The sequence below is a fragment of the Oreochromis niloticus genome, linkage group LG6, assembly GCF_001858045.2.
Source record: "Oreochromis niloticus isolate F11D_XX linkage group LG6, O_niloticus_UMD_NMBU, whole genome shotgun sequence".
Lineage (NCBI taxonomy): Eukaryota > Metazoa > Chordata > Actinopteri > Cichliformes > Cichlidae > Oreochromis > Oreochromis niloticus.
Window position 1 is genome coordinate 34,576,532 of NC_031971.2, and position 72,089 is coordinate 34,648,620.

At 39.4% G+C, this 72,089-nt stretch overlaps 1 protein-coding gene and 3 long non-coding RNA genes across 5 annotated transcripts; 2 read left to right on the forward strand and 2 right to left on the reverse strand.

Annotated features, from left to right (window-relative positions):
- Positions 1-1,372: 1,372 nt before the first annotated feature.
- LOC109194472 (uncharacterized) lies at positions 1,373-4,656 on the forward strand. 2 transcript variants are annotated; one of them, XR_002062387.2, is made up of 4 exons: positions 1,373-1,609; positions 1,961-2,040; positions 3,834-4,423; positions 4,541-4,656. It is a non-coding gene; the product is annotated as an uncharacterized LOC109194472 (long non-coding RNA). The 2 variants fall into 2 exon arrangements; XR_002062388.2 differs by having other exon boundaries at positions 4,547-4,656.
- Positions 4,657-6,471: 1,815 nt separating this feature from the next.
- LOC109202468 (uncharacterized) lies at positions 6,472-7,476 on the forward strand. Its single transcript, XR_002062389.2, has 3 exons — positions 6,472-6,554; positions 6,809-6,928; positions 7,042-7,476. It is a non-coding gene; the product is annotated as an uncharacterized LOC109202468 (long non-coding RNA).
- Positions 7,477-11,730: 4,254 nt separating this feature from the next.
- Positions 11,731-12,257, reverse strand: LOC109202467 (uncharacterized). Its single transcript, XR_002062386.2, has 2 exons — positions 11,984-12,257; positions 11,731-11,946 (listed from the first exon to the last, which is right to left on the reverse strand). It is a non-coding gene; the product is annotated as an uncharacterized LOC109202467 (long non-coding RNA).
- A 3,963-nt stretch (positions 12,258-16,220) lies between these two features.
- On the reverse strand, positions 16,221-24,038 carry LOC109202466 (cytoplasmic phosphatidylinositol transfer protein 1-like). The gene is made up of 4 exons (XM_019360016.2): positions 24,015-24,038; positions 23,018-23,173; positions 22,021-22,084; positions 16,221-17,330 (listed from the first exon to the last, which is right to left on the reverse strand). The coding sequence occupies exons 2-4, from the start codon at positions 23,093-23,095 to the stop codon at positions 17,134-17,136; spliced, it is 339 nt and encodes a 112-aa protein (XP_019215561.1). The 5' UTR covers positions 23,096-23,173; positions 24,015-24,038; the 3' UTR covers positions 16,221-17,133.
- Positions 24,039-72,089: the final 48,051 nt, after the last annotated feature.

The following is a 72,089-nucleotide window of genomic DNA, read 5'->3' on the forward strand; positions in this document are numbered from 1 at the left end:
TACCAACAAAATCTGGGCTGAAATTGATGATAAATTTGATGAAATTCTCTTAATGAAGCCCTACAAGCTTTACAAGAGGATTTTCAAAGCGCTGTGTAAAAAGTGGAATAGTGCAGAAACAGTTCTGCAAATGATGGAATTAAATCTCCCACTCAGTGACAACATAATTGCAGTGACTTTCATAGAAGAGGCAATCAAACTACCCAAGAAACCAAGTCGCATACGTCGGTTTTTCTCATCTGTAGGACGACTGTTTCGCCGAACCAGCAGCTAATAAGCTTTCTGTATTGAAGGGAAAGCGATGATTAAAATGACCATTTTGGCTTTTCCCCTCTGCCCTGCCAAATCAAAAATGTGAACACTCACCATAAAATTTCAAAAGATCAGCCCTCAAATCCAAATTTTAATAACTGTAGTTCATGCCATCTCGTCTCCTTTTTGATTTCCATCACCCCCAACCGGCTGCAGCGGATGGCCGCCCCTTCCTGAGCCCGGTTCCGTTGGAAGTTTCTTCCTGTTAAAGGGAGTTTTTCTTCCCCACTGTTGCCTAGTGCTTGCTCAAAGGGGGATCATTTGATTGTTGGGGTTCTCTGTAGTACTGTAGGGTTTTGACCTTACAGTACAAACAGGGAGGAGACTTTGTGATTTGGCGCTTGATTTTTGAAATATCTAATTAGGCATGAAATAAAAAAATTACAAATTAAAAATATATCCAAATTTGTTTGTGTTTTTCTTATGTGATTTTAGTCATTTTGGAGACTTTAAATTAGCTAGTTTAAACATCATAATGGCTCTTTAATCGATGGAGTCATTTCTGAAACCCCCCAAAAAAGAATAGAAAGAAAGATCAGGATGTCAGGATGTTTCACATCTTATTGCAAGAGGCTCCTTTGGAACTGAAGAGCATACAGTTAGTGCTGGACCAGGTGACCCTGAATCCTCCCTTGGCTTAGCTATGCTGCAATAGGCAAAGGCTGCCGGGGGATTCCCATGATGCATTGAGTTTTTCCTTTCCAGTCATCTTTCTCACTCACTATGTGTTAATAGACCTCTCTGCATTGAATAGTACCTGTTATTAATCTCTGTCTCTCTTCCACAGCATGTCTTTATCCTGTCTTCCCTCTCTCACCCCAACCGGTAGCAGCAGCAGATGGCTGCCCCTCCCTGAGCCTGGTTCTGCTTGAGGTTTCTTCCTGTTAAAAGGGAGTTTTAAATAAAATTGAATTGAATTAAATTCTGTTGCTATAACATAAAAGTATAATGTAAAGGGCTGCATTAAAATTTTAAGTTAAGTCAAGAAATAGAGTTTGTTCTTTTGTTCTTGACTGAGAACCTTCACAGACAGAGTTTGTTCTTGTAACACAACCTTACCTTATGTTATGTTGATGAAAAATCACGCGTTGTCTAAACTTTTGTCTTAGTTTAGTTGAGTGAGGTTTTTTAGTCAGGTTAACTACTTTAATAGTCATTTTTACTTGTAAAACTATTTCAGCTAAATTTAACAACACATTCTCACTCCTAACTTGTCAAATGTGTGACGCATGGTCAGGCTCCCTCTGCTTCACTTACCGACGCGCCGGGTACCCCCCTCGCGTCGAGAATTGACGTGGTGGGTCCTCTTATTGAATACTATTGAGCTCCCTAGCCTGTTGTCCGTATATTTATATATTTCCGAAATCACATTGTAGTGACGTATACTGAACACAATAAATTACATAATGTAAACAACTACCTGAGAAACAGCAGATACAGCAGATAAATTAAATACAGGCCATTACTTTTGTATCGTTTATTGCATTGATGGAGGGAGTGATGTAGCTGGGTAATGGCACAGCTAGCGACTGGGTGACTATATTCACCCGCTTCGGATGTTATCAGTCTACAATGGGCGTTATTAGCAGAAATCAGTCCCATATCTCCACCTGCTAGATTGTTCAGAAGGTTGTTATCATCCATCCAGATGGAGGATCACTGACAGGAGCGTGGGAAGACTCCAGAATCCACTCTGGCTGGAATCCGGTGGATACAGCAGTGTTACAGGTGAGACCATTTAAACGGACAGCATTTATAGAATGACTATTAAAAGTCAGCGAGTGTCAATAATGTTAATGTGGTTATGTTAGTAATACACCGAGTGCTAATATAACAGCTTTAAGGTGCATTTGTAGATATTATTACGTGTTTTACCGCCTTTATGGTGCTAGCTTAAAGTTACGGTGTAAACGTTAGCTTATATTGTAGTAAAGCTGTTACTGTTTAAACGAAGTTAGGACAGAAATATTAGCTTCTGTCATGACTAATGAAATTACTAGTTAATAAAGTTTCCATCAAAGTGATTAATCGCAGCCACAGATTGACAGTAAATATCCCGATTAGCTTCAATGCATCTATAATAAATATGTGCAAGTCTCAGTGCTTCGTTTAAACTGTATGATACTTATACTGACCCAGGGTCAGTTTAAAATACAATCCTAGCTGTGTGAACAAAGCCTGGCTCCTTTAATCCTGCATGACAAACCTCAGGATGCAGGTTATTATTACTCTTTCCTGCTGGCACACCTGTCACACCTGAGCGTCAGCTAGAAACTTACAGTGACATGTGCATCATGCAAAGACTGCCAGACTCTGTAATACTGTAAATGATCAGTGACTCAGGTTAACACTAAACTTCAAACAGTACCTCTGTGTCTCTGTGTGTGTGCTGAACATCTAGAATCAGATTGAGTCAGGCTGCATCAGCTGAATCTGTTATATGTAAATATCAGTATTTTTTAATTCAGGTGTGGGGAAAATACGTAAGACTGCAGTGAAGCGATGTACCAGATTAATCCCTGGCCAAAGGTATCGTACTTAAATCAGACTACTGACCTAGCCACATCAGCCTTTTGTGAGGTCTGTTTAAAGTAGACTTAAAATGAACTGCAGGTTCCTGAGAGGGGAGCTTTGAGCACAGAAACACATGTTCATACATACAGCTGTAGCAAGCTTACATTAATTTTATTACTCTGATGTCTGTCTCTCTGTTAGTCCTCTGACAGACTGGTGACCTGTCCAGGTGTGCTCTACCTATGACTACTGGGTCAGGCTCTAGCTCCTGAAATTTTCTGTTATTCTCATTTAAAGTATTTAAGTGCTTATGCATATGCTTAGTTGTGACACTGTTATAGACTGTTCAGTGAAAGTTTCTAAAACTAGATGAACTTGCTTCAGTGTCAGCAGTTTGAGAAAACAACTCCCTTTACAGGTGCTGATAACGCCAAGGGCACAAAACAGCTTAACCATTGATCCGTTAGGTTTCATAGCGAGGCGCGTGAAGTGTGGTAGGATCAGTTTGTAACTTCCTGGCATGACTGTGAACTGTGATGTTTGATGTGTGTTGGCTCTCCTGCGCGCAGTAATAAATAGCTTGATCACAGCTCTTTCTGTGTTGCAGACTTTATTTACAAAATTCCACGACACCTCCCACCCTCCCACTGTGAACCTGAATTGAATATTCAGAAGAAAATGAATGGATAGACTGACATTTGTTTAAATACTTCTAGAAATCTGAGCTGTTGGTGTGGTAATAGTATTAGAGCTGGCAATCTTTCTTACTGAATCTCTACTATGAGTCATGTTACCTGAGATTAATTTTATGTTTACCTGACAGCCTGGACAAATGTGCTGTGTGAAGGATGTAAATCAAATCAGATCTTAACTGCTTACAGTTAAAGAACCTGTTCATTTTTAATTGAAATATGAACCAATGATTTTTTGATTGCTGATTCCAAGAGAGTCTTTGTGGAAATCCCGTATGGCTTTTTGTCATTTTAATTCTCTTCTCTCTTTTCCAGAACAGTTCTCCACAGTCACTGTCCACATGGGTCAGTGGGACCAAGCAGCACTCTGCTAATGTGTGGACTCTGACCAGCAACATCCAGCAAGACCCAGACAGCGTTTTCTATCTCCCAGCTGGAGTTTTTTGTTTGTCTGTGACTGGAGAGTCAGATTTTTGTTGAGGCTGGAGGAACAGCCTCACACTGGCAGATGTAAGTCAGTTTGCAGAGATCCCTCCCTCCAAGCGGAAGCGAATGGATGGATGGATGGACACAGTAATGTGAAGTATGCTTATATCTAGTATAACTGAACCAACGTGGTGCTCTTCATTTATGGAGGCTGTTTGAGTCTGAATGTTGGATGTTGTGTATCTCGTGTTCTCTGGGCTTTGTTGTCCTCAGTCTCTTTGCAGGATCAGAAAACAAAACCAGGAGGCGCGTAAATGTTTCTTCTCCAATTGGATGATGATAAGACCATGACACGAGATGCCACCTTTAGTCTTCTGATGAAGCAAAGCTCAGGAAGAAGTGTGATTAAATGGTATCCACATGTGTGCTGCTGAGGAGGATGTACAGGGGTACCTGCAGCCAAATCCAAGCCTCTTCAGGTTAGTTGTAGTTGCAGAATGCTATAGTACTGAGACAGCTGAGGAATCAAATGTTTGATTAAACAGATGGAAAAGAGAAGTTTCTTCCCTATAATTATCACTTTTTAAAATCTGTAGCAACAGATGGTGACGGTGTGGAGAGACGGTGGTGTTTCCTCAGAAGAACTAGCAGAGTCACAAAGGGCACCAGTCCATCTCACCGCCTTGACTTGCTGACTGATGCTTGTCTGCACCGCACATTCCCCCCCCTCTGTCCCCTTCTGGCTGCCTCTGCCTCAATTTTATCCCACAACTTAGACATTCACATTACTCACACTCTCATTACACATACATATAGGATCTTGGGGGTGGGCACGCCACACAGAATCCAAATTACCATCAGGGTGTACACCTCACCCCTGGCGTCGTTGCCCACCTCTCAATTTTAAATACACGTAGACATTGAGGGCTAGCAGGAGGGGCTATGCGCCTACCTGCTGCTCTGGCAGGTAGCTCCATGCCCTCCTGGGTTTTAAATGCACCTTAGAACACACATACATCAACACTACATATGAGCGGGTGGAGGGAGGTTTGGAGTCTTCACACACCCCCGTTCTCTGCGGCCTGCTGGAGCGGGGGGGCTAGGAGGAGGAGTTGGCCGTCCGACTGGGGTCTGGAATGTGGGGCCTCCCTGCTGCTGCGGAGTCGGGGCGGTCTGCTTCTCCCCACCGCAGGGAAAAGGGCAACACCACCTGGGTCTGGGTGCAGTTTCCCCCTCCAGGGGCAAGGGTACCCGGACCCGGTTCTTAGAGTACACTTGGGGAGAGTGATTGTGTGTACAGCGTCTCTTTATGTCTGTCTCCGCGTTGGTTGAGTGTGGAATAATTGCCTATGAGAGCATGAGGGTGGGAATGGATGTTTGTATCTGTGTGTGCCTGTATGTCTGTGTCTATATGTCAGGTTGGGTATCAGACGCCACCTCTCTGGGGACATCTCAGGCCCTCCAAGGTTTGGAGGCCTATCTCCCCCACCACTTCCCCTGCCGGTGGTGGACGCCCTCAGACATCGGTGCGTTGGTGGTTCTCTGTGTCCGGGGGTGGGCGCCCAGGTACACACCGGCTCACTCCTTGGCGGCTGCTTATCGGGGCCTGGAGCCTGGGGCTCGCTCGGGCCACTTCGGAGGCGGGGTGCCCTCGGCCTCTCGGCCCGGGGCTCGGTCACTCAGGCACAGCTGGCTGCCGGCGGAGCTCACGGGCACGTCACTGCAACCCCCTTGGCTTCTGCTCCGCGGCTGCTGAGTGACCCCTCATCTGGGACTCTCCTCAGCTCTTTCTGGGATAGTGACGCGGCTGCCCCTCTGTTGGTCTTCCTTGGTCTCTTGTGTTCTGGGGGCCTCTGGATGTCTGGAGTTTTGATCTCCTCCATACCTGCTTCATGCCCTGGAGGTCGGGGCAGTGGCCCCCCACACCCTCTAGCAGATCATTACATGAAGGAACCTTTTAAAAACAAGCGCGTTCATGCTCACAGGTGTACACACAGGTGATCACACACAAACTACACCCTTTTTGGCTCTTACCTCAAAGCACACTGTGCGCTGTCGATCTTACGTGCTGCACAATAATGTTTAATATTTAGTATTTACTGTCATATTCCCATAGATCATTGTGATGTTGTTTATTACTCTCGTTTTCTTCTGCTTGCTTTCTCTTTCTTTCTCAACAGGTGATCCAGATGATCGATATATGTATTTTTTTTGTCTGCTTATTCTGTTGGTTTTTGGTTTTTTGCCCTTTTTCCCCGTCCCTCTTCCCCGCTGTTTTTCTTTCCCTCTTTCTTTCTCCCCTTTCTTTCCCCCAGTTAAGTCTGTCCCGTATTCAGCAAGTGAAAATAAAATAAACAATAAAAGGTGAATCAAATGGACCATTACGGCAAGGCTGGGATGGTCAATTTGGTAAAGTAAATCCGTTGGGCATCTTTCTTCGCCTTTAGACAATAATTCTGATGGCAAAAGAACCAAACGGGACAGGTTAAAAAAAAAAAAAAAAAAAAAAAAAAGAACTAGCAGAGTCACAAAGGGCACCAGTCCATCTCACCGCCTTGACTTGCTGACTGATGCTTGTCTGCACCGCACAGAGGAAATCAACTGACCGAGGTTTGTCCAGTGCAGTGTTATGAAATGTATATTTGTTTTATGCTTACAGATAAGTTTTTCTTGACAGAGGGGCTCTGCAGAGGTTAGACAAAGCAGAGAAAATATGTGCTTTACATTTTACTTTGATTTACTGGGATATTTGTTGCCTGATGTTTAGCAGGAATGGAGAAATGGAATCAAAGGGAGATGTTTTTGCTGTTTTTGTAATGATGTAAGTAAATCTTCAATATTATTTATTTGCTTGGTTATATTAGGAGTGTTTCTGAGTGAGGGAGAGAGGAGGTCCAGGTAAAGTGACGTGGATCAGTGGATACACTTGTCTCCCCTTTAAAGGAGATACTCTTAGAGAGAGACGATCCGAGTCATCCTTAAATGTTAGTGCTTTCAAATACACAAACATTTTTAAAGGACAAAAACGAACATCCAACTTTGACTGTAACACAAAATAAATCTTTGCATGTGTGTTTTCAAACTCTCACATGGGCAGTATATCAGTCTTGGACTGTCTAACCTGCAGGAGCAGCATTGAATGATCACCACACATGAGCATGAGTCGTTTTTCTCTTTTGTAATTGATGATAATTCAGTGAATATACTGCGCTGCTTCCTCTTATTGTGCCACACATTGCTTTAGGTTTTTCAGTGTCCAGTTATTACTGTTTTACTGCTGTTTGAATTCTCTGTATGTTTGACCCTGTAGACTGTTTAATGGACTGCTTGTCTTCCTGTTTGTAACCGCTGCCTGTTTTTGACTAAAGATTTGGATTTCTGACTTTAACACAGCCTCTGCGTGTCCTCCCTTTGTGTCCTCTTCCTCTGTGAATGTGTTGCATGTGTCACAGATTCATTTTATTAACAGCTTTCCCACAGTGAGTTGCATCAGCATTCATTCACAGCACATTTCAGAAGGATTCAGATTAATACAGTGAGCTTATAGTCAGAATTATCCTGACAGAGTGCCACTGTAAATTATCTTTCATCAGGTAAATTTTAAAGTTCAGTATTTCTAGCAGGAGTTATGAAGAATCATATTGGCATTAGGACTGTAACAATATGTACTTACAAAGTCAAATTTTCCTAACTATGTTAGAATATTGGAAGAAAATCTACTTTTAGTGTTTTCTGCATATTAATTATACTGAAATAGAGATGGTGACCCTAACTGTACAAAAGCATACTAAACAACTGACAATCTTACAAACGTTACTGGCCTGAGCCGTCATGCACAGTGAGTCTGATCCTATGCTGTGAGAGTATGACAAGCATGTTTCTGGTCAGTTTGGAAGAAATAATATCACAATGTTGATCTTTTTTCAATATTCCGACTCTTTTACAATATAAACTGTGATCAAAGCTACTTATGTTCACAGCATGTAATAATACTGACAGTCCAGGGCATTGTGGTCTGTTGAGCTAGGGTTAGCAATTCAGACATATATAATCAATATTACTCTTGCTGGATATAACAAACACCTAGGAATGTGTATTATAATTTGATTTTCATGAAATATTCATATTCAGTATCAGTCCTTTTATATTATAACCACCCAGGCTCATGGTGGGGCAGGGCTCTGTCCTGGGATCCGTGAGTGAAAGGTAATGTACACCCGGCCAGGTATCCAGTCTGTCAGAGTTGTTTTCAATATTTCATTAAAAAATATGAGTGGAAACAAAAATCCAACTAGGATTCTTGCATACAGGGGCGATTTTAGCCCATTTTTGTGCCGCCAGCTCCCCAATCCTCTCCAGGTGGCGCTCGGTGTGGACCCGCAGCTCTTCCTGCTTGGGAAGCACCTCCACCACCTGCTTCCGCTGGGTTGCCGCCATTTCGGCCACCATCTGGGCCAGCTCCTCCCTTTCCTGGCTCCGGTAAGGACCCGCCGTGCCGCTTCCTGGTTTTCGGCACCAGTGTGGTGTGAATAAGGCACAGCGGGACCACAGATCATAGTTTCGAGCCATCTTTATTTGCTGTGGCTGCAGCTCACAGGCAGGCTGCCAGCCGCACATGAAACACACCACAACAACACACCAACCCCTGAGTCCCCGTGTTTTACCAGGCGGGCGTGATTGCGGATGCCGTGCAGGTGCGTCCGCGCGGCACTGCCGACTACGCCTCACCACAGTTGTCAATCTGTGTCGAGATTTGTCCAATTCTGCCGTTCAATTATAATACAGCTGAAGGACAAAATACCGACCGACCATGGAGGTCAAAGTATCGCTGCCCCCTGTCCCTGCTGGCAGTCGTGAATTTCTTCTTGGAAGTTGAAGTAATGTATAAATATACATAAATGGAGTCATGTGAAAAAGAAAGTGTTCAACTTTCAATTGTAATGTCAGTCAAATGCATCTGATTAACTGCTCATCAGCGAGTGTGAGCACCTAAATGAAGAGCAGAGGTTTTAGTAGTTTACCCATCTGGAGCATACAGGTGTGTGTTAACTGCCACTTGTCTTGTCACTACTCATCATGCACACCACAAGATTTGTCAGAAACTAACAACAACATGTCAGGACAAACACTTCAGACAAAATGTCAAGCACGGTGGTGTAGGGGTGATTATTTGGGCCTACTAAAAAAAGAATGAATAGATACACATTTGTAATAGCTAATAAAGTTTATTTCAGAAAAAAGTAAAGTCATAATTACAACAAACAACCAAATTAACCTTGAACTGCAATAAAAATATAACAAATGCAATAACAGTATAAGTGGAAGAACTAAGAGCAACTTCCAGCAGCTAAACAAGAATGGCACTCCTGGGGCCTGTGTCGCAAAGCACGATTAACGAAGAAAGTTTGATGAGCCAGAAACTTATCGACACATACTGCAGTACACTGAGCTGTGCTTTTACTCAGTGGCAGATCCCAAACAACTCCATGACTCTGCTTTGTGACACAGGTCCCAAATATCAGGAGACAGCACGACAGCCTGGCCGAATGCAAACTGCATCAGGAAGAGGGGAGGAGGAAATGCTTGGTCCTCTCGACAAAAGAAATGGTGATAAACTCATTTTTAAAAACATTTTTCTCTGAACAATGCATCATCACTAAATCAAAGTACAGCAGGTTTACTAGATAAAAGAAAACAGAAGAGCCAATCAACCCTCAATAAACATGGCGAGTAAACATCAAAGCAGCCACACCACTAAAAAGAAACGCTTCATTTTGTTGTACAACTTGGAAAATAATATTGCCCCGCAGGGTCATCAAAAGCAACCGGAGTCAAACGTGCACCACTACGATGAGGAACTTTGATACTTAACTGAGAAAAGTAAACATAACCAAATTCAGTATGCTCAATAGATGACAGCTTCATTGATTAGACACATATTAAGCCTAGATCTAGAATAAAACAGACATTTGAATCCATGTCTGTGAAAATGCCATCCTAATCACACAAACACAAAAGAGTAACCTTCTTTGTCTGCTTTAAATCTGTAAGCACATTCATGTCACATCAGTAATGAAACTTTGAACAGGTTCAATATAAGAAATCTACTATATTACTCATTAACAACAGTATTTACAATACCTAATGTGTTACTCTTTTAAACAGAGCAGAGCTTAATGTTACACAGTTGGATGATTTGCATTTTATTAATAGCCCATGGTAGATCGAACATGTCCCTGGATCTCTTTGTTCCTGACAAGAGAGGTGGTCAATACCAGAGTTGTAAGTATGTATAAGCTATACATAACAGATCAACAAAGGGCCAATAACCAGAATATAGCATTTGTATCCTCAGAAGGCAAAGACAAAAGCTACAGTTACAGATAAATGGCTACAGGTTTTTTTTCTGTTTTTTAACAAAAGCAAGTGAGAAACTGTACAAAATATTAACAATATTGTATGACAAGACCATCGAGGATCTTCTCTTTGACCTTCTCTCTCTGAAGTTAATATGCTGTATTATGGGACTTTGGTCCAACAAACCCAGCAAGACAGTAATGTAACACATTCCTTCATTGTCAAATAAGGTGTCAAAGACTGGAAAGTGCAAAATGCATTGCGCTGTAGGTTAGTCATCACTTAAGGAGGGACGAAGGAACAAATAATTTTGTTTACTAAAACATAACAAGTTAGCCCTGTTACTTGAATATCTGGTGGCGTCAATTGATATGATGAATTTGATCTGAATATGTTGTAATTCAGCTACTTTATGTGATGTTTTATCCCATTTTTAGTCTTAAATGCAGCATTTGAGCCAGAAAAGCCGGGAAAGAAGAATGCAACAGCATTTTGTGTGTCTGTTGCTTAAATATAAGAGTTTGGTTTACACACATGTAGGTAATGATTTAATTCTGCATGCAGAGGCACTGAGTTCAAAGAGTTTATAGGCCTACAGAGTATAGTATAGAGTATAGTATATATGTATTTTCTTTCATTCTATTCATTCTGGGCATGGTCTTCATCCTAACTATGTTTCATTGTTAATACCAGTTTACAGGTTGTTATCCTTGCTTTTATCAATTTGAGACATTACAGTTGTTTTATTTAACTTTATTCCTCTTGCATTTATATGTATTCAGTTGGGTCTGTATCCAGCCCTTTTTAAACTTATACTTGGATCTCTAATTTTTTACTTGGTGAGGGATTATTATGTTCTTCCTAATCTGAACTGTTCTCTTCACCTGAGCTACTATCCTGTTCTGAGTCACTGTCTTCTTTGTTTCTTACAGTCACGTGCAAAATGTCCCTCTTTTCCACACTTCCAGCATGTAGTGCTATAATTACTGTTTGGTGTGTATCTAGGTCTGTCTCTACCTCTTGCTCTTCCCCTATGCATTCCTCTCCCCTTCTTTTGGATTATTCCTGCTCCGGTTTGTTGTTTTTCTAAACATTCCTCATCAGGTGTTAATTTTGCTTGTTTATTCCCCATTGTCAAAGATTTTGCTGGGCTGTCACTGGCACGCTTGACTTCAGAGTGGTTGCTGATACGCCCTTCTACTTCACTTCTAAAAAATGAAGCGGTATCAGTTTTACGAGATAAAACTCAACCGTTCTCATTTGTCACCAGTACGTGAGCCTCAGCAAAGAAAACAAATAAAATAGAAGTAGTTCAGCAGCGTATTGTGCTGTAAAATCAACTTACTTCCAGACACATACACACATACACACAGATAGACATTTGTGTGCTTTTACAATTTGTTACGAAGTAATTAAGGCTACCTCTAAAACTAATTCGGTTCCTTATGGCGATTCCTAACCTATTTTATTTGTCGGTTCATTATGGCGATTCCTAACCTATTTTATTTGTCGGTTCATTATGGCGATTCCTAACCTATTTAATTTGTCGGTTCATTATGGCGATTCCTAACCTTTGTAATTTGTCGGTTCATTATGGCGATTCCTAACCTTTTTTATTTGTCGGTTCATTATGGCGATTCCTAACCTTTTTTATTTGTCGGTTCATTATGGCGATTCCTAACCAAAATAGTGTTTCTCACCTCTCAGACGTCTCACTGGTGATTCGGATCGTCAGACTGAATCCCACCGCCGTGGACCAGACTAAAAACACCGGCCTGGACCCGAATTCACACGTTCCAGGGCTTTCGGCCTCATCTAAGAGGGCTGTGCACAGACTTCGGTGCTGGCTCCACGGCGTCAGGAAACAGTATGCCAGATCCTGGAACAGAGTCACAGATAACAGTTCTGATATTTCTGATCCGGCTCGAAGGACCAAAATAAATGTCAAGAGATTTATTCTAAATGACACTTCTTCAGCTGAGAGTCTAAGAGTGAAGAGACACACACTGCAGATCTTTACTTGCAAGGGCGGTCACAGAACGCTCACACCAGAGTGGGGGCCCTGTGATGTGCGCTCTGTTCTTGCACTTGTCTTTATTTATATACAAAAGTAATACAACAGTGAATACGTCTATTCATAGGCAGAGGAAAGTTAGTGCGTAGGGAGTGAAGATAAGAGTGGTTTAGGTGTATGCGTGTGTGTTGTGAGATTCAGAAGGACGCAGCCTCTCTTCTTGTTAGGGAGCGTCAGATAAGAGTGTCCAGCTCTTCCTCTTCCTGGCAGGAGTGAAATAATAACAGCTTATTCAGCTGTGAGAAAGAATTTATAAAACAGTCCTGTAGTGGACAACAGTCTAAGTCATCAAAAGGTCATCATACAGTATTCTATCATATGCAAACTTATATCATTAAAAGCTTATACTGACTACCAATACAACTCTCCATTGACAGTTTGTCTGTAAGTTCAGTCTGTGTTACTTCCTGTTTTACTTTGAAGGTCCGGGTCTTATGTGAATGTGTCCTGCTTTGCTTCCTTGTCTCATTAGTTCTGATTTCTCCCAGCTGTGACCTCCTTCTGTCTCATTCCCCTCGTTACTTCCCAGTGTACTTAAACCCTGTGTTTCTTTGAGTCAGTGTCGCGTCGTCCCTAATGCTGTGTGGCTCTCCCTGTGTCTCACTGTGAGTTTAGGTTATGCGTTTCTAGTTTAGTTTAGTTTGCTTTTTGTATGACTGTCCCCTGCCAGCAAATAAAGCTGAGTTCTTTGTGTTTAAACCTCATGCCTGAGTGCCTGCATTTTGGGTCCACCACTCCTCCTTGCCAGCCTGCCACACAGCCAACCTTAACACAGCATTAGTTTCAGGCAACACTTGACTTGGTTGTAATGAAGTACTTTTGTTGTACTGACCTCTCAGTCAACTTCAGTAAGATATATGCAGTAATACCTTTCAACACTGCAACTGTCATGTTAAAACGACAAATGCAGTAATAACAACAGCTTATTCTGAACATGACTGCTAAGATGCAAATGCTCCAAGGTTTCTGATGTGTAAACATTTCCAAGGGTTAGGTAGACTAGTATAGTACAATAGTTACTGTATTATGTCTGCGAAGGTACAAAATGCACGTGTTTGGCAATAACTAGGGAGAGAAACACACAGTACAATCCCTGCATTTGGAGTGCGTGCCAGATAGAGTTGGGGGAGACCTGAGGTGTATACTCTATGATTTGTTGGGATTAGAGAAATTATTTCACTGCTATTGTTCATAGTACCATGGCATTAATCACATAATCTCCAAGTAGGGATAGTGCATTTAGATGTTTAAACATATTGGCACCCAATTAAGCTTTTATTGCAGGTCCAGTAAGAACCACTTTAAACTGTTGAGTTGAATTTATAATTCTAAATGCTTTTCAATGCTCCTATAATCTTAAATGTTTCTGTGCAGACTGCAGGGACAGGAAATATACTCTGTGCAAAAGGAGACAGGAAATGCCATGCTTTGCAAAAGTGAAACTGAAAGCAGAGTCAGATTGTAAGGTGTTTTGAGCAGGCTGTTTATTATGCATTAATATCTCTGATTAAGCTTTGATTAAGCTTTAAGTAGTTGTAGTAGATTGAAACAGTTGTTTTATATATTTTACATATAAGTTAAGATCGGCACACACAGGATGGCCTTAGCCTGGTTGCCTAAGCTGAGGTCAATTAAGGTGCAGCGTGAGGATCACACATGTACAGACATACACACACAGACACATATAGTTTCAGCTGTGTACGTGCGCAGGCCTTGTGTCTGGCGATGACGAGAGGTGTGAGGTGAGCCGGGGTGCAGGAGAGGTCATGACACGTACACACACACACCCACACATACACGCACACACACACACACATCTGTAGACTCATTTAGCAGGTAAAAGTTAAGATGTGTTTTGCTTAAGTTTGCAAAGTTTGGGTGTGTACGTGTTAGTCTGTCCCAGGAAGTACACCAGATGTCCCAGAGATAAACGACAGCGAAGGCGAGCTGGGGGAAGCACCTGGGTTCGAGCCGAAGACGATGTTCTTTTAAACTATGTCAAAGTTAAATGAACATTTGTGGTTTTGGATTGACGTATGCTGTATTGTGTCTGAGAGGAGGGGGCTGTACTATCTTACCCCTATAAAGCCTTTGTTCTGACAATTGTAAGACAGTTCAATGCTGAATCTGCACAGTATTGGACTCCACGCGTGTAACCAATAAATCTTCGCTTTGATCATACCTCCTGGACCAGAGTTGTTATTGCTTGAGAGCCCTCCGTATTCCTTTTCTCCAATTGTTGAATCTTAACAGATTGTACTGCTATTGCATCACTTATATTAATGGAGTTTGGAAAACAAAGGAATGGGCAGAGTCTGATCCAACGACTAATTTGGACGGCTCAAGAAACGGGAGCATCTTTTATGAGGGTTCTCGGCTGTCTTTTCATTTCAATGTATGTTTTTCTAACAAATTACATCTACTGTGCACTCTAGTGCATGTCAGTGATTACATTTCTAATTGTATACACGACGGCCATTTTACAGACTGAAAATTCATTCATTTGCACATGTTGTCAAAACTATTAAACACCAATGGCTCTGTGGTGTTAAGGCAACTATTCAAAGTTCGACAGTTCATAGCCAGCCTTTCTGGTTGACGATAAATACTAAGGAAACAATGCCGGGAATTTATTCAGATGAGATAAAAACAAAATAAAATAAAATCTGATGATCTTTGCTTTAATTAAAGACCGTGGGAGGTTGTTAAGATTAAATGTGGCTGGTTAGAGTCACAGGAAGAAGAAGCCTGCCATGTCACAGTGGTTTAGCCTACAGCTGCCCTGGATCGTATCAATGACACTGATGAGGCTTTGTCAGGAATAGTAAAATATTATGCTGCTATTATTTGCTGCTATTTTTTATGATCATTATTACTATACCATTAATTATTAATATTGATATTGCATTTAGATGTTTAAACATATTGGCACCCAATTAAGCTTTTATTACAGGTCCAAGAAGAACCACTTTAAACTGTTGAGTTGAATCTATAATCTTAAAATGTTTATAGGCAGATTACATTGCATTATTTGAAAGGCTCACCTCTGAATATAATCTGGGCCTAAAAGTCTTCACAGGAAACTGCAGGTTTGCAGAGTGTGCAGGGCAGGAAGTGAAACCGAAAGCAGAGTCTGAGTGCACGTATTTTGAGTAGGTTATGAATCTTTAGTATCTTTTATGTATCTATATCTTTGGATTAAGCTTTTAGTAGAGGTTCTTGATTAAAACATTTACTCAACATATTACATATATAGTTCCAATTAGGTTATTACATGTAAGGATGAGCCTGAAACACACACACATAGTTTCAGTTGTGTACGTGCTGGCCTTCTGTCTAGTGGAAAGGTTACAAGGTCTAGCTGGGGAGCTGAGAGGTGAAACAAAGGGCAGCAGAAGCTGACACACACATACACCCACATACATACACACATATTAGATAGACTCATGTATATAGGTAAGAGTTTAATCATGTTTTGCTTGCGACTGCAAAATTGTGCCCGCATGAGTGACAGTTTGTGCAGAACGTGTGCCTGATGTTCCAGACAGATAAGCCCAGGCAGGATGGTGACAGGAAGCACCTGGCTTCGAGGCGAAGAGATTGTTCTTTTAAACTATGTCAAAGTTAACTGAACATTTGTGGTTTTGGATTGACGTATGCTGTATTATGTCTGCTTTGCAAAAGAGGGGGCTGTACTATCTTACCCCTATAAAACCTTTGTTCTGACTATTGTAAGACAGTTCAACACTGAATCTGCACAGTGTTGGCTCCACGCTGCGTGTATTCATTAAATCTTCGTCTAATTGCACCCGGCAGGATCAGTGGTCATTATTTTTGGTCTTCCTCCTCAATTTCTGAACCCTTAACAGCTTCTAGAGTGATTGTTGTTTTTTCCAGGATTATGGCAATTCATTGGATATGGCTAAGGAACTTGACTGTCTTGGGCACTGGTGTTTGGAGGTTAGGCTAGTCTCATTTGGGCACATAAGACAACAGGTACTGGGAATAAGTAAAATAAGAGGTAGGGAAAGAGATTCCAAGTTCTTCTACTGGTCCTCCACTTCAGCAAGCTCAGAATTAGAGGGCAGTGTGGATGGTTGGAGGTGGTTTGAAGTGGGTAATGGACTTAAGGTTGAGCCCTGGGGGACGTCGCTCGGAGCTGGGTCAGGAAGGGTCAGGGTTTCTGGGGCAGACTTTTTGCGGGGTCGGTCCTTGGGGACAGAGAGTGACTCAGGCGCATCGGTGCACATGGGTGTGGAGGGGGCGCTGGCAGGGCCAGTGAGGGCACAGGAGGACAGGGGTGTCTCGCTGACAGAGATCGATGGGGGAAACATCCCAACCTTCTGGTTCGTGGCCTCCTGGATGGCGCGCTCAAACTCTCTCACCTCATCCATCATCATGTCTGGATCAGAATTTTTTTTTTTATTAAGACCAGTGACAGAAAGGTGGATACAATTTTTAAGCCTTTGTATAAAATGTAGAAACATTAAGCTGGAATGTGTTAACACAGCCACAGGCATACCTAGAAAATGGTAAATGGTCAGTAAAAGACTAAAACACAAAACAAACCACATATTTACAAAAAAAACATGGATAACATGAATTTTTTAGGAACCATTTTTTTGGGAATCACAACTGTTAGTTCAAATTAAATTTCGTTTTTTGGCTTTGTGAGTGAGTAGTTTGACTCAGAATAAGTAGATCCATGAGAACATGTAAAGTCAGCTGTGAACCCTTCAGAGGAAAGTCATCATCAGTTTAAATATAAGAAAAGAGGAGCAATGGAGTAAAAAAAACAATGAAAAAGACACATACGCTTGCTTTGTCATGGATCTCTATGTCATCCAGTGAAGATGCGTTTGTTGTGGAATGCTCTTGCTGTTCATGGCAAACTTTAATGTTGGTTTTCTCATGCATTTTTCTCTCGTAATCCCGCACATCATCCAAAGTCATATCTGGAAGAAGGGGGGAGGGGTGGAACGAGGGTCGAAATGTTGGTAACTCTTCTACAACGTGCTCCAATCGAGAGACAGGTGGGGGAGCGAGAGCGTTAGGTGGCAAAGGTAGGCTTTTTTTGAAGTGAAAGCTTTAGAGGTTAAGCTGCCAGCTTCCCAAGACCCAAAGAGTTTGCGGGATAAAACCAAACAAATCCAAGGCACACAAAGAGGAAAGGACTGATAAGGTCAAGGATGTTTCAAGACAAAGGAAAAGCATGAAGAGACTGGATCATTGCAAACATAAAAGAAACACCTGCAAAACCAATTCCACAGGCACAAAAAAAAGAAGTCATTCCACAGTGAAAAGGTTTTAGGAGTATTAAAAAAGTGCAGGCTGCTATGGTTTGAAAGTTAGTGGTTATAGAGAAGGGGAATGTAGAGTTGGATGTCTCGAGACCGGTCTTGTGGTCTTGGTCTCGGTCTTGGTCTCGACGGACTTTTGTCTTGGTCTCGTCTTGGTCTCGACGGACTTTTGTCTTGGTCTCGGTCTTGGTCTTGCTGTTTCGGTCTTCCGTTCTCAAATCGACATAGTGTTCGGGAGATTTGGAGTCAACCATCAACGGAGCGGGGGTGGCTTACTGGGCTTAAGCCTGGGTCATTTTTTCAGAAGCATGGGGTTTTTTGGAGTGTAATTTGTTAGTTAGATGCCTGGCTGACAACTGTATAAAACAAAAACAACACACGAAGCGCAGAGCGCACCATCGTAAATTCCCCCTAATTTTGGTATGATCCGAGCTCAGGCACTAGGCGACTGAGCACAGCACGCATGTGAGCGAGGGGGGAGAAGCTGCTGCTTGCGAGTTTGCTGCAGACAGAGGAGAGCTTAAGTTTGACCAGGTACCAAAGCAAATCATTCGTACTGAACTAATAATGTAAATATGATGGTGTATCACAAAAGATTGATATCAAACTGATCAGTTGGTTGCGTTACTTACTCTTCGAGTGAATCAACAAATGGATAAATAAAAAGCCGAACAACAATGCTGATTTTTTTAGAGAGTCTTAGCTTACATTTCATATTTTCAGTTGTTACCCTCCACGGCTAAACAAACTCTCTAAATCGGTTTCAATTGTGTACTGATGAACACAACAATGGACATAAGGAGCTTCTTTCAAAGAAAAAACTCAGGTAGATGTTATTTTATATATTATGCTTTGTATGTTGTTCAGTATATCTATGCAAAACAAGAGGAATTTCAATACACAGCAGTATATTCACAGATGAAACCAGATATTTACATACACTTTAGGTAGAAAACAAAAACTATTTTTTACTGTTAAACATCAATTTAGAGTAAACTTTTGTTTTAGATAAATACATGTTGAAATATCTTTTGAATTAGTTAAATGTCAGAATAAAAAGAGGGAGCTGTCTATTTTAATCACTTTCATCAAATTTAGGAGTACATATACACTAAGTTTATTGTTAATTAATAAGAAAACTCCAGACGATTCCATTCTGAGTTGAAGAACCTTCTGATAGGTTAGTAGAGTCCATGTGAGTAAATTGGTGGCACACCTGTGGATGCATATAAGGCACAGAGCCTGTTTCTTTGAAATGGGAAAATCAAGAGATGTCAACCAAAACACCAGGAAAAGAATTGTGGAGCTCCATAGGTGTGGCTCAATTTTGAATACAATTTGGTGCCATTTGCAATTAAGAAATATAGATAGTTTCTCTCTTCACTCTTAAAGTTGACAAATATGTTTTTTATATTTATCAATCTAAAAAAATAAACATTTAGTCTGATTTGATGTTACAATTAAATAAGTGTTTGTGTTTTTATCTGAAGAGTATGTAAATATCTGGTTTCCACTGTATATTTGATGATGTTGGTGTTTGGCTTGATTGTCAGCACAAAGAGGGAGAGAGAGGAACAGAGAGGGAGAGAGAGGAGAATAGCTAGGTTTCATTTGACGTAGACGTGACGTCGACGTAAAGCGCGAAATTTGACTGGCGGTCGGAAGTGAAAAAGATAAGCGCAAAATCGCAGACAGACAGTACGCAAAATGCCTATGTCCCGTTGTGTTTACGGATGCTCCAGTAGGTCGACCAGAGAAACCGATAAACGGTATTTTAGGGTACCAAAAATAGCCCAACGAAGAGGAGAAAAATGGAAAATTCTAACCGAAAAACGTAGGAAAAAATGGATTTTAAATTTACGTTTACAGTCGGGAGGAGCAGAGTCTGCCAATGCCCGTGTCTGCAGCGACCACTTCGTCAGAGGTAATGTTATGTTTGCAAACGAACTTATTAGCATTAGGTTGTCGTTAAATTCTCGTTTACTTAGTGCTTTTAAGTTAGTAGTCTAATATTGACTTGATTGGGACTATAGGCTGCCCAAGTGCTTTGGATGACGAAGAGTGAATGAGCTGCAATCACTTCTCCATCCTCCTTTGCAATTACCCAAGTCTTCAGAGGTGTCTCGTTAGACCTCTGGGAATGGTTTACCTTGAAACAAACAACTGTCACTCTAACGAAGTCCTAAGGATGTGGCATGTTTGTTGACGTTAAAGCCGCTACCGCTAACTGTTAGCGTGTTTAAGATAAAGCAATATAAGAACAAACACTCACCCTTGCAAACACCAAACTGTATCCATCACGGAGACGTTTTGTTCCAAGGTTGTGGACCCACCCGCTGACAAAAAAATTGTACGCCTCCAGACTCTTGAAAGCTTTCATTTGCTGCCTAGTGTAGTAAGAAGTCTGGAGGACCAAGTAGTTGGTGATATCCACAGCCTCGATAGTAGGCAAATCCTTTACTTCTGTGGTGTATTCGGACATTTTCAAAGAATACGGATCACGTCCGATATATTTTTTAACTATCTGTTTATATCTCTCCCGAGAAACGGGGTCTAAAGTTGCACAATAGCTGCTCTCCTGACTCTCCACAGTGTCCTCCATGTTTACTTCCGCCCTCCACTCAAAAATCGCGCTGCCTCCGCACGTCATCAGAACCACGTGACCGCAACCCAACTATGAGGACAGAACAGAGATGGAACAAGAGCAGGTGAGACACACATGTTAGTCAAATGGTTGTTTGCCAAAACTCATCAGAACATGTATCTAGTACCTGTTTCTTTTTAGATACCATTTGTTACTTTTCAAATTCTATATTTATTAAGTTATGCAGGCTTATGAAGGCTAAATAATTATATAAACTTTTCTGAATCTAAATAGTGTACTTTGGTAGAATTAAAAAATAAGTGTAGTGCAGGTCTATTATGATTTTCAGTGCTACTATCATCTAGTTCTGATTCTGGTTCTGTCTTGGTTACTGTTGTAGTCCTGTTTTAATTCCGGATCAGTTCTGGGTCTGGTTGAATTGGGGTTTAGTCCCTGTGTCTTGATACAGGCCCGACTTTGTTCTGCCTTGCTGCTTAATTAAAAAACTAGTTTAAGGTGTCCTGCATATGTATATAGAAGTTATATATATATATATACATATATATATATGAAGTCATTCTTTTTTGAACAAAACTCAAAACAGAGCCTAATAATCTTTCAGTCATTTCTACCCTCACTTAATTTCCTTTTGCTGCTCAGCTCTCACACAGTGGCTCAGTTATGCTCCAATCCCTCCATATTGTGGCCAATCACATGCGAAGATATAGGATAATATCATTATGTGAAAAACAGAGAGGGTGAGAGACGCGACAGTCAAGTGGAGTGTGCGTCTGTCCTCTCAGTAAGTGAGTGAGACAGTAGACAGCGGTGAGGAGGGCTGTGCGAAAGCAAAAACACATAAATATGCCTGACACCTGTAAACGAAGCAGCATCTGGCTGCAGTTTAAAGACTTTTTTTGTCTCGGTCTTGGTTTTGGTCTCGGTCTCGTCTCAACTTGGTCTTGTCTTGGTCTCGATACCCTCTGGTCTTGGTCTTGTCTTGGTCTCGATACCCTCTGGTCTTGGTCTCGGATTAGGCGGTCTTGACTACAAGTCTAGGGGAATGTTTCAGGGCAAAGACAATGGGCTCATCTATATGCCCTACAGTTAATGTGCTGTGGCCACTTGTACGAGCAAACAGAGCTGCTTCTTGCACAGCCACAAAACTGACAGAAACAGACAAAGGTAGCTTTCATGTTTCAGTAAGGACCACACTCGTCACCAAGGAATAAATTACCACCTATTCCTTTACTTAATTACAACCAGCCAGTCAGATGCATTGCACGCATTTTATTTTGCTGATACTTTGTTTCAGTTTTAGAATACGTTTGCGAATACTGTTTCTACTCTTTACTTTTTTTTGTTGCATCAACTGGTACATATGAATGTCTCCATTATGAAACATGAAATAATGCGGTTTAAATATATTTCTATTGTGCAGGTCTCAGTTGAAACAAACTTTGACCATGCTCAAAAAGTGCTTATTATTAGTGGGTTAGTGGTGAGAAGAGGCTCCATGCTGTAAGAGAATAAACAGGACTAGCAGTGGCCGGGTTAGCTGAAGGCCGAATGACTGTTCATGCATGGCAATGAATGAGGCAGTAAGTAAACTACAGTGATCTACAATGCAAAGTACAAGAACGTGTCAAATGCAAACATTTGTTAAACTATGGCTGTGCTACCACTGCATGTAGCACTGTGCACTATTACTTAGACAAGAAAACTAAATACTTCAATGACATAAGTTCAGCAGTGACCTACCTATCCACTCATCCACCCAGGCAAAAGCCTGCCTGTGTCCCAGCAGCAGCACATCCCTAACCACCTGTAAGAAAATCCAAAGATGGTCTGAAGTCCAGAAAAACCTTATAAACTAACACATAAATAATATAAATAGCCACGCTTACAGTTTGTTAATATTCAATCCATTTACCAACCATAAGATGAACATGTGCTGTGATAAGTTGCAAACATTCACGTATGTTTCAGTTATTACTATGGCAATTTACTTCATCCAATAAAGTAGAACAGAAACAAGTGGTGTCGGGGGAAATCTCCCAAATAGAAGGCTGCCAAAGTAAAACAGAGACACAGTGAGACAATATAATCAATCACATGTACATGGGGTGAACGTCTCTAATGAGAGTCACACCAGTACACTTCTTTATTGCAGGTTATATAGGCATGTAGGTTACACAGCAGACGGAGGCAGTCTCCGCCTGTTCTCAGAATATAGATTGCTTAACTGACAAATGCATATCTTGCTAAAACGTTCTGTTCATACTATACTAAACATCTGTTTAAGTGGCACTTTCCGTTCTTCTTTACACAGGAACTTGTCTTCACAGGCATTTGATAAGCATAGGCAAGGCTTCATGTTTATCAGGGTGAATCGTCATTCAGAGTTTACACAATCACAAGCAAAGCATATTTGAATAATAAACAAAATCTTTTCACAAGTGGTCTTCTTTGAAATATGCATTTTGTTAAGACTTGTATGTCCATCTTCATTTTTTCAAACGTATATACAAAGACATTATTAATAATCCTTTTTTATGTTTATTTTAGCAAACTATTTTAAGAGTGAATGGTATTGGGAATAATAGCAACAGTGGGAGTTGGATTTTTTTAATGGCATTTTTTGTAATAAAAAGGAAAGCAGGACAGCATTAAACATACAGCAGAAGTACTGCAAGTTTAAAACCATTAAAAGATTTGAGAAAGTTAAACTACACTGATCTCACGGCTGACGTCTCACCTTGTGTACAAATTGCTCAACTCGTGTCTGCAGACCCCACACCTCAAACTTTACTGTGAGGAGTTTGTATGAGCACATGATGGGATCCTGCGTGTCCTTCCAGCCCTCCTGAAGACTCCCTCGTGACGTCTTCTCAGACTTGAAATATCGTAAGTCCTGTAATTGTAGAGTGATCACACATGTGACACTATAACCCAAACTGACACTGTGTCTGCAACGGACTTGGGAAATAATCAAAACTTCGAACTGAATGCTAGTATATAACACCTTTTCACATTAACCCTTGTCCTTGAAAAATCTCAGGCTTTTATTAAACAGCTATGAAAACCTTCATTTCACTGTAAATTCTGATACTGAAGGCTTTTAAATGCCAGATAAAAATGTGTGAGATGGAAGAGTCATTTGAGGTAAGTGCAGCTCTCCAGTCCACATAGAAACAGCTGAATTTAGTGTCTATGGCAGAGTACAGGGGAAAACTTGAAAAAACTACACATTTTTACTGTAAACACTACAGGACACTAATAAAGTGTCCTGTGTTAAAGTAACAGTGAGTTGTGGATTCACTTAATGTATGCCTAAGTGCAGTGTTGGGAAGGTTACTTTTAAAATGTATTCCATTACAGAATACCGAATACATGCCCCAAAATGTATTCTGTAACGTATTCCGTTACGTTACTCAATAAGAGTAACGTATTCTGAATACTTTGGAATACTTAATATATTATCGTGCTGTTTACAACTACATGAATGTCCTATTGCTGTGATTTATTACTGTTACTGAAGGTCCGCGGCTCCGAAACGTAGTAAAGGGACCTCGGGCTAATACAGTGGATTCCGTGTGGGGCTGGTAGCCGAAAACTAGCTTTACTTTGTTGTCTGGGTCAACTTTGCTTGCGGGAGACAGAGAGAGGCGTTGAAAGGCTGCTCCAACGGAACTTATTTTTTCCGGAGGAAAACACGAACACAGTGTACAGATGAGTCTTAATAGCTTACTTACAGCTGGGCTCGTCAGGCACTCTTCTTGGCTGCTGTGGTTATTATTATATTTACATGCTTCCAGCTCCCGTTTTTGCTCCGTGACAGCTCGGACTTTTCCTTTCTCTCCCTCCCTCGCTCACAGACACATAACGGGTATGGTAGTCCATTCTCCCTGCAGCACGGACTACACTGCCCATCAGGCTACATGCTTTAGAGCTATGCCTGTAGCATTCTGCCTTTTAGCTTAGCACAACAACAACAACAAAAAAGCGCTCTCTCACCCAGGAAACACGCAGAGAGAGAGAGCGCGTCACCCTGTAACCATGGCAACCGTAACGCTGCCGCCTGGAACAACAGAACGTAGCTGTCAAACAAACCCAAACAGTCCTGACCCGCGACAATATGAAACAGGGAAGTACCGCCGTGTAATCCATTTATTTCAACAAAGTAACTGTATTCTGAATACCACCTTTTTAAACGGTAACTGTAACGGAATACAGTTACTCATATTTTATATTCTGAATACGTAACGGCGGTACATGTATTCCGTTACTCCCCAACACTGCCTAAGTGTTTGAACTTTATGTCATTGCTCAACTCTGACGTTTAAACTGTCACACGATGTTAGAATGTAATCAAAGGATTTACACATCAAAGGATATTACGTTGCAACCGAAGGCTTAAATATATCCCCTCACTTTATATCACCAAACGATTTTCAAAGCTATCTTTAACGAAGACAGAGCAAAGAAACGCATATTCAAAAACAATGGCAACTAACAGAAAATACGAGAAAGAGTTGTTGTATTTCTGCATGGAAGACTTAGTTAACCAGGTGGTAATAAAAACAGGCATACTCATCTGTCAGGAGGAAGTTAAAGCCATCGCAGAGAGGCTTGCCAACAAAATCTGGGCTGAAATCAAGGATCGATTTGATGAAATCGCCTTAAACCAGTTCAAAACCCTCGAAAGGATGCATGAGCTCCATCAGATGGTTTTCAAATCTCTGGTAAAAAAAGGTTATAATGCAAAAATAGTTCTGATAATGATGCGATCGAATGACCCATACGCTAACGGCATAATAGTTACACAGTTCATAGAGGAAGCAGAAAAACCACCCAAGAGACCAAGCCGAATACGTCGGTTTTTCTTATTCATAGCCCGACTGTTTTGTTGCAGTCTGTGCTGCATGCAGGATCCCGACGCAGTTGACTCTGACAAAGACGAACAAATTTCCAACACAGTTGACTCCAAAATGGAAGATCAAATCAGTGTGCCAGCTGTTAATTCAAAACATAAAAAGGAAGAAAGAAATTGTTGCAGGTGTAAATGCTGTAACTGTAACTGCACATGCGACAAATGCTGTGTCGACTGTGAGGCCTGTCATAACATTAAATGCAGCTTTCCTATCCCATGCTGCTGTATAAGCTAATGGAAGCAGAGAAAGAAAAATACAATTTCAGTGGAAATATGTATGGAAAAACTGTACCAGCAGATAATAATGTAGGGAAATTGTGATATCGGTGGAAAACATTCTTAAAAACTAATTGGAAACTTTAAATGAACTAGTTTAAAAATCATAATGGCTCTTTAATCAATGGAGTCATTTCTGAAAACCCATGGACTAACTGAGAAGCCGTTCAGCTGCCGCTTCAAAGGCAGTAGTGATGACGAAATTGTCATCTTGATGTTTTCCACATCTTAAAGCAATGTAGTCTGGCCTCAGAATTAACATCTCATGTATATTTTATTTAAAAACTATTTAATTAGACTTTATTAGACTAATTAAATAGTTAAATAGAAATATTCTTCATGTTGTCTCCTCATATTATCTTTACCATCACTCCCCACCAGCCGCGGCAGATGGCCGTCCCTTCCTGAGCCTGGTTCTGCCGGAGGTTTCTTCCTGTTAAAGGTAGTTTTTCCTCCCCACTGTCGCCTAGTGCTTGCTCATAAGGGATTAATAACTCATCGGGGTTTTCTTGCTGCTACTGTAGGGTCTTCATCTTACAGTATAAAGCAACTTGAGGAGACTGTTTGATGCTATATTAAAAATCTGAAATTCAACCAATCTTAAAAATATGTAATATAGCATCACATCACCATAAAATCAACAACTGAAAAATAAAACAAAATAAAAATGAAAACCTAAATTAAAAAAAGTTTGTGATTTGTCTTGTGCTTTCAAAATATATTGTCAAATATGAAAAGTGCTGCATTTATATGCTCTGGTCATCAGACTGAGGCCTAACTGACCGGAAGGCCTCAGTCAGTACGGATCGGGAACTGCACCTCCAGCACCACCACACTGAGCACTGGGGCCCCACAAGGCTGTGTGCTCAGTCCTCTGCTATTCACACTGCTGACTGGGAACAGCAGAGAAGATAATCGGGGTCTCTCTCCCCTCTATTAAGGACATCTACACCACACGGTGCATTCGCAAAGCCACCAGCATTGTGGCTGATTGGACACACCCCTCTCACACACTCTTCACACTCCTGCCATCTGGAAAAAGGTACCGAAGCATTCGGGCACACACATCCAGACTGTGCAACAGCTTCTTTCCACAAGCCATCCGTCTCCTCAACAAAAAGGGACTGGACTGACAAACACACACACACACACACACACACACACACACACACACACACACACACACACACACTATCACTCAGCTCAACTCAACTACCTCAAAGCATTGAGACTGGACTTACACATCAACCTGTAAATGCTCTTTTTGCACAATATTTTTATGTTTACTGTTCCTGCACTACCTACATAGCAAGTATGTTTACGGTTTCCTTTGCACTACCTACGAGTTTTAGTTAGATAGTTAGTTTTTGTTAATTTATGTTGTAATTTATGTTAGGTCAGTCTGTCCTGTCTCTAGTTAGCTAGTTTAGTGTTTTTCTGTTAATTTATGTTGCATGTAGCACCTTGGCCCTGGAGGAACGTTGTTTCGCTTCACTGTGTACAAACTGTATATGGTTGAAGTGACAATAAAGCCAACTTGACTTGACTTGACTTGACTTGATCAGTACTGGTATTTTAATGTAAGTTTGAACTTTAATGACTATAACATGATGTAGCATAAACTTTTAGGAGACAAAAGAACTTGACAACTATAAAAATGAACAAAAATTCATCATAAAAGAAGCCTGACCTGAGATAAGACGTCCTTCTTTTACACTAAAGTCCCCATGGGCTCCCTCATGCTCTTCGACAAGGTTATAAATGAAGTTCACGGAACTTTGACCTGATACACAAAATAGATCAGAAAGGCTGGAATATGTAAGTTCAAAGTTGAAAAACATCTCATGTAACTGAGAGCCTAAAAATCAGCTTTCATAATACTGACTCATTGTTGTCGATGGAGCTTGGCACGCTCCCCTCATCCTTCAGGTGCCCGTCTGTTGTCCACAATCTCCTCTGTTGGCCTCTGGAAAGCCCCCTTGGCACAGCTCTCATCCTTCCCAGCTTCGTGGTCCTTGCTGTGGCTCCGAAATCTGATCTCATGATGGGCCCCAAACATTTTTTCATTTTGTGGCTTTTTAGATTTTCAGTTACAAGCCATTTGCACTGTGTTGAATGGAATATAGCCACATTCTCTAAAAAAAAGTTTGGTATAATTTTATTTCAAAATTCAAGTCTGACTTCCTTAAATTAGCTTCAGTGGCTAAGCTAACAATACACATCCTCTAAGAGCCCTAGAGCCATTTTTTGGCCCATTGAAACCCATTATAAACGCTATTTTTCATTCCACGATCATTAGAACTAATTGTACTCGCATCCTCCAAGCTTTGGTGACATTTTGGAGTCCGGGCCTTAAAATTGTAATTTTTTTTATTTGTCCACCAGGTGGCGCCCTTTTGTCATTTTTTGAGGATCGGCCAAAGTAAGGCCAATAATTCAGGTTTTGAGCGCCTCTTTCTGCTTAAAAAACTGGAAAAAAAAGAGTGGTATTGTGTGTCACTATCGATGACCTTTATATTTTTTAAAATATAAAGGTCTTTATGCCAAAAAAAGAAAAAAAAAAGACACAAACACACTTTTTTTTCAAATGTATTCAAAAGCTTTAGAAAGTATTTTCTCTCAGACAGCCACACTCCAATACAAACAAATTTAAATATAAAAGCATGGACAAAAAGCAAATTAAATTTTATTTTTGCATTAAAAATGATTATTTAAATGTAGATCCAGTTGAATGACCCGGAAGTGCATTGATGGAAAGCTAACAAACTGCTTTGTAAATACACGGCTTGAGCAGAAAATGGAGCTTCTCTCATCTCACACGGTCAATCGATCATGTAGAGACACCAATTATCTGCAAATTGTGAGCGAAGGGGAGACCGATGGGAAGAGCCACAGGATGATTTTGACAAATTCACGGACAATGACGAGGTTCCGGAAGCGGCGTACAGACCTGGACTCGCCATGCGTCAAATTGCGCACAGTGAACGCTCCGCTCATGCTTTCTGAGGCACGAAAAATGGTGATGTTTTGTTTGAAAAAGTGAAAAATAACTATCGCTACATTACCATTGCGTTTGATGGTTAAAACAAAAATGTATATTTTTAAATTAGAACGCAGGAGTTTGACGTCACGACGACTTCCTTCCGGTATAGCTTTGTTTACGCCCTCTGGCTAATCCTGGTGCAATCGCCATGATTTCTTGGTATAAAATCGTCTAGTTTTATAGTAAACGACAACACATCACTACGTCGGTGATACGGTTGCACATCTAATCTTTGGACACTTTTAAACCCGACCGACCCTGTCTGCCTGCAGGACCGCGGCCATGGAGCTAATCCAGCGCGCACGACCGCGGCCATGGAGCTAATCCAGCGCCCAGGCTCCGGTGAGTAAAAGCGCTAGGTTCTTTGTTTTGATATATTTCTTTGCGTTGTGCTTGTATTAGTCTGCATGTGACAAAAAAAGAAGAACGAATCTTTCTTGCTATCGTGCTATGTGACCTGCCGTGCCAAATTAAATGTTGGAAAATGTTTTCCCAGCTACTGGGACCGGGGACTGCCCGGGCGCCGCTCGCTTATGCTGAGCCGCGGGGCAGCTGCCTCCGCCGGACGCACAACTTTCCCGATTCCCAGCAACATGCAAATGTTTATGTTCATCCTTGTAAAATAATAAGTGCTAATAAGCAGTTAACATAATCAAAAAGTGAAAACATGATCACCATTATATTACATTTACTGTGCTCCTAGAAAAAAATAGTAATAGCGGGGACCAGACCACTATGCCCCGCTGCTCCTCGAGACAGACCCGGGATAGGCAGACTCTTCCCCGGGGTGCAGCGGCAGCTCGGCCGGCTGCTCGGCGGGACCATTTTCTGCCCTTAGGGCTTTTAGAGGGTGCATTTTTTAAAATCAACAGAAAATTATATATTTGTTTTCACGTGGTATCGGACGTGTGTGATGTGGACACGGGGACCCAACCAGTATGCCCCGCGGCTGATCGAGACAGACCCGCGGGAGGAAGGCTGCCTCTCCCGGGGTGCGGCAGCAGGCTGCTCGGGCGGGACCATTTTCTGCTCCTTGGAAAAAAAATAAAAGTGGATCGAAATGAATGTTGGTGCCAATCTTTGGTCCATCTAAAGGCCTAATTATAATAACAAACGAATATTACTTCAAATGTTTTTTTTGGAAAATATTTAATTTTTTTGTTTTTTGGGGCTAAAAAAACAGGGCGCTCATGTAATTAAACTGGGATTTAAAGGGTTAAAACAACGAAAATATAATTAAAACTTTATATGAATATTTCAGGGAGAAGTAGTTTTAAAAGACTGACCAATTTAAAGTGGAAAAAAATATAATATTTTTATTGCACTTTTTGGGGCGTGGCCGTTTTGCGGCCTTAGGGCCTTTAAAGGGTGCATTTTTTAAGGGCCTAACAAAGGTTAATCTTGCTGTTTGGTGTCTCCTTCAAGCTTGAAATCAAAAAGCAGTTTTCCTACTAAATGTTCATGGCTGACAGAAATGCATATAGAAAATTACACTTCAAGTATCCTCACTGCAACATCCTATTTTATTTTGTTCCCTCTAATTTGCAGTTAGCTTTCTGCTGGACGTCACAGCTGTTGTAACTTATGTGCACTGCTGGTTATTTTTACATTGCTGCAACAGATTCATTGCACTACAGTGCTATGGAGTATGTGTTCTGTTCTGTACTCTATCACTTTGACCTTCTCAGAGGCCCAATAAATCTCAGGTTGCACAACCTTGTACCTGTTCTTGTCTTTTTTTTTTTTATTTTGTACTTATGCTCACATGCCAGTACAGAGAGCTATTGTATAAAACGATTTCAGTCCCTTTTACTTTAGCTGTTTGACAGTACTACATTCAGTCATTTGGTTCTGTTGTGTTTTTGTGGGTATATAATAGTTTATATCTACAGTACATATTTCTGCTTTTACAATACTGCTATAGGTGGTTGTTTCATACCTATGCCTCTTCATCTCATCTTGCTTGTACAATGACAGTAATGGAATCTTCAATGTCTGAAAATGTCTTTGATCTTTTCCTCTTTGAGCTATATCAGTACTGACGTTTGAGGCTGATTACAACTGATTATGGCGTGTTTTTAAAAGTTTCCTTTTAAGTCACCTTCCTTTATGCTTGAGTTGCAGCGATTGAAAGGATATGATGAGTTTGACAGGTAGATGTAGTTGTGTTTTCTGGAGTCCTGCTGAGTCACCCTCTTCTGAATTGCCTTTCTTAGAGAACATTTGGTAATTATAGAAAGAACTTTCTCTTTTTTGTGCTCTGAACCAATCCCCAAAATTGGTTTTCACGATCTTGACAGTCGTTAGTATGCCCGAAGCTAAAGCTCAGCAAATCTACAGGATATTTAGGTTCATCCTAAGATATAATTAAGTCTTGATTTGAATTGAAAATTACCATAGCTTTTGTGCTTAAAAAAACAACAACTCATATGCAGCTTTGTAAGGGCATCAGCTGATGAAAAATCTGTCCCGTTAAGCTCATAATTCTCTGTTTTGGTTCGGTACGCAGAATAATGCACTTTCAAAGCATAGCCCTTATATTCTCAGTGGTCCAGACCTAGAAATAGATGCTTCTTTTAATTAAAATGCAGTTTCCAGGGATGTCTTAGACAAACAGTGAGCTTACTGTGAACTAGGTTAGCAGCAGTGAAAAGGTTGTTTACAAAAACCAGTCATTACATGCTCAGACAACACACGGCGTGAATTTTAACTTTCCTCATACAATGCATACATATCCTATCATTTTAGGAATTAAGCCTATAAAATTATGTTCACTGAGTTCCAAATATTACTATAGTGTTAAGCAGAGAGAGGTCATTCCAGCATTCATTATTATGCTCATCTTTCTTTTAGCCAAATAGACAATCCATGCAGGCACACGCTCAGCTCACATTCTCTGCTAAAGAATTGACTTTTGTGCCAAAGGATGGTTGTGACCTCTTCCCAAAGGACCAACTAATTACTGTTAAAAAATGGATTCTGGGGCATAACATGTTCTAATCTATTAGCCATTTCACTGCTACTACTTGCACTGTCACTCAGAAATGTGCAAATGCATAGCTATGCTGGCAGGTGGTCTTCTTGACAGTCATCACATATTGCCTGTTTTGACAATCCCCACATTTAAATTGTCTGTGGTATTCATCATGTTAAGGTTGGGTTATTTCATTAAATATGCTCAGTTAAGCTGATGACTGAATCAAGTACATAGCCTCAGTAGCCTCAAAACTGCATTTCTTGTAGCTTCATAGCTCAGTCATTTAGAATGCAGCGGGCTGGTTTCTGGGGTCAAGCTATGAAATTTGGTGAAATGTAATATGGGGAACATTGAGCCAATTGAGATCAAAACAGAAATGTAGATTTAAAGGAAAAATCATAACTGATATCACTGCATTTCCCTCTTTTTATTTATAGGCTTACTAGGGGAGAGGAGTGGTTGAGTATGTCAGATGAAAATAATAAGGGAGGGAAATTCAATCAATGCTCCATCTAGCAGCAGCAGGTGGTCATGGTGTTGACCATGCAGAGATAGCGCCCCCTTTTTCCAATCCTGCTCAACTGTGTGTGTGAGGGTGAGTGGGCTTATGCATTTCCTTTGTCCTCACAACCCAATAAGTGTCTGGGGTTTTTGAGTTCAGAAGTTAGTAATTAGATTAAAGAGGAAGAGGACGTGATACCAACCAGAAGCTGGCAGAGAGAACACAGAGGAGGAAGGGGGTTAACAGACCTCTTTCAGCAGCCTCCTTGGGTGTCTGTTCTCATGAAGAATATTAGTTTCGTGGCCTAAACTGTATTGAGGTATGTCTTTGTATTGTTTGATACTTGTTTTTTTAGGCCTGATATGTCAAACTGCATGTAAAACCTCTATAAACAAAGAGGGGAAAAAAAGTATTAGTTTCACGTCTAGCTCACAGTGTTTCTTCCTAAGGACAGGTTTTAATATCCATATGGAACAAGTACACCCATCACTTTACTGTTAGTTGATAGACATGTGCCAAGTCTTCCTTCCAAGCTGAGGCTAGTGTTTGTGTTTTGTCACAGATCTACGATCAACAGTCTTCTTCTGACAATTTGGCAATAACAATAAAGGTAGCAGTCATACTAACGTAACCAAACCTTAGCAGCAGCAGCAGTGGAAATGAATATGTCTGCTGTACTTAGAAGATGAAAGAAAAGGTTATGGAAGACTATGATAAACGTTGTTGTCCTTTCAGTTGTAGTGTCCCATCAGAAAGGGCTCATGTGGGTCACTTTGAAAGGAAAACATGATCTGATTTACACTCTAAATTTTGTAAACAGTTGTTTTTCAGAATAGGCTCAAATATCTTTGTCATTATCAATCCCACTTCCACAGGTTTTCATGACAATCTATGACGCTGTGAGAGCCTGGGCTCTCTGAACACATTATTTGAAAATATGACCAGCATTTATTATAGGTGTTTCACAAAGAGTCATTAGGTACTTTGTGAAATTAAAATGTCATTAAGGAATACCCATTAAATAGGGCTGTGCTCTGGCTTAATGCGCTAGAGGATTAGGTCTGCTCAAATCTTTCAACTTGACTGGGCAACTATATAAGCCTAATTTTGACCTGGACATTAATGACCAAGTAGTGGGAAGAAACTTTTACAGTCCTATTTAAAGTTTCTAAGTTTAAAATGAAGAGAGCATTTCCACCACACCCCAAAGGTGATCTATTGGACTGTGGAGGCCATTTGAATACACTGAACTCACTGTTTTGCTCAAGAAATCAGGTTTGCGATTTGGTGCAGTATCCTGGTGGAAGCAGACATTAGAAGATGGGTACACTGTGTCATAAATTGACAGAGAACTCAGGCAGGCTATGACTTTTAAACAGTACTCAGTTGGTACTAATAGGCCCAAAGTATGCACAGAATTTAACATTAAATTGTGGCATATTTCATTAAACACCTTACGACCTAACTCTCCCCACAGGAGCAACGTGTCTGTTCAAATGAAGATAATGTTAAGGATCTTCTGATCCTGCTTCAGCTTCAAGTATTAAAAAAGGAAAGTCTTTATCCGATTGTCCAAATAGGGGGCCTGGAAAATGAAAGTAAATCCTTTACGCTTTTTTTTAAAGGTTCACAGGCAGTGAAGTGCCACAATCTCATCAGCCTTGTGTCCCAGCTGATGCCGGAGCTCTTAGAGTAAAAGAATTTCCATCAGCCATGCCTATCAAAAGGCCTGACTGCAGTTCTTATTCTCCACCGGATGACCAAATCAATCTTAAACTCATCTTGATTAAACTGTTCAAATTTCAGGATAAGGTAAGATATTATGTACTGTATTTAAAAGCAGGCATTAGTCATTTTTATTTACTCTTACTGCAGTGCTGAACTGATGACAAGGTGCCGTTGCTGTGACACAGGTATGGTGAAGTTTTGTGCTTTTGGGGAAAGCAATCACCCCTTCTCTGATTGCTTTCACAAACAGGTCAAACCAGACTTATTGTCACCCAATGAACATGAATATGAGCTGTGTCATGTAACATGGACTCACCAAGGTGTGTTTTTTTTGTGTAAAAGAATCAATTTATATCCTACATGGGGTTATACATAGAAACACACACACACATATATAAATACATATATTCTTGTGTGTGTGTGTGTGTGTGTGTGTGTGTGCATGTAAATGTGAATGTAAATGAATTGATTCTGTGCTTTCCTTCAAATCACACATTAGTTATACAATTAAAAAAAAAACAACTCTAGTGCCTGTGTATAACTGTGCGGACAGATTGTATTACAGGGCTAGTAAAACTGATTTTCAGTATTATGTGTAATAGAATATACAAATACCACCTTTATTAACTCTGATTAATAATGCTACTTCCTTTATTTGTCAGATTTACTTTGCCCAAGGTTTTAAATCATATCCTTTCCCTTGTTATGTTTTGTCGTTTTGTACAATTTTCTGATCATTATATGTGAGTGTTTGTTCGTACTCCCTTAGAAAAAAGATGACACTTCTAATGGGCTTTATGCAGATGTAATAAATTTTCCATCAAAACGATAGAAAGCCATTTACTGGGTATAGCAGACTGAACTTCAATATGTTCCTTAAAAACCAACTCACCATTATTCACTTGGTATTCTCTTAGGTGTATCCTGTTGACTGATCAGACCTGATTGTGTGGATGCTGCAGGGTGTTTGTGGCATCCTTCCATCAACACTGACAGAGATGGGCAGCCAGATGACAGTGAGCTTAAAGGGTGACTTTGTGCAAACACACAATACAGTACTAGCAAGGTGGTGACTGTTATGTGAAGGTCAGCAGCCTGCTGTGCTGTATATCAACCCAGACTCAGTTTATTTTCATTATTTTCTTGTGTCCACTGCAGCTCCTATAAGGATGGCATGATGTGTGTTTTCCTTAGCTCCCTTTGTTTCCCTTAATTGTGACTACAGGAACACTCTTAGGTGTATATTCTTGTATCCATGCCATTCAAGGATAATTTCAAACATCTGAAAACCAAACACAAAAAGTAATAACATAATAATGATAATGATAATAATAATGATAATGATAATAATGATAATGATAATAATAATAATGGTAATTACAAGAAAGAATTAGGATAAGACAGAATGTGAGAAACTCTTGTGTACAGGAATCAACACACAAGTTTTGTTTTTGTTGGTTCACAACTTTACTGTGTAGTTCACCCTCACTGCTCTCATTAACCTAATTCCCAGCAGCAGCAGGCAACAAAGGCAGAAATAATCTCTGATAAACACACAATACTCCTGTGACAATCAGTGGATATCAAGCTGGCGAAGATAATGGAACGTTTAGCTGAAGCCAAATATTTGGTTTGGTAGTAGTTTGCGAAGAAGACAAACACTTGCCGTGTACTCGTCACATAGAATCAAAGCTAAAAGAAACACCAGCTTGAGGCCATACATTACTGAATATTGGTCTCAAACCTTCAAAAGATTTCACCTTCAGCGTGTTCGATATTAAAAAATGTGTTTATAAACTCTTTTTATTTTTTAATACCTTCATTATTCTTAGTGCTGCCACTTCATAGAGAGAAGGCTGTATGTTGTACCTGTAGCTGCATGGGTGTTCTGCAGGTGCTCTGGTCTCTACCGCACGGCTCAGTTGTACCATTATGTATTTGTTTTTATAAATATATGCATATATTTTTACATATAAAAGCAATGTTGCTTGGTGCCTATGTCTGTTTTCAGTTAAATCACTTTTCACTTTTCATGGAGGAATTTCTGTTTCAAATCTAGCTAATCTTGTCATGAGAAACGTTCAGGGCTCCATCTGCTGCATATAAAATAAAATAAAAATTTCTGTTCTGTTTTATGCATTTTAATATTAAAATGAGGTCAGTAACCATGCAAAGCAAGCAAAATGACTTGCTTTGAGATCATGGTAAGGAAGGCTAAGTATTTGAGAAATTATTATAAGTCACTCTTATGTCCAGTGTGCAGGTGTGCAAACACATGAATGCCAGAATCATTTAGAGCACTCTATCCAAAGCAGGTTAATTGTTTTTTCATTAGTAGAGATAACCAAGATTCGCTTCAGAGCTTTTTAGTCAGTGGTTTCTCATTTCCTGAGCCACTTTAACTCTCTCTATCTCTCTCTGTCTCCCTCACTCACTCATTTACACACAAACACACTCACACAGACCCTTTATTTTTATTAGCTACACTTGCTAAATTGCTTGTTGACAATCATGTCACATGATAGTAACCCCAATAGTTTAAGTCGTCAGATGTGGTCAAGTTGACCTGCTGAAGTACAGTTCAGATATCAGAATAGGGGAAAAAGGTGATTACTACTGGAAAAAATCTGGGTTTTTCTCATATAAGCATCTCCAAGGTTTGCAGAAATTGGTCTGTAAAAGAGAAAATATCCAGTCAGTGGCAATTGTCTGTGCAAAAGTGCCAGTGTTGGTACCAGAGGTCGGAGGAAAATAGCCAGACTGCTTTGATCTGATAGGAAGGCAATAGTAACTCAAATAACGCATCATTGCAATCACAGTATGCAGACGCAACCTTGCAGCAGATGTAGTACAGAAGCAGGACCACACTGACTGCTACCATTGTTGGTTAAGAACACGAAACTGAGCTTACAATTCACAGGGGCTCAGCAACATTGAACCATAGAAGACTGGAAAAATGTTGCTTTGTCTGATGAGTCTGGATTTTTGACACAGTATTTGGATACAAGAATCTAAATTTTATATAAACAACATAAAAGCATAAATCCATCCTGCCTTGAATGAATGATTCAGGCTGGTGGCGGTGTAGTGGGGTTTCTCTGCATACTTTGGGCCCATTAGTACCAACTGAGCATTGTTTAAAAGTCCCAGCCTGCCTGAGTACTTCCTTTTTCCATAGCTATTTCCAGCAGCTTACTGCACCATGTCACAAACCTTAAATCCTTTTAAACTGATTTCTTGAACATGACAGTGAGCTCAGGGTATTCAAGTGGCCTCCACAGTCCAACAGGGCACCTGTGGGATGTGGTGAAATAAGAGAATTACCTCGTGACTCTGCAGTTGATAAATCTGCAGTGACTGTGTAATGGCATCCTGTCAATATGGACCAAAATCTCCAACAAAGTGTACCAAATAAAGTGACCAGTGAGTGAGTGCATCGTGTAGTTGTTGTCATGTAGTTAGATCCTTGCATACACTTGTTGTAGTGATTTATGTCTGATTTTATGACAGCAAATCTTATGTAATGGAATAAAAAAAATCAAAGAAAAAGAGATAAAACCTGTGGTTTAAATGGGTTTATACTAAGCCAAGCCAGCATGTTGTCTATTAGGCTACGTTCACACTGCAGGCGAAAGCGCATCAAATCCGATTTTTTTCGCCCTATGCGACCCGTATCCGATCTTGGTATGACAGTGTGAACAGCACAAATCCGATATTTTCAAATCCGATCTGGGTCACTTTCGTATGTGGTACTGAATCCGATACGTATCCGATGTTTTAGAAAGCGACTGCTGTGTGAACGGTCAAGTCGCATTAAATCCGTCTTTTACGTCACTGACACAAGACAGACGCCAATTATCAGCGCCGGAGAAGCACCCGAGAAGACATCTCGAACGATTTCCTACCATCCGGTGAAACTGTTGGGAAGACAATGTTGGAGAAATGTGAACATTTTATTTTTACTGTATTTTCTGCAGATTCTGACAGAAATCTGCAACTATCCTTTGAAGCACCGCTCCTCTAAAACAGCAAAAAGGATCATTATTAGGTTATTTGCATTATTATGTAAATAACAAAATAACTTAAAGCAAAAATCTGGAAACATAAAGTCCGAAGTCTTTATATTAAGGGCAATCAGTCAAACAATATTGTTTGCTCTGGGTCTAAACAGAGCGCGTTGTGTGTGACATCTTCTTTTGCGCATGCGGGCCGCTTTGAGCGTTCACACTAGAGCGCGTTTGATGTCGCATTTTATGTGTAGTGTGAACAAGCAGACAAAAAAATCGGATTTGATCAAAAAATCGGAATTGAGCATTAAGACCTGCAGTGTGAACGTAGCCGACAGACTGATAGCTGAATTGGCTCTGACAGTGATTTTATATTATACCACTATCAGTCTAAGCGTTGAAGATCTGCACCGGGGCATGGAGAGTGATCACACTGCATACTCTGCCAACTGTGAACTGGGAATGGCACATGGTGATCACACTAGTGTTTTGTGGCTGCCCTAAAACTTACATCAATTTGTGCTCATAAGTTTGATATTTAAAGATTATTGTGTGTTTTTTCTTTTCCAAACCAAATTAAATGAGATGATATGGAACCTTTTATGAGCATAAGCAAGCATTATATTGCTGTACACATTATTGAACTGACATATTTTTATTTTATGGCCAGAACTATCATACACTATATTTTTTAGGGACTTAAAAATCTGGGACTCTCCTTCAGTTGCTCTTAGAACTGAAGAAACTTCTCGGATGTGAGGTGAAACGTCTTCAAGAAACGTCCAGATGCTTTTCTTTCCAAGACTTGATTTTTTTTTTGTTGATTGATTTGATTTGATTTTATTGATTAGCATTCAAATATCTCAGTGAATACAGAATAAAGATTACCACAAAGCAAAAAATCATGAGACAAGGCTAATCAAAAGGTATTGGCTGAAGCATTTGCTTATTACGCCAACCCTTTTAACAAAAAATCTTTTGCATGCAGCTCCTGTACACAGGGCTCGAAGCAAAGAATAAAACAAAGCAAAGCAAAAACAAACAAACAAACAAACAAAAACTTTCCACCTTCCCTCATGTCCCTCATCCTACATGTTTGCTGCAGTATCTGCTCAGTTGAATGATTAAATTTGGCAGCTATATGCATTAGATTTCATGGCTATAAGAAACAAAGTAGTGATTGGGACCCCTAGTAACATTTAAATATCAAAATAATGAGACCACTTTTTTTAGCAAAGCGTCATGTTTACATCGAAATCTATATTTATGTTTCTCAAAGCAACATCTCATATTCAAATGTCAGACCCTAGTTAAGATTTTAACTGAAAAAACCCAAACAAAAAATAATTATTCAGGTGGTTTAATGATGTTCTGATAACTTTTTCATAGACATCCATTCAGCTTGTTTGGTGCATGCTTTTCTTTCCCTTTGCTTCGTATTGTGTTTACTGATGTGTGCCCAAATGACTCTTTCTCCTTAGCACCTGTGAATGCTTCTCTTTATCCATTACTGGAATGATTGTGCCTGTTACCGTTGCCCCTAATACTTGACTCGTATCATTAAAAACTGCAAGCTCCTAACTAGGGGGAGCCTTTGACTTGAAAACCAAATGTTTTTGTTGATGGTACCAGATTTTTAAGATGTGTTTTCACAGAAAAAGCCACTTTTGAGCTGGAAATGCAGCTGGCAGTGTGTACTGCTGGTTATTTATCTTCTTAGATCTCTGCTTTGCTGTCTGTTTCCAAGGTTACTACTGCATATGAAGCGCAAACAGAGCCACACTCCTTTATGGACTTTATGGCATTCATCCAACGGTGTGCTAGCCTATATTGCTGCAATAAAACAAGCAACAAAAGTAAAGAAGAGATTGTCAGTTGTCTTGCAAACAAACAGAAAAGAAACAGCGGGACGAGAGAAGCCTTGGCGAGACTACATTTCCAGAAAGAAAATGAAAATTATTGTCTTTTATCTCAGTTCAGTCACTCAATTCAAATTGTTTACTGACTGAAGATTTTTTATTTCCTTAAGCTGGAAGAATGTTTTTAAGTTTTCAAGTTCTGCCTCTTTGTCTTGTCAGGTAAAAGCCAGTATTTAGACTGTGTATCTATTCCTTATAATGAAAAAACAAATGCTTAAGCTAGGTCATTTGACTCTAATTTTCCTTTTACTGAATTCCCGTCAGTATCCCATCACTTTTCTCGTCTCCTCAGACCAAAAATGTTGAAGCAGATGAACCTCTAAGTCCCTCAAGGTTAGGGATTAAAAGCAATCCTAACAGATACTCTCAAGATGTCAGTTAAATGCTAGCACTGAGTTCTTGCTCCTTTGCTCTCTGACTGCATTTCAGGCTTTCATTTCAAGTAAACCTCAAGACTTCAACTGTCTGCGTTCAAGTTGTCATTCCTGTTTTGTTCTCTTTATCTAAGGCTTTCACTGCAAACCCTCTTTCACTTTTCTCCTCCTCCCTTAAACCATAAGTCTTCCTTGGTCACTCATCTCCCTGTGCTTGCTGCACTGCCTGTCCAGTTGAATAATTTAATTTAGCAGGCTATATACCTTATATGTCACTGCTGCAGATGTTAAAAACATTATCTAAACGGGTGGCGCGCAAGATAGAAATAATGCCCCTTGGCTAGGTGTGTGTGAGAGATACTGCGGCTGACAGATTAATGTGCTTAATGATGACCTTGACAAAGCCCACAAACAGGGGCAGATCTACAGAGGGATCCCTCAGCTGCCCCACCCAACATTCATGTCCTTAAAATACTTTTCGCCTTTGCAACATTGCTATAGTTTTTCTAGTAAGTAATGCAGGGTGTGAGCAAAGGTTTTCTACTTTAAAGCTTGTAAAATAAATCACCTTATCTTTGTTTTCTTAGATGAGATAATAATATAATAAATAGTTTTGAATTGTTTTTTTGTGGATATTTTGTTGGTTCCATTTACATTTATGGAATTTTCACATACTTCTCTGAACTCATCCATGTAAAATTTTCTAGATCTGCCACTGGCCACAGATGAATCCATGTCACTGTGACACAAGTCAGCTTTTCCTGTAAATTTTTCCTGGATATTTTCCACTCTCTGTGCACTTTGGAAGTAGATGAAGGTGTACACAATTCCTTACTTTATGTCTTGTCAGTGGACACAACACCGTTCATGCTTTTCTTTTGACTAATGTATGTAATATGTGTGGTCATGCTTGCATGGAAATGAAGTTTAGTTAATGATGTAGTCATAGTCAAACCATCATTTCATAGAGAAAATTCAATATTTCATGTATCAAGCATACATGCAGGTTTATGCCTATATGTACAATCTTGGGAATTCATCATCAAGTAAGCCAGATAGACCAATATCAGGCTAAGAAGTCAGGTTTCATTACTGTATCCCTCATTTTTCCTGAGTGACCTCGTTAGCTGTCGATCCATCACCATGTGGCACCACCTGTGGCTCAGCACACAGGATTTTTCTGCTGCTTCCATCAAGTGGAGTCACAAGACAAGTAGGCAAAATCATTCGTAACCATTCTTCAACTGTGGGATTATCCTGTGTAATCCTTAGAAAGCTGTACAGAGAGAAAGGGGTGCAGACGGTGGGTAATAAAGAAGACTCCTTGTCATTTTTTGATCAAACACTCCAGGGGCAACATTTGTAAAAGGAAAAAAAATATCTATCTATCTATCTATCTATCTATCTATCTATCTATCTATCTGTCTGTCTGTCTGTCTGTCTGTCTGTCTGTCTGTCTGTCTGTCTGTCTGTCTGTCTGTCTGTCTGCCTTCCTTCCTTCCTTCCTTCCTTCCTTCCTTCCTTGATATAACTGATGTTCCTGCTGGTGTTGTGGGGCACAGAGCTTATGATGAACTTTGCATGACCTGTGTGAACAATCAAATTGTTGGAGCAAGGAATTCATTCCAAGATGTTAGTTGTTTTCAGTCAAAAACAGGATATATAACAAGCATGCTATTATAGGTATATAATACTATCCTATTTTTTAAAGTATTAAATAAGAAGAACCTTGACTGATCTTGCTTTATTTGCAGACACTGAAACCAAACTCTTCAGAGGGAAAGAGTTTTCAGAGAGCTGTATGATGATGAAAACTTCCTAAAAGTTTTCTTTTCTCTTTGGGGTCATGGCTATTTATGGATGAACTCCAGTCTGTGGATCGCCGGTGCCTTCATTTCCAGTTGGGCTTTATAGACAGCTGAGGTATAAACAGGACACCTGCCCAAGAGGGGCTTCTGTGGTCGGGCTCTTTTCTGAATAGAATATAAGGACACTGTCAGATGATTTTAAGACCAAATTTTACTTTTGAGTCATAAAGTTTTCAGTTAATTTCTGTGCTTTTACTCAGATTATAAATGCATGCCTTGTTGTAAAGGATTATTTCTGTTCTGTGGTATTTCAGCCCCTGTGATTTCCTTACTTCCATTCGTCAATGATGAATATGTTGAAAGCGCTTGTTTACCACAAATTTAATGACTTCATCTGCAGTTTTGAGACTGTAATTCATCATGTTTATTAGAGCTGCCGCTTCCACTTCATTAGATACTCATTTTCTTTTTCTTTCATATCCTTTTTACTTTCCTTGTTTTGAGTCCTCTTAAGAGTTAATTTAATGCAATAAAGCAGTAATGATCAAATAACAAGGGCTGGCATTTCAGAGTTGAGACCTTGAAAACAGCATTCTTTCTCCAATAATTACATATTAATCTCAGGATCAGCACTAACATTTCTGGATCAATATCTCACTGTCTCACTGGACATCCACACACAAATATGCAGCACATGCAATGTCACTGTCAGTAACAGATCTATACTAAGATTATACAGGAAATGGGAAATGATGGCTATGTCAGTGGTTATTACTTGTCTTCGCTAAGACCTGACCTTTTGCGTTACACCCCAGAGTAATGGATGACATCAATATTTTTGGAGACCTGTAATTTTTAATGAGATAAAATAGAGAACAATTATATGTCCTTTTAAGATTTCAAGTACAAAATATGGCAAACAAATGAACTTTAATTTGTTATCAAATACAGAAACTATGAACAAGATGACTACAAGATTAAAATTACATAGAGAAAGGACCATAGCAAGTCACAAACGCAGACATTTATCTACAAGTTTCCAGAATGATGAGCTGTACAGCACCAGGACCTGACATGATCCATGACTACTCACTGAGTAGTCACTGGTTACAGCATTCTATGAATGCATAAAAGGACAAGTAACTGGTGCCTATGCAGACTGGCTAACAGAGGGCATAACAATCCTGATCAAGAAGGGTCCCCACAAGGGTATGACACCATGACACTACTGGCCAATTATGTGCCTCTCCACAGCATGGAAGCTTCTCTCCAGTGTTGTAGCAACCAAGCTGAGTAGGCACACGAGTCAATACATGAATGCAACTCAGAAGGGCATTAGAAATAATACCAGAGGATAAAAAAACACCAGCTCCTGGTTGATAGAGCAGTACTCCGAAACTCTAAGAGAAGGTAGGTCAACTTGAGCATCGTCAAATGACTCCAAGAAAGACTATGACACAGTGCCACACATATGGATATTGGTGTACTGGGCACTGCACAAGTTTAATACATTCATGAGGAACTCAGTGGGACTGTAGAAGACAACACTGGAGAGCAATTCCAAAGCAATATCACAAATATCGCAATCTTCACTAAGAATGGATACGGACATAGATTCAGGAGTGGAGTGACCATCTGACTCCTCCTGTATATCGACAATATCAAGCTCTATGCCAGGAGTGAGTGAGACATCAACCTACTGATCCACCTCTACGGCAAGGACACTAGAATGTCATTTGGACTGGATAAGTGTGGCCAAATGGTAGCAAAGAATAAGAAGGTTCTCTGGACTAAAGCAGTGGAACTATCATGAAAAACCAAGCTCCTGCACAGGATATACTATTGATAGATAGAAAAAGTGGCTGACATCAAGAAATCCTACCAATAGCACAAAGAACAAAAAAGGGCAGTCTAAAGGACAGTACAGAGGCTCACATGAACAGGCTCTCAGCACCAGATTTATAGAGGCAGGAGTCTACCATCACCCACAGTACCCAAGTTGCAGGTTATTCAGCACATAACAGTAGAATCATAGTTGGGACAGTGTACACTGAGACACACAAGAAAGTAGTTGGAACACCCCAGAAAGTTTATTCTTTTTATCTGGATGTTGCATTTTTACTGGGAGAAACATTTCATCACCCATCTCAGTGACTTGAATCTGGAATCTGTAGCAGATATCATTTAAACGCTTTAAAGTCCCAATGGGAGACCAAAGATGCCAAAGATAGTCAAGAACAAGACGGCTAAGATCTTGCAGGGCTTAAAGTTTCAGATAGACAGGCAGCTGCTAGCTAACCAACCAGGCGTAATTGCAGTTGACAAGGAGCAGAAGACTCCAATCATGACAGATGAGGCAATCGCAGTGGACAGCAACATTAGGAAGAACGAGCAAATCCAAAAGCTGTGGAATGTAAAGTCTTGAGCTGTTCCGGTGGCAACAGGAGCCGGAAAAATGGCCTCTGCAGATTCCAGGTACAACAATAGAGGTCACATGTTGTTTAATTTAAAATACACTATGTTGATGTACAGAGGCATTTTTTAATTATGTCATTGTCCAAATACTAGTGGACCTAGCTGTAGCATCTTCACATGGCCATTAGCTCAATAGCTCCTTTTTTTCTTTCATCAAACACAAAAGGAAAATTACTGTACGAAAGGAAAGGTTGACTTAATGGTGGTGGTAGCTGAAAGGTCAGGAGATTCAAATTATTACAGTCCAGCCGGCATTGATGCACACAGTGTAATGACTGTCTTCAGGTCTTCATCCTCATCCAGGCAATGTCTAAGCCTATTGTCTGGCCTTTGTTTTGAGGGTGAGAGTGAACATGTACATCTAAGTGCTTGTGTCAATGTAATTTTTGTGTGCATGTGTGTGTGCTTTCAGAAGTGTAGATATGCACATATGCATACTGTGTGTGTGCTGCCACATCGAGACTACGCCTCAATAGACAGGCTACATACAGCTATTTACCCAAGGGTCAAATTAATTTAGGAGATTAAGAGGCTAATAAGCAAGGCTTGCTGCAATTAATGACTAAGTAGAGATTGCTTCAATTAATGACTTAATTATATATTACATTCACTCCAAAGCCCACAAAGCAGAGATGGATTAAACTGCAGAGTATTACCATTGAAAAGATATAAATAGATTACATAAATTACTGATATGTGTGTGTGTGTGTGTGTGTGTGTGTGTGTGTGTGTGTGTGTGTGTGTCACTGCAGAGCTCTTCTATGAGGACAGCAGTATATTTTCTATAAAACATATCTATTAGGATCTTTTTAAAAGTAAACATAACAGAGAGGTATACAGCAGTATTTCCAAAACTGTTTAATAAAAATGAATTTAATGATATACTCTGTTTAGCCTGTTTTGCACAGACACAGTAAACTTGTGCAAAATATCATCATGTCATTTGAGTAGTGGTTCTCAATTGTTTTCACATGGCAAACCATCATAGTCTTGCGCAATTGCTCCAAGTACACCTTCTTCAACACAAAAGTGACTATTATTCAACAAACAAGAAAGTGTAGAAAGTGTCAACGTTGTGTCCACTTATCTGTCAGTTTTTAGGCCATTTGATTTAACTGTTTTAATAGTTTGCACCTTCATCTGCTAATTCCCCTTTATCCATATAGTTAGTTAACAGATTAAGCCATTAAACCCTTAGTCACATTTTAAAATAATATTTTATTTGTGCATTGTCTTTGGCTGTGATATTTAACAAAAAGTAAATATATAATTTGACATATGCATTACTCATCATTTTATGTAAATCTGGCATAACATTAGGTTTAAAATAATTAATTATGGCCAATTAATAATTTAAATAATACATTTATGTGTATATCATATTCATAATCAGCTGAAATCAAACAGGAGCATGGGTTTCGTGACTGTTAGACATTCTTTCCTCTTGCCTGTATGGCATATTCTCAGTTAAAAAAGTACAACTTTTCTAATTGTATTGCTCAGTAATCTCAAACATTAGCCATTTCAAAACATGACTCTCTTGGTATTTCTCTGATTTTTGACAAATGATTGTCCCCAATTGCATAATTTAAATTATATTAACCCAATAATACATAACCCAAGAGAGACCATTTCCATAAATAGAAGCTTTGAAGTGAACTGAATGTGGCATCTGCTGTTTTTTAGATTCTTTTTTTATTTTTAAATAAACTGGTAAAATTGGTAAAAACAAACAAACAAACACAGGATTAACAGGTTTGTCTGCATCGCACAGTTTGTGACACCAGGAACATAAAAGGTGATTCAGAAAGGTTGCAATATCTATTTCTTGACAGGAAGCACAAAGTCTAATTACAAGAAACCTTTGGGTTTATTAAACTTTTAATTTAAAAAAAACCAGTAGCCTTTAATTGGAGGCCTATTCCTTCTATGATTACGGTGAGCACTTTAATCTTGTTATTGTTCCAATGTTTCACTGTTAATTTGCAGATGACATTTTATATTTTATCTAATTATTTTTTTCATATCTGTGCCAAGTAATAGCTGCCTTTCACCTTGTAATACTAAGCCGTCTCACAGCCAACTGCATCCTACATCTCTAATGAACAACTTTCTTCATATCTGGGTTGAGGAAATTCTGCCAATTTTCCATTTTCTTCCTTATCTTGTTTTAGAGGTTTATGGTTTAACATTTGAAGGAGGAGCAGAATAGAAAGAAAGTGACTGAAATGAGCTCCCCACTCGGGTCTATCTTTGTTTGACTGTGAGTAGTAAATCAGACACCCAACTAAAACACAATTTTAAATGCAATGACCCATGGTCCAAAGACAAAAAATGCCTTTGAGCAAGAAAAAGGGCCATGGGTTTAAATGAATTTAACTACAGATCTCATGCTATCCCTAAGAGTAAGCCATATAACCCTCAGAGAAACCTTATTTTTGCCATTTTTGTGCACTGTCTTCTTATTTCTTTCACCACATAAATACATACTAAATATCAATGGTATTAAAAGTAGCTGTGCATAATGTTACGTCTGTGAAATGGTTATGAGTAATTTTTTCACCAATGGATAACATTTTATTTGTGAAGAAATTCATAAATAGTTCATGTTAAAGGAATACTTACCTCAACAGAGCTTGACTTTTGTCACCCTGGCTACAGCGCTGAAGTTCTTATTTTGAAAATTAAGATGTTCTTTACAGATGGCTTTTTGTAGAGCAACAAACTATTTTTCCACACTAAATAAGGAGCTTACAACTTCCTATATTGTATCTCACAAAAGTGAGTACACCCCTCGCATTTTTGTAAATATTTTATTATTTCTTTTCATAAGACAACACTGAAGATATGACACTTTGATACAATGTAAAGTAGCCAGTGTACAGCTTGTATAACAGTGTAAATTTGATGTCACCTCAAAATAACTCAACATACAGCTATTAATGTCTAAACCACTGGCAACAAAAGTGAGTACACCCCTAAGTGAAAATGTCCAAACTGTGCCCAAAGTGTCAATATTTTGTGAGACCACCATTATTTTCCAATACTGCCTTAACTCTGATGGACATGGAGTAAACTAGAGTTTCACAGGGTGCCACTGGAATCCTCTTCCACTGCTCCATGATGACATCATGGACCAGGTGGATGTTAGAGACCTTTCGCTCACCTTCTGTTTGAGGATGCCCAACAGATGCACAATAGGGTTTAAGTCTGGAGACATGCTTGGCCAGTCAAGTACCTTTACCCTCAGTTTTTTTAGCAAGGTATTGGTCTTTTTGGAGGTGTGTTTGGAGTTGTTATCATGTTGGAATACTGCCCTGGGGCCCAGTTTCTGAGGGGATCATGCTTTGCTTCAGTATGTTACAGTACATGTTGGCATTCATGGTTACCTCAATTAACCCCAGTGCCAGCAGCACTCATGCAGCCCCAAATAATGACATCCCACAACCATGCTTGATTGTAGGCAAGACACACGTGTCTTTGTACTCCTCACCTGGTTGCTGCCACATACCCTTGACACCATCTAAACCAAATAAGTTTATCTTGGTCTCATCAGACTACAGTCTTCAGCAAACTGTTTGCAGGCTTTCTTGTGCATTATCTTTAGAAGAGGATTCCTTCTGGGACAACAGCCATGTGATATAGTATGTGACGTATGGTCTGAGCACTGACAGGCTAACCCTCCACGCTTTCAACCTCTGCAACAACAACCTCTGCACTCATACCTCCATTTTCAAAAGACAACCTCTGGATATGATGCTGAGGATGCCCCCTCAACTTCTTTGGTTGACCATGGTGAGGTTTGTTCTAAGTGGAAAGTGTCCTGTTAAACTACTTTATGGTCTTGGGCACTGTGCTGCAGCTCAGTTTCAGGGTGTTGGCAATATTGTTATAGCTTAGGCCATCTTTATGTAGAGTAATAATTCTTTTTTTCAGATCCTCAGAGAATTCTTTGCCATGTTAAACTTCCAGTGACCAGTAAGAGAGAGTGTGAGAGCAATAACACCAAATTCAACACACCTGTTCCCCATTTGCACTTGAGACCTTACAACACTAACGAGTCACATAACACCAGGAGTAAAAGTGGCTAATTGGGCACAATTTGGACATTTTCACTTAGGGGTGTACTCACATTTGTTGCCAGCAGTTTAGGCAATACAGGGAGTGCAGAATTATTAGGCAAATGAGTATTTTGTCCACATCATCCTCTTCATGCATGTTGTCTTACTCCAAGCTGTATAGGCTCGAAAGCCTACTACCAATTAAGCATATTAGGTGATGTGCATCTCTGTAATGAGAAGGGGTGTGGTCTAATGACATCAACACCCTATATCAGGTGTGCATAATTATTAGGCAACTTCCTTTCCTTTGGCAAAATGGGTCAAAAGAAGGACTTGACAGGCTCAGAAAAGTCAAAAATAGTGAGATATCTTGCAGAGGGATGCAGCAATCTTAAAATTGCAAAGCTTCTGAAGCGTGATCATCGAACAATCAAGCGTTTCATTCAAAATAGTCAACAGGGTCGCAAGAAGCGTGTGGAAAAACCAAGGCGCAAAATAACTGCCCATGAACTGAGAAAAGTCAAGCGTGCAGCAGCCAAGATGCCACTTGCCACCAGTTTGGCCATATTTCAGAGCTGCAACATCACTGGAGTGCCCAAAAGCACAAGGTGTGCAATACTCAGAGACATGGCCAAGGTAAGAAAGGCTGAAAGACGACCACCACTGAACAAGACACACAAGCTGAAACGTCAAGACTGGGCCAAGAAATATCTCAAGACTGATTTTTCTAAGGTTTTATGGACTGATGAAATGAGAGTGAGTCTTGATGGGCCAGATGGATGGGCCCGTGGCTGGATTGGTAAAGGGCAGAGAGCTCCAGTCCCACTCAGACGCCAGCAAGGTGGAGGTGGAGTACTGGTTTGGGCCGGTATCATCAAAGATGAGCTTGTGGGGCCTTTTCGGGTTGAGGATGGAGTCAAGCTCAACTCCCAGTCCTACTGCCAGTTTCTGGAAGACACCTTCTTCAAGCAGTGGTACAGGAAGAAGTCTGCATCCTTCAAGAAAAACATGATTTTCATGCAGGACAATGCTCCATCACACGCGTCCAAGTACTCCACAGCGTGGCTGGCAAGAAAGGGTATAAAAGAAGAAAAACTAATGACATGGCCTCCTTGTTCACCTGATCTGAACCCCATTGAGAACCTGTGGTCCATCATCAAATGTGAGATTTACAAGGAGGGAAAACAGTACACCTCTCTGAACAGTGTCTGGGAGGCTGTGGTTGCTGCTGCACGCAATGTTGATGGTGAACAGATCAAAACACTGACAGAATCCATGGATGGCAGGCTTTTGAGTGTCCTTGCAAAGAAAGGTGGCTATATTGGTCGCTGATTTGTTTTTGTTTTGTTTTTGAATGTCAGAAATGTATATTTGTGAATGTGGAGATGTTATATTGGTTTCACTGGTAAAAATAAATAATTGAAATGGGTATATATTTGTTTTTTGTTAAGTTGCCTAATAATTATGCACAGTAATAGTCACCTGCACACACAGATATCCCCCTAAAATAGCTAAAACTAAACACAAACTAAAAACTACTTCCAAAAACATTCAGCTTTGATATTAATGAGTTTTTTGGGTTCATTGAGGACATGGTTGTTGTTCAATAATAAAATTATTCCTCAAAAATACAACTTGCCTAATAATTCTGCACTCCCTGTATAATAAAAGTAAAAAGGTTGTTGTATGTTATACTCGCTGAGCTCATGAAGTCTGTTTGTAATTGTTTGGTCAGAAACATGCACATGAGTAGTTCTGGAGAGCATTTTGTAGGCTGTTGGCAGTGCTCCTCTTCCTTCTCAGACAAAAGAGCAAATCCGTGTCCTGCTGGCGGGTTGAGACCTTTCTATGGCCCTGACCAGCTCTCTGTGTGTAACGGCCCATCTTCTGGTATTTCCTCCCAACTCTTTAGACTGTGCTAGGAGACAAAGAAAACCTTCTAGTGTCAGCAGGCATAGACATGCCTTCCTGTAGGAGCTAGACTACCTGTGCAAGTTCAATAGATTACAGGTACAGTCTCATGCTGCCTGAAAAGAGGTTAGTGTTTCCACCCTTTTCCCTATTTAGCCAAGATGGCAACCACTGTGTTGAGAGGTTTATAGTAGTCGGCACTTAACCACTCGTGTTGCTCTTCATGTAGCCATTATTGTCCATATTAATGCACTTACGCACTCAAAACAGTGAGCGTTAGTATAGAAGTATGCAATGAGAGACACAGCAGTAATGTGTACAGTGAGCAGAGCAAGTTCTCAGATTCTTATTCAGTCCCAAAAGGTCTAAATGAGATATTAACCATGAGAATCAGGTTCACAAGAATACTTAAATTAAAATGAACATCCCACAGTGATTCACCATGTTTTGCAGTAGCATAATGAAGTAAGTCAAGAATATGGGAGAGAAGAGGAGACAGAAGCTTGTTCCCACTATGGGTTTATAATGAAACCCAGATGTTTGCTGCCAAATACATCCCCAAACACACTAAACAAGTATGCCATCCAGGATTAGTTTACTTTTTTTTATTATGAAAATAAATATATGAACCTGAGGTCATTATGGAATCACAGCTTAACTGTTATCATTTAGTACTCAGAATCATCCAGTATAAGCTTTAAAATTGTATGTTAATGTTTTCTAAGAAGAAAAGTTAAGAAATAGAAAATTCATATGGGCGCATTTGAGGAAGAACTAACAGAGAATGTTAAATGATGTCTCTTTAGAAATGTTGATGACATTATTCAAATGTGTTTTTATCCCTTTTTAATGAACAGGATGTGCCACTGTGATATATCATCAGCATCTGTTTTAACTCACTGCTTTCTCTGTGGATTTTGTCCAAATACTCCTTCAGGAGATGTATGCAGGATATTGCTGGAAGGGATAATTTGTCACAAGAAAACTGTTGACAATGTCAGGACTCTTATCTGCTGTGTCCATTTTTTTTTTTTTTTTTTTTTTTGGGTACGACAAGGCTGTTCTTATTCCCAGGGTGTCAAATACTGTCATTTTCTCAAAGCTGCTGTCATCTCACAGGCACATGCAAGATTTTCTTTAGTGTCATTTTCATGACACACCAGGTAATAGCAATACTGAGTTAAGACTCGTAAAGGATCCCTTAACATTACATTTAAATGCGGAGTTTTTCAACGTGGATAATGTTATCAAGTAGTTTTGACCCAAACCACAATCTTTTCCTAAACCTTCTCAAGTTTTTGGTGCCAAAACCTAAACAACAAATAAAAGAAAAAGAAAGAAGGAAGTGAAAAACAAGGAAAACAAAGCTTCCGAACAGGACTGTGGTCGTCTTGTTGAAAAACGTACTCATCTTCCCATCAGCCACTGCCCCCAGTGCAAACTCTGGGACTAGTTATAGGTGGGACATTATTTCATCACCCAATATTGCCATATCCAGTGTGCCAAGTCACTGATGCCATCCCAGGGACGCCAGCAGCACCTCTCATAGATGCTGTAAATCATATTACAGCATCTATGTATCATATAAAGTCTGCTCATTTAAACTGAGAAGAACATAATTTAAATATAATAACATGACACAAACCTAGGGAAAAAATGTATGTACTAGTAATATGGGAATTACAATTGATTACAAAAATCTGATTAAACTTTCAGACCTAAAATTCTTTCCTGTCTCAATCACCCGCTCTTTTAGGAAGAGGAATCACTTCTATTCCTTGGAACATACTGTAAAGGAACACATGATAGCAAGCTGAATTAAATGCCTAGGCATTTAAGATCTTTCATCTTTGCTCCTTGTGTTTTCTTTTATGTTTGGAGATCCAGATTTTTACATTTTATTTAGTTTCCCCTGCATATACTAGCCCACATGGGCACTTCAACAGTACATTTAGCTTTTAATTTTGAATTTCTTTCAACTGTAGGGATGTGAAAACAGATTTCTTTTGATCTTAGCTCTAGACAGTGTGCAAATTAAACATGGATAAATTCCCACCTGATAAATCAGGTAAAATATGTTGAGGAGCCTTATAGTAATCAGCTCCATTTGCCAAACATATGGTTCAGTTTTTGCCCATTTATCTGCAAATAAAGGATATATATAGGATCTTTGAAAGAATGACCTAATAGAGGGTCAGTGTGCCACTTTTTAATGATGCTTTTATTTCATTAGATAAATAGGAAAATGTGGTGAGCACTGCTGGTGTAGTATGTTATTCAGCACACTATTGTTGTCCTTATATGTGAGATGAATGCAAGTAACAGTATTGTTTTTTGATTTGGGTCATACTAACATGACGTTTATGAAGAAAATATGTCCTTTTCCCATCTTGCCAAAAAGTGTTCTGTGTTGAAAATATTTAATTTAAATCCATCAGTCAAATTCAAAGATAAAATGGTACAACGTATGCATCAGAATAGTTAAATAGAGGTTACACGTGTACATTTTCTCCTTGACGTCATCTTAACTGAACAACAGAAACTGCTAAAGAAAAGAAACAAAAGATTTTCAAGATAAAGGAAGAAAAAAATCTTTAAACCTCAGCACCCTGATTTCTGTGGTCATGATGGACTTTTCCTTGACCGTCATATTCTTCAACAGAATGGTTGAGATGGTTGAAGGCCAGGGTGCTGATTGTCACAGTACAGTTAGAGCTTTATAAATTCCCTCAAATGTGATCCAGCTCTGGTTGTTTTTCACAAGTCACAATTCTTTCTCTATTTCTTTTTATATCGGTGTTGCACTGAAGATGCTGAGATTGAAAAGGAGAGGTAGACAGCCCCAACGCAAATAGATATAGATTATAATAACAGCTCTGATCCCAGCTGCAGGGGAATATTATTATTTTGATTTTTTTTTCATACTCATCTGGGTTATGGGGAAAAACCTATAAAGCTTCTATAAAATGAAGTTGAGCTAAAAAAAAAAGCCATTTCTCATCTGATACTGATTGATGCGAGTGTAGGTTTAAAAATGAGATAACAATCAGCTAATGAGTTTCACTGGTTCCCTCAAATATAGAATTGTTTTTACATGAAGAAGCAAATATTTATTTGCTTTTGTTTTACTTGATTTACTTAATATTATTTTATTTCACGCCTGGTAAATCAGATGTAGTGAAGGTTTTATTCAATGTGGAGCTAAATATGTATTTTAGAAAAAGCAAAATGTTTTGCAATAGTGAGATACAGAAGTACACAGGTATATATGTCCTTCTATGTATTCACCTATGAGCATAGACAGGAATGCTCAGTATAATTGGCATTGTGGACTTCTTGGTGACCACATGCAATTACCATTTCCCCCAGTAGCTGTGCAACTGCTCTGTGACACCTTAAATACTTAATGTGAAAGAAGGGCAGGTAGAAAATTGCAGAGCTGAAGCATTTCCTTAATATTAGCCAGCCAGCTTATAGCACGTTCATTTTTTCTGGCGATTTAAATACTTATAATCTAAAAGCTTTCTGCATCCAAAAAATAGGGACTGCTGACTGCTGAAAATACATATAAAAACAGTTTGCAAGTGCAGTGACATTCAGTTGAAAGAGACTGTGCAATGAATGTGGATATTGCTGTCAGAGGAACTGCTTCAAGGTTAGTGTTCACCATGGGAAAATCAGCTGAAGTTTGCACTTAACTTGCGGTACCTACTACATGAGGCGAGCACTTCACAGACAAAAACCTATACATGTATAATTTTAAGGGTTTTCCCTAGAAAAAAAAGTCACACTTTGAATCTGTTTTTGATTCAGTGAGTCCATATTTAATATTCACAGGCATCAGAATTTGGCTGCGGTAGCAGCTTAATCTTTGGTGGAGCATTCTGTTGTCATTTTTGTTTATTTATTTATTGATTTTTGACAAACGCAAAATTGCACTATACACAAGGGAATTAGACACCACATTGTTATACCAAGGCTTTGTTTTCCCAGCCACTGCATATAGAGACTGTTGACAAGAAAAAAATAACCTAAAGTGGATTAGTAAGCTGGTGGGCCACCAGAACAGCTTTAGTGCACTATTGCATTGATTCTGAAAGTCTCTGACAGGCTTCTGGAGAATGAAACACAATTTTCTACTATATGAAGATATTACTTCATATGGTGTTTGGATGACAGTGGTGGAGAGATATATGTAAGAAATCCACCCATAATCTCACATTGAATCAAATATTTAAATGCAAAGAAGTATAAGGATGGGCAGTTTGAATAATGCATGTTGGTAAAAAAAAAAAAAAAAATGTGCTGGATCACTTTAGATTGTGTGCATTTATAATGTCACAAGACTTTCACACATCCTTAGTAACACTGTTACTCATGCATATGTCCCTTTACGGCCAGACGTGGTTTAAAGAATCCTATAGAGAACTGCATTGAATAGTGTTGTAAAGGGAAAGATGGCAGATGTCCCACCCCCTACTTGGTTTTAGAAAGACTTCAACAGCAGGCAGGACTGCAAACACCAAAAGACTGGCTTCTTACTGCTATGCTAATATTATCCAGCTTTAGGAAGCTTTTCTATAAAATATTCCTTGAAGGTACTGACTGAAATTATTTAATAAAAACAACAAGAGGAACAAAAAGATTTGTTTCTAAGCAACAAATTCTAAAGTGGCGTGTTCACAAAGGCATTAACTGTCTAAACCTTTTTCTCTCTCAGGCGAATTTGTCAAAGATCATGGCAGAACAGGGAATAAAAGGAAGACTGTAGTAAGATTAAACCATCTAAACCAGTAGACAGTACATCTATTTAACCAGTCAAACTTTAAAACACCCTATATGTAGGTCAGTGTTATCTGACACAAATTTTTATCAAAAAACAGTTGGAAAGTCAGGTTGTAAAATACCAGTTATTAATAACAGATAACCCTCGATAAGATCAAATTAAATTCATTACAGGAAATAGGATATTTTTAAAACATCAATGCAATGAACAAATAAAACACTTAGGAATTCAAATAATAAAAATAACATACAATACATTTTTTTTTTAAATCCCTGAAGGTAAATTTTTAATTGAAACAGTTTGGACAGCTATCAATTTAATAGGATCTTTAAAAGAGCTGTAACATTTTTTCCACTTGTATCTGCATTGTGGGTCCATGAAATAGACTCTGAAGTAGTACCAAAGCTTTACAGCTCCTCTGTTTTTTTTCTCATCTGTTTACAAATTCACCATCCTCATCTCTTTTTTTCTCTCTTTCCACCATGGCATTTTTCCAAGACCACATCTCTCCCCTTTCTTACGCCATCCTCCCTTCTCTGCCTACTGTTTCTCCAATTGGCAATGCCAATACTCAGACACAGACTTTCCAGGGGGTAATAACAAATTCTGGCAAAGCTACAGTCCACTTCAAGGACGTGTGTCCTAGCACCTCCTGCTCTGTTTTCCCTGTATCAGAAGTCTTTCATCAGCTGATACAAAGTGATAACCACACTCTGGTCCCACAGGTTCTTACTGTATTTGGTTTATGCCTTGGTGATGTATACTATGTCAAACTGGAAAGGAGGAGATAAAATTACCTCATATATGACTGTTCTGCTTTCCTCCTTATAAATTCCTGCATGAGCCAACAGAGTCTATTTTGTGATTTCACAAAGGCAAGCTTGACCACACACTGATGAGTCCTTTAATTCAGATTGGCAATAGTAGTGCCAGCCAAGGAAAAGACAGAGCTGTATATTCTTCCCAAACACTACTTGACCTGTGTCGTTCTGCTTTTTTGACATTAGTTCAGTACACTATCTGGCCAACCAGTGTCATGTCCCACATCTTGTGGGAGAGGAAGAGCTCAGAAGAGGAAGGAGAAAAAAGGACATTAAGACAAAGACACACATTAGCACATCACAAATAAATGGAGGCTGTCAAACACTTGGCAAACTGCCTCTTAAGGGCATTTCACAATTCATTACCTCTTTTCTGTCTGGATAAATACAACCCTCAAAAAATGATTGTGGTATTCAAAATTTACGTAATATGAAACAAGGAATAATTGCATTAGTCTTCATAGCCAAAAATCCCATGAGCTCATAATCCTAATGAGCACAGGGACACACAACTCAAGGCCCCAATTAACACTTCTACCTTAAAATTAGCCACATGAGTCTTAAGGCAGATTTATATTATACAGGGTGTATCAAAAAGAATCATTCGATTTTAAAAGCCTATATTTTTAAAGTAATGGACATGGAATGGAAATTTTTTTTAAACATTTCTGAATATTAAGTTACATACAAAGGGTAAAAGGTTCACAAATGCTCCAGATGCACGGCATAAATCAAACAATAGTCAAACCCCTCTCATAGTTTTGTGAGCTTGTCATCAGTTACTGCAGCCACTGCTGTTATGCTACCTATGGGCAACCACGTGAACCTCATGAATCCACTCATCCTAACAGAATTTGTTTCGATCGTTACCAGTGAACAAAGTAAAGTGAGCATATGTCTGTGTGTCTGCTTATGCACAGCAGTAGGAACGTGTTATGTATTGGATAACCACATACCCTCAACATTTGACAGTGGCTGATTCCTATTAGTTAATAAATTATTTAAACATTGATGATGTGATGAGAGTGCCCTATACAGCCATACTGGACACAACATAATCAATAACACATATCAGTTGGCTCTTTGTGGGTTTCATGTTTTGTTTCATTTTCGTTCACCTCTCTATTATCACTATCTAATGAAAGCAATAAATGCTCGGAAAGAATCACAAACAAAGAGATGAGCATGAAGACAGGACTCGACATGATGTTTGCCAGTAGATAAAGGGTTACAGAAGAAACGATACTGTGTTACCTTCTGCTTGTAAACCTTTTATATGAGGACTAAGAGTCCACTATGTTCTCGTAATATGAAGGTCTGAAAGAAATACTGAGCAGCTGCTCCACGGAGCTGGAGATGGATGTGAACAAGTCACTAAGGTCAATTTTAAAAGTCAAGGCTCAGGTATCATTGCATTACATTGCAAACATGCTATCACCTTCATTAGTGGCAGGAAATATCAAAGACCTGCTCATCTGAAGCCATAAATCCTTTCAGTATGTCGCAATCAGGAATTGTTGTCTTGTCTTAATCCACCACCCAAAGCTGTCCTTTAAGCACTGAAAACCTCCTGGGAAGATCACTGACTCTTCAAAAGGAAACTTGCCAAGTACATGGTGCTGATCATTGAATGCAGAACAGGAAGTCTCAGAGCACAGAGCTTACCTACAGAGGCTGGATTCAGCAGCTTTGGTGCCTAATGTCTGTCTGACAAGCTGACAATTCATCTCGATGGGCATTAAGGAAGGGAAGAGAAGCAGAGGAGCCATTAGCAGCACCAGATGGTGGAGGTTTTATGATGTTGTAACATCTAATTACTCTAGAAGCATAACTACTGGTAATAAATAAATCCAGTTCTAATGTATTTCATATCTAGCTTTCCCTATATTTTTAAAACTGTAATTCGCTTTGTCCATTTCTTCTAGTCTAATTCCCCTCTGAGACTTAGTTGGGAAAATATATTCCCTGCTCAGTCACCAGCTGGTGATAAGCTACTTAATTCAACTATAATGTCACCTGGGCGAAGAAAGAACGAGAGAGAAAATAAAAAATACAGCCTGGAATTAAATGAAAGTAGTAGAATTCAAGAAAGTGAGGTAGCCTACAGAGTTGAAAAGTGTACACTGAATTCTCGAGGTTCTCATTTTCTCTGTCTATGCTGGCCAAAAGTTACCATATTTGGAAGAAACTATCAACTAGCCATCTGTGTTAGCGAGCACAAATTGTATGGGTGCAGTGCACAGACACACATATCTGCTAATTTAGCGTGGTGTAGCAAGAAAACTACAATTTCACTCACTACACTGAAGCAGACATTGATTAATCTGGACCCCAGAGCAGGACATACTGGTTCTCAGAGGTCCAGTTCAGTGACAATTAATAGAGATGACGCCTATCAGACTACCAGGCTACAACAAATGCACTTGTAGCCCACTGCTGTAGGTACACCTGTCAGTCAAAGCAGCCATGACTCTAACCCAGATGAAAGGGTTATAACCCCCCAACCCCCCACCACCAATAGAGCTGGGGGAAATAAATGCATGCGGGATGTAAGGAGGAACTATCCACAGGGACCAAACCACTTTTGAACCAGGTGTTTTAATGCCATAATGTCAGAATTTTAACAATGTAAGATGTGGGTTGACTTGCCACTAGAAGAAATGTTTTTGGCACTTTTATCTTGGCTTAATTTTTCACCCCCAGAGATTTCCACTTTAAACACTTTAAACAGGTTAAACAGGAAGGTAAGATAACACTGTTTCCCTCATGGCACGTTCAGAACTCATGAAAAATTAAGACAACGTGGTCACGTCTACAGTATGTTTAATAATTTACAACCCACCTGTCAGCTGTACACGGCAGTACTAAATTCAGTGTAAAAGATTTAAAATCATTTTTATTTACTGCTGTAGTCTGTAGTGACGAATATTGGATTATTTTATTCAAGAAGAAATGTGTCTTCCAAATAAAAACAACAAAAGACAAAAATGAAGAGATCTAATTTAGCAAGGAAAAACCAGTTTGCAGCGCTGCCATGCTCATATATTAATAGTTAATAATATTTATAAGGTATAAGAGTTTAAGCAAATACACCTACATTGCTTTTTTACATTGCAAGGGACTAGAAAAGAGGAAATGAGGAAGATAGCCATAGGGGAGAGGAACATAAAAATTGGAAGACAATATTAAGACAGATGGAGAGAAATGGCCAAAATAACACAAGAGAGTGTGACACACGTAGTGAGGCATGGAGAGTGTGGTTCTGATTACAAGGAAGATTGCCTTGGTGACATATTAGTTTAATCAAGCAAAGCTGTATGGGGAAACAGGGAATCATTCAACAGGGCTGTCGTCATTTAACTTAACTGATGTTGCCCTTTCCTCATTTCCATTCTCCATGTGCCTCTGATATATTAAGGAGTACACCGAAGGCAACAGGAGCGAGATCTGACCAAAAATTACCAATTGTTCAAATCCTGCTTTGTAGTCTATGGTAGCTTCAGTGTAGTATATGCAAACGGCTGTTATCCCTCTCTGTGGATCTGTATTTGCAGATCTCTGCATATGCACGTGTGTGAGTGCCTTTCCCAGAAGTGGACTGCCTGCAGCTCATTGGCCACCTGGTCTTCTGTGTTAGCTTTAACCCAATAAGCAGAGAGAGGCTGACTGACAGCAACTCTCTAACCTTACCAGACCGTGCAGGCTGAAAGCAAAACCTTGGGTGTATGAGTTTGTGTGTGTGTACTAGTGTGTGTAATAATGTGTCCACTAACTTGACATGGACTGTGCGCTCCTCTCATTTCTTTCGCAGTGTGTGTTTTATTGTGCACTTCATGAATACTTCCATTCAATTCCACAACACTTTCATTTTTTCAGCAACCTAAAGCACAGCCCCTTCTTTTCAACATGAATATATTAGGTTGACATAAGACAAGAACAAGGAGAAGAACAGTAATTCTTGTCATACTTGTCTTTTATGTTAACACTGGTGACAGCACAAAGCAGAGTGACAGCCTAAACAAATAATATGCATGCTTGCCCACTGCTTCTGTATATAAAGTTAAAGTTTTACTGTGAGTTTTGAAAGAACCACTTTAAGGAAAGTGGGAATGCATCTTGAAATACAGCTGAAATAATATAAATATAATAACTACATCAAATTTTTAAAATGGCAGTGTGATATATTCATGCATTCTAGGGGCTTTTTAATATGAATTTGGTTAATAGCTGCAAAGGATAATAACTAGGTACGCTAATATGTGGACCTAGGTCCTTAACACACACCAAAGACCACTGATGTCATACAGAGTTGCTGTTTGAAAGAAACAAGACAACTAATTTTCTATAGCACACACATGTGTAGCCACAACACATTACATTAGATTTATACGCAAGGAAACTGCTGTTTCCCTTGGGTTAATGGCAGTCTATGTGCAGAGGGGAAATAGGGAAGTCATAAATAATTGTTGGCATTTGTTTGTGTATGTGTGTGCGTGCAGTCAGAGATACAAAATGTAGAAATGTAATATAATAGATTTGTTTCTATGAACAAAGCGAGATAAGGAGAGAGGGCTTCTGGTTACTGTTTCATCAGAGCAGGTAGAACGGACTCCGCTTTTTCTGTCCCTGTCAGCCAGTTTATGGCCAAACCCTGGAGACACTCTGATATGCCGAACACACACCTCTTTTCTAGTACATGTGCTATGTCACATGTCCATATATTTGAATAATAAACTATGATTAATATTGTTTAATAATCTTACATTAATATAACACCTTTCTGGGAAATTTAAATATATGAAAAGACAAAAATAGAGAATTATGAAGTCAGGACGCATTCAGTCTGACAGGGATGAACAGACTCTTGCAACATTTTATGAGGTGATGGAAAACAGATTTAATGATGGACTGAGGTGTAATATGGAATAAGAGGGTGGAGTTTATGATCACAGACTTCAGAGGATGAGCAAACAGAGCAGATGTCCGCTTTAAAAATATCACAAACCATGACATCACTGTTAATGCTGTTTATTTTGAATATACTGAACAGGATCTAGGTTTTGTGCAGAAAGTTGACTGCTGGGCTTTTTTTTATCATCATAGACAAGAAACTGCAGGTTATGATGGCCAAAATCTGTCCAGCGGGGAGAATGTAGAAAGGGAGCAGATAATAAGGACATTTTAAGTAATGTCAACTATGATGGGGCGCAAGGGTAGGTATGTACTAACCAAAGCCGAACCAAATCAAGAGTATATAAGAATTGCTTTGCTTTGGTGACCAGCTCAGCACCAAAGCAAACAGTTACTGTGTGCATGGGAGAGGAGGAGAGGCAACAGAGAAACCAATTTGTGGCTTAGGTGTGCAAATGTGTGTTTCTGTGATCATGAGAGGGGGGTGACTTTACTGAAGCAGCACCACTGATACACTGTTTTGACTTTGCAATAGCTTTGTTGAGCTGCATACATTCTGAATAAGTAACATGTTGCAAGTCATATGAATTCTGTTTGCTTGTGACTAGTGTAGCAGTTGGCTTGTGGATTATAATCATAGTTGCTATGATCAACTACAATAATAACCATTTGCTGATTTTAATGTTAACCAGTAAGTTATAAAAACCCTGAAGAAAGTAATCCCAATCCAGTTCTTTTGATAGGATTTGTGCATATGGTCGATCATTGTTCTTTTCCCAGTCACATTACAGCATGCTCCTTGGGTGTTACTGCTGTAAAATATCATTCCTGTCAGTATGCAGTGGTTACACTCGCTAACACGAACCATCTTTTTATACTGTATGCTATGGTAGAGTTGTTGGGTACATTAGGGGATTATGTAATGGGGATGTAGGTGTATGTTCACAGCTATACAGTGCCATGTAAATGAAGGCTCAAGCAGTGCATCAGTGTTGTTCCCTGCCTTATTAGTGCTTCCCACTATCCTCTCCTTGAAATCATATTAATCCAGCCTACACTCCTTCAATTAGAGACTATTGATTAGCTGACATTCTACAAAAAGGTACCATCTGTGATCATGTAACTGCATGTAATAATGAAGAGCCCAACAAGTGTAGCACTTTGATTTTATGCTATACTGTAAGCACTATCGTACATTTTTATGCATTATTCATTTTGTGATGGAAGGGTACATCACAAAGGGGTTTTCTACTGGGCTGTACTGTGTGTAGGCTAGCCCATATTTGCTGCTCAGAAACACATCAAGTCACTGGAATATAAGCGTATTCTGACAGTGAAAGGTTATTAGGTGGAGGAGTGGCCAGCTGAATAAAATATTCTCACCTCCATCTGATATATTACAATTCATTTTAGCATTTACAAGTAAGGGGACATCCTAATTGGGATGGGAATCAAGAACCGGTTCTAGTAGTCAAAATTCTTGGAGTCGTTAGTCTGCCTGCTTATCGGTTCTCGCAATGATCATTTATTTTGATTGCACAAAAGTATGAGAGCAAGATGGTAGAGCGGAGACTGCTCCAGGACAGAAACAACTGCATTACACAGATAACATAACTTCGGCTGCACAGACAGCATGCTAACGCTAAGCTAGCCAACAGCCCAGATTGATGTAAGAGCTGAGTAGATGCTGACCCCAGCCCAGCACCTTGTAAAGTGAGTCATCATCTGCAGTGAAGCCGCTGCTAAACTTCAAGTGGTAACAAACTGATTAACAGTCGGGCTGAAGCATCTGTTTCTACCTGTTCATGTTTGTAAAGTAGAATCATTGTGACGATCACTTTGTCTCTTTGTGCTGGTTTTAATCTTTGATTTGTGTTTTCGGCTTTGTGTTCATACCTAAATACTAAGAGAAAGATCACGTGTGTCCTCATTAGGATAGAGATTTGTGTTGGTGTGTGGGGCTGTAGCCTGTGTGTTTCTATTGTTAACTGGTAATTATGAGACAGTGTGTTTCAGATAATTTTACAGAGTAACATAAAAGTAACATAAGGAGTAGTATAACATATAATTACTACTCCTGGGAGTAATTAAGTAACATACTGCTTTACTTTTAAGAAAAACTTTGTGTAATATGCGCTATAATTACTTTTTTGGATAATGACCCTAACAATGATCAAAACAAAGAGGGTAAACACCTCAAACATCCACAAACATTTGACCAGGCAGCATGTAATTAATTTGCATGAATGTAATGTCTTTGACATGCTGTTAAGAGATGTGGTGACTCTCAATATGGAGCCAATGAGAATTGATAAGGACTCGAAGTGATAGACCGCTTTCATTTTCCTTTCTCTCTTCTTCTTGTTTTTCCTAGTAAAGAACTTGCAGCTACGATTTTTGTTAAAGCATTTCACAAATACCATCTTGCGTGACAGATGTGTTTTGTTGCTTCTATGAAATAGGGTACTATTGGTTACCTTTCCTAAAGGCTTCTTTCCTTTGGACAGAGCCTTGGACTCATATAGGATTTGGCTGATAAGCCAATGATATCTCAGAGAGTTTAAGCAGTTAACCTGATCTCCTTGATGCAACATCATGCTCTTTAGGTCTGCTCATACTCAGCTCTATCTGTCTTTCACCCAAACCAAACTGACTGCAGCTGCATCCCCCTGGGAGAATTTTACTTGGTAATACAAACTGTCCCTTGATGCTTCTGTGACAAGCGCTTCCTACGTACAGTTTTCTTGCATATTATGTTAAAGTACATTTGCAGTCACTTATGTTGTCATGTGCATTTAGCTGAAAGCACTCAGCTATCTTCAACCTCAGTGTTTTAGTAGAATAAGAAATGCACTGGGTCTCAAAGCAGAAGAGAATTTTTTTCTTTTCTTACATTGGAGTGAACTGACTCTTTGAGGTCACGACTAATCCAAGAAATATTGAAGGCTTTTGATGTGACCCAGAAGAGGGCATTCAGTCCATTTATTTCAAGGATGGAATTTGATGGACTTAAGAACTATTGGCCATGCAGTTTGCAGAAATGTGCTATAAATGAATCATATCCATTTTAACACACATGGGTATATTCAACAACAGAAAAAGGCATGTATACGTATAAATATGTGAATTCTCAGGGTTTAACAGAAGCAAAACTTTTGCAATTAGATGTAGAGAAGCCATTAGATTCAATTAGAAAGCATTTTCCATAAAACCTGCTGAAAAAAGAATTAAAGAATTAAAATTAATTACAAAATCTTTCAACGATTTGTCTTTGAGAGAGGAGAAAAAAATATGTCCAATCTTGCAACTTCTATTCACACTGTTTACTGAAGCTTTAAGTCAAACAATAGCACAGCACTAATGAAGACATTAAACTTACTGGGTTAGAACAGAAACTCTGAAATTGTGTTCTTGGTAGACTATGGAGCATCTAAATATGAAATTATTATGTACCACAGTTAATGCATAGGAGGCATAAATTTACAGTAGCTGGTATGCAGAGACAGTAGCAAACGTACATAGCAGTCGCCTTATACATGTAAATATAAGTCGGTATAAAAATATAAACTATTATAATGAGTTTCACTCATAACAGACTGGACAAACATACAGAGGTTTACAGTAATAGCCAGTTAAATTCCTTTAGATGCTTGTTGGATGACAGTATAGACATTTTTTTATTACAAAATAGCATTTATGACAAGTGCAGCTATTTTTTTATTGAAGTGGATGTGTGCAGAATAATGCAAAGATGCATTTTGAAGAATTGCAAAAATTAGGTTTCTAAAAAAAATCTAATCAAATGTTTCAGCTTCTCCAAAAGCACAATTAAGCACATGAAGGGTAAGGGGGAAAGGGCACGAGATTTACAGAGGTTAGAGAAAAAGTCTGAATGCTTCTGTTGTGTTTCAGTAGTTCTGTAGGTTGGGCTGTCAAATCATTACCATTTAAAAAAAAAACTGTCATAAATATTATCTAAACTCAGCATCCAATTTCTAACAATAACATGATTCATCTGATGCAAAGTTATGATTATTTGCAAATCAGTATCTCTATTCTGTTTTCCACTTTCACAGCTCTCACAGAAATGTTTCTAACATTAGGCAGCTGGTTTCCTGTGGAAAAACATCTCTAAAAGCCTATTGTATAATACAGTAGCTGCTCAGGATAGAAATAGCACATAGTGGCTATCGAGTGAGTATAATGTAGTTAGGCAGTAAAAGACATGTACTTCTCTTTGGCGTTATTAGCGACAGATCTCAAAGAGAGTGCACATTGGACTTCTGTCATTAAATGACTCTTTCTATAACTTCTAGGTGAAATTATCATAAACTGTTTCGTATCAAACAAGTAAACATGTCAGGGAACAAGCTTTCTTGCTTACGAAGCTTGTTAAATGAGGGAAGGCTATGATTGTATCTAAAGAGTTGGTAAGCATCTTACATCTTTTGCTGCCTGTGCAGTTCACTTTTATTCATTTATTTTTAACCCTTTTGAATTATTTTCAATTTCATTAAATTTAACTTTATTTAAATTGTGCCAAAACAACAACAGTAGCCTCAAGGTGCATTTTATTGTAAGGTAAAGACTCTACAGTACTACAGAGAAAAACCCTGCAGTCAGATGATCCCATATGAGCAAGCAACAGTGGGAAGAAGAACACTCTATTAACATGAATCTTGCACCTCATTTTCTCCCACGTATGGTTTGTTGGACTCTGGTTACCACATATGACAGGCTTCATATAAGGCATCTGGATTCCTATTAATTAATACTAATTAAATTCATACTCAAAGATACAGGTTTTTCATATAGCCTGTGGCAATTTGAATTTATTTTTTATACTGGGAACTAGTAATTGATATATTAAATTCTGAGTCTGTCTTATCAGTTATAGTATTCTAAAAAAAACAGAGGGAGGCTATCTGTGCAGACTCTCAGCATGATACAATATACTGCCAAATTCTGCGGCGACTGCTGTGCTTCTTCAAAATTCAAATTGACACTGGAAACAAATGAGAGAAAAACTTTCTGTAAGTTTTCACTCTGAAAAGAAAAAACGTTAGAGCCTTGAGAAGAATTACAACTAGGACTGTGCTGCAGCTGTGTCCCTCCCTGCACCTTCTACCTCTCCCCGTCTTCTCAGCTCACGCCTCTCCATCTAACCTCCTGATCACTTCGTCTCCTCTCATCTGTCACACTTGTCTTTCTCTTGTCATCACTTTTTAATCTCAGCCTGGGTTCACCCACTCCTCCTACTGCCTCTGTTTTGACCCCTGCACCTTTTTATTCTCTCCCTTTTCCTGCTTCTGTGTTTTTCACCGGGCACTGGTGAAAAAGTTTTGTTTTTTTTCAATAAGAGAAACTTGGTAGCACCATAGGGTACCACTAATTACAAATCAACTACTGAATTTATTTCTGCATGCTCAACCTCTCTTTGTTTGATCTCCCACTCCTCCACAGACTGTCGATTCGTCACCTGTTGTCAGATCAATAATGCATCTCAGCACAATTGCTCTAGACATGTCATTGTGCTGTGGCTTAAATTGATCTTGAGTATGTGAAACCACTTTGCATGCAATTCTCAGTAGCTAATGAGATATTTTTCGAATTGCATCAAGTTTGAATTTTCAGACGAATCATTATGTTCTACATATTACTCCCATCGGGTAACAAAAATTACTGAATTTCAGATATGTTTCCAGGCAGAGGGCATACACGGGAACAAAGTCCAAGCAGCTGCATAATAAATCTGCTCATGTGTCTGCAGGGCAGGCTACATTTGATAAACTTTGGTTAAATTGCGAGTTTGTCTTATTTTGATTTCTCACCCAAGTCAAGCTGTGGTGGCTGTTCATCATTCAGAGTGAGTTTGGTTAAATCATTCACAGTCTCCTCTTCTTCCTCCACACTGACCTCTGACCTGCTTAAAATGCACCATCTCCTCTGGGATTCAAAGACTGTTTCATCATCCTGCTGTGAGTGTGTTTGTCAGAGAGGAGAAGATGGTGGTAATTTGTATCGGAGCAGCAAGGTGACCCCAGAATCTTCATCATTAAGAAAGGAATTTTATACTTTCTCTCCAAAAAAAATGAGACTAACTCAAGCTAGAATTTGAGAAGTGTTAAAAAGGTCAAGAATAAATTGTGCCCCAGTGTTGTTTCAGCCTTACATGGTATTTTGTTTATTATCCTTTACTCATTCTCTATGCTGTATTTAGTGATATAAACATTGATCGCTCTGACATCCAGTTATAACAATATAACAAGAATTTTTTTTACTCATATAACAATATGAAAAAAATCGAATCAATCTCATAAATCTGGTTAAATTTAGGAGCGCAGTCTTCTCTAAATGACAACATTTGGTATTTAGTCATTATCTGCAATAAGGGGTAGGCGTAAAATATGGCCCGCAAAGCGGAAGCACCTTTCTGCAACAACATCGGCTAATGGGCGGGTGCCTGCTCTTCGTAGGACCTCCTCATTTGTTATTCGGTCCCCGGTAGGAAATTCTCAGGATTCGCCGCAGGCCACGTTGTTGAAGCACGTTCAGGTGTTGAATAATTGCACTTGTTGAACGCCAGGTTTCACTAGCGTAAAGTGCAGTAGGGAAGACGATAGAGTTCAGTAGTCTGATCTTGACCCTAACATTCAGGGAGGTCGAGTTCCAAATAGGTTGGAGACGTCGCAGGACACCAACTGCCTTCCCTACTCTCACGTCGACATCCCGATTAGAGACCCCGTCATTCGAGATGATGCTGCGAAGATATGTAAAATTCTCCACCTCTTCAGCACGTTGTTGGTTGATCATGACAGGAATGCGGGCACATGCATAGCCAACTCGGAGTACCTTGGATTTTTTGTCGCTGATTCTTAATCCAACTTTCATCGCCTCCCTCTGTAGGGCCGCGGTCAACTCTTGGAGGTCTTCCTGAGTCGAGCCCAGCAGGGCGATGTCATCTGCGAAGTCCAAGTCAGTGAGATTATGCGCTTCGTGCCAGGGCACACCAATGCCAGCTTGGTCAACTGATCATCGCATGATGAAGTCAATTACCAACAGGAAGAGGAAAGGGGATAGCACGCATCCTTGTCGGACGCCCGTATTGATCTTGAAGAAATCTGTGCAGCCGTCATCCGTCCGGACGCAGCAACGGGAGTTGGAGTAGAGACAACGAAAAGGCATCTACAAACTGCTGAGGGACTCCATAGTGGCGTAGGATAGCCCATAGAGTCGGCCGGTGGACGCTGTCAAAAGCCTTCCCCCTCATCACCCAGCTAAGATTGCCATGACATGGCGTCCACGCACTGGCAAGCGAAAGCAAGGCCGACCAAAGACCACATGGCGTTGAACATTCATGGACGATCTGAGAACTGTCGACATTGCCTGGGACGAAGCTGAAGCAGTCGCTGCTGACCGACATCGATGGAGATCACTAGCTGCCCGATGCGCCGCCCGGCGTAGGAGGAACTAAGTGCTAGGTAATCTGCAATAATGCGCCATCATTATCTGCTATTTTTTTCATAACATACCAATTTAACTAGGTCACTCACTCACTCAGCCAGCCAGCCTGTATTGATTGTTATTTTAAGATTATTGTTTTGAAAAGCGTAGAAACTATATTACTATTGACTAGATCAATGTTTAGTTTGTGGTTGGAAAGTTTACCAGAAAAATTTAAGTTGTGGATATTCTTTTTTTTCCCAGTAGTCTCCAAGCGGAGCTAAGAAGAGTTGTTAGGAAAACAGATGGAGGCGAACTGGTTTTCATAACTGCAGCATGCCTAAGCTCGGTCAAGATGTGGTCTATCATAATTAACCCTGATGGGGTTTGATACTTTCCTTTCCACAAGTTGACAGAGAGATTTATACAGATGGTCCAGACAAGCGTGCAGTTGTTCATTATTTTTATTTCCCATACATAAGTTGCAACAGAACTGAAACTGAATGCTCAAAATAAAAAGCTGCTTGAGGAGTTTTCAACCAGTTTTCTCTGAATATCAGCTGCTTTTCACTCATTTTCAGTGCAGTTCTTGTACCTGACAGTTTCCAAAGAAATGTTTTCTTTGTTTAGCCACTTAACCTATAAGTCATTCAGGCATTAAAAAAGGAATGAATCAGCATCGTGTCTACACATAATAGACAACTTAGAAAATAACTCATTTTGAATTGTATCCTAAGGCACTTTGTTGCTAGCAGAAGACTTGGCATATGTTGGCATAGCATGTCTAGAGAAGTGAACAACAAAGTGGAAGCATACAAAACTATCTGTAGCAAATGAACAGTGTCTAAAAGTCATGACCTTAAAAATTAGAAGAGGTCCAGCAGCTGAACTTTTAGGAGCTGACAAAGAGTTGATTCATCCATTCACTGAAGTCACATCAAAAATGGTCTCATTTAAAGGATGACTGTCAAGAAGCCATTGAGACAGGAAAACAGGTAGAAATAGCTGAAGTATGTCAAATTGCAACTGAAATCAGGGGCATCTTAATAATTTTCCCCTAGCTGTACTTGTGTCACTTTCATCATGATGTGCTTTAGCATTATCTCTAAAAAGAATTATCTCTTGGTTTTAACACTGATTAAAGGGATTTTTAGACTAGAGGCATGTTTACCACTGTGTAGCCTCCCCTATTCTTTTAACCACCTTGTCTAAGAATTCATTTGTATATTTATATTTTGAATAAATAATTAAATAAATATATTAAATAAATATTCTATATTTATAAACTGGCAATATTCCATAATTATATGTAGCCCAGTGAAAACAGGAGCTATGGATTTGATCCACTACTCCACCAACGATCAGAATTAGCTAAACACCAGTCTTTACACAATTTAAAATACAAAGACACAATCCCACACTGAAACTGATGCAATACTATTAATTATTATCCATTTCACACTGGAGAGGCAAGGTGTGAAACTGACATCCATGTCTATTTTCTATTTTAGGTTGAAATGTCTATAGCTGCAGCAGTCTGTGCTATCTGTAGTAAGGTATATTCCAGTTTAACATTTAGTATGACAATGATAGAGAAGAATACTGACTTAAAATCCATTTGGCTACAGTCTGTTTGCAACCTGGCACCTTTTAGCCTAATCCCTTCCCCATGCCTCTCCTTTCTTGCCGTCTTGTGATGCATTCTCCTCCAACCATGAACAGCAGGTTATGCCGAGGACTGGAAGTCTGATGCCTGTAAATAGTAAGTTTACATAGCTTCTCCAGCAGATCATCTTGCAAGTTGGTTGCTGACGATTCCTACAATTGCTATCAGACAATGGTTGATGCAACACCAATTACTCTGATGCCCATTAAATGTCAAGTCTGTCAATATGAATTATACCTGGGGAGCACTATGTCTTACTCTAAAGATGGAATGAGGGCATACTACCCACCAAAATGACCCACTATCATCTCTTCAGGTTTGTATATTTATAGAGGGGAGGTTAGCTTTATCTGGTTAGCTTGCTAACAGTTAGCTACTGTTTTGTGTTGATAATTGCAATAATATTTTTAAAATAGTTTCAGCTCACAGTCATTCATAGTAGCTTCCCAAGTCCACCATGGCTGACTAATCATAAATATTTGATTCTGAACATCTGCCATGGAATATTACAGGCCGTTAAACGTAAAACTTTAAGCTTCTATTTCTGAAGGTAAAGAAATATCAAAATCCTTCTAAAAATTGCAATAGTACAAATTCCACAACTTAACTGTGTGCCATTGACCCAGATTGTCTACAGAAATGATATTTTGTTTTTAAAAAAGCAAGAACAACAACATAGGGCAAATTGAGAGATGACCAAATGGCTTAGACATTTGACTGTATGAATGAAGTTATGTGTAAGGTTTTGAGAACATAATCTTATGTAGTGTGTCAAAAAACAAAAAATAAAACAAAAATTATAAAATTAAATAAAGATTATTTCACTGTCATTGCGTTAGTGAACCTTTAGCGTACTACAGCTTTTAAATTGATATACAAGCCAGAGGTGGTAGGTAGACAACAAAAACTCACATCTGGCCAAATAAGCAACAAACCTGGCTTCATACTGAGTGCTGTTGAAGTTAAGCACATTTTAGAATTCCTACAGGAACTGTGATACAGACTGACAACATGACTGCAAGACCAGGGTGGATTTCTATATTTGGATTTAGAAAGAGGAAAAACATGGCTACAGTGGCTATGGTTGGCTGAAAGAGTAATCTGTTGCACTTGTAATCACACCTCTAATTATACTTAACATCTCTGACAACAGTACACAGCAGGAAAAACCCAGCTATAAAATAATACTGTGTATCAGACTCTTCAAATGTTGACAGGAAAGATTAGTTTTGTCGCAGAAAAAGTACTTTGGGGTGTCTTTATTCTTATGTTCCCACCTACAGTATAAAATCTGTTCAAGTGCTTTGAAAAAGAACAATAGAGGTCAGTAGATTAAGTTCATCACTTTGGCGCCATTTTAACAGGACAGACTGTGGTGGGGAGAGTCGTTTTATGATTTAATTGCACTTGCATCACAAATTAATGACTGTACTGTGTGTGTGTGTGTGTGTGTGTGTGTGTGTGTGTGTGTGTGTGTGCGCGCATGCATGCATGCGTGCGTGTCCATGTGTGTGTGCGCGTTCGTGCGTACGTGCAACAACTAGGCTTCAATTTAGCTCTGTGTTTGACTCAGAATAGCACCACTAAGCTGTGAAGAACATTGATTATGTGTGCCTATGCCAAGAGGCACACATATTACTATTCGTCGGATTTATTATTCTTATTATTATTATTATGTGTGCCTATGCCAAGAGGCACACATATTACTATTCCTCGGATTTATTATTCTTATTATTATTATTAGGTTACATATGTTAGATCATTTTGTGCGGCTGGAGCTGGACTAGTATGGTATGACTTTTGGTGTTTATAACTTTTATAGTTTTTGAAATATTTAGATTTTAGTGCAAATTTGGGCCAATTTCTAGCCTCCTGAGAAAGATTCTACTTTTGGCCCCATAGAAACAGACTTCATTTGTGGTGTGTTGGCTACCTCTAGTGGTATACCCGGAGTAGTACAGCCAAAAAAGTTTATACTTGGGCGGAAACTCCATATCCCACAATTCATAGCACGCCTCTGCAGAGTAAACAATGGCGGCCACCACTTCGTTTTATATCTCTTTTATTAGTATTTCTAGGTCACAAAATAAACTTTTAAGATATTTTCAGGCGAGAATGTAGGTGTGTAAACTTCAAATATCTGCTCGTTTTATGAAGACATCCCATATTAGCGACAATTCTCTTACGTG

What these genes read in the sequence shown, in the direction of transcription:
- LOC109202466 (XM_019360016.2), bottom strand. Translation starts at nt 23,095, where the DNA reads ATGTGCTCATACAAACTCCTCACAGTAAAGTTTGAGGTGTGGGGTCTG. An exon ending in TTGAGCAATTTGTACACAAG is followed by an intron (nt 22,085 to 23,017) that starts GTGAGACGTCAG and finishes ATTTTCTTACAG; the next exon opens with GTGGTTAGGGATGTGCTGCT. An exon ending in CTGGGTGGATGAGTGGATAG is followed by an intron (nt 17,331 to 22,020) that starts GTAGGTCACTGC and finishes CCCTTCTTCCAG; the next exon opens with ATATGACTTTGGATGATGTG.